Genomic DNA, 72089 nt, shown 5'->3' with positions numbered 1-72089 from the left:
AAATCTCAAATCAATCTAGCATAGAATCACTCATGAAAGTTCCCACAATTCATACAACTGTATTGCTAATAAGAAAATCATGCTTTCTCAGAAGAAAAGTGATTTTAATATTGCACTTGAATTGGCTTTGAATGAAATAAAACATTTGTGGGAACTGTAGCATTCTATTTTGAAGGTTTATTTTTAAGTTCTTGAATTTGTTCCTGCACTTTTGTTTGTTGTTGTTGTTAGTTGCGAAGTCGTGTCCGATCCATCACGACCCCATGGACAACATTCCTCCAGGCCTTCCTGTCCTCTACCATCTTCTGGAGTCCATTTAAGCTCACGCCTACTGCTTCAGTGACTCCATCCAGCCACCTCATTCTCTGTCGTCCCCTTCTTCTCTTGCACTTTTGTTTAATGTCCTGGTAATAATTATTTTTAACAGTTCTGTCAGTTGGATTAAAGTATCTATAAATGAACTTGCCTTGTGTTGATTAGCTATGGAAGCATCAAGCAGATTTTGTTCTCCCAGTTAAAAGATCAATTATCATACAATAATGTCCAGTCATCAAAACTGTTCCTTTGACTACAATGCATCCCTACACACCCCCAGGTTCAAGGGACAGATTGGCAGTTTGCTTTCCTACTGGTAGATGATGCTGGGTGAGTGAAGAATGGAAGGTATGGATTCTGACAGTTGCTGCCCTGAAACATGTGTATGTCATGTATATGTCAAAACATCAAGATGGCTGCCACAATCATGTGTTCAAAGTCCTGTGATGGCAGGGTTTTGATTACATGGTTATATCAGCCATCTTGACTTTTTGGATACCTCTGGTGGTCAGTCAGTATTGCTGCCCACATATAGTACAATACAGGATATTACTCCTCAACAAAGTCTTTTCAATGACCTCAAAAACTGGCAGTTGCATCTGCCCACAAGAGACAACATAAGTCTCTTTCCAACTAACAGATTTTCCATCAATCACAACCAATTGAACTGAAATTTTGTTTTACTATTAAAAGCAGGGGGTCACATTGCTTTTGAAACAGCTTTGAAGGAATCTTTGCTTAAAGCATTGCCAAAGCCAAGCACACTTTTGAAGTTTTGCACAAGACTGATAAAATAATGCTTTTACCACTCAGATGTAAACCACAATGATGTCCTTCAGCAGATCATCAGACAGATCCCTCAAAAAGAGTTTAGATCATTTATTAAGCAAGCATTTCTGTATAAACATTTAGTCTTTGTCTCATATGGACTTTCTGAAGCTTCATGATTTTCTGTTTGCCACTTACTTCAAATGCCCTATTGTTCTGTCCCTTTCTTTCAGCACTTTTGCCTGTTTATCTGCTAGCAGGTGTGAACGTTTTATGGTTGCTAGACAGCCATGAAATGCCCCTGGGCACGCAAATTACATTTCTGGTTTAACGTTCTTTATTGGTCCTCACATTTGCTATGTGACCATTTCTTTCTGTAATAGCTGATCTTCTGGTTTTTGCTGCTTGTGTTATTTTCTTTGCAATTTTAGGACTTTGTCACATTGCTTAACTTAAGAAAAGTCATGCCAGAATATTCTGTATATAGACATAGAAAATCAACAACCATATTGAACAACTACATTCTGTCACTGAGAGAGAGAGTGAGAGAGAAAGAGAGAGAGAGAGAGAGAGAGGGAGGGAGAGAGAGAAAGACCCATAATCTGAGTATCCAGAAGTAGTGCACTGTTGAAATCAAGAGAGATGGAAATTACCTGGATTGCAAATGTCCAATGTAAGACACTCTAAGAAAGCATTAGATATAATAGAATGGACACATACATAGAATATATATGTATTCCAAAAGATTTGCATAAATATCAAAAGAAATCTTTAGGAAAAAGAAATTAAAGGCATGTAGGGCAGAAACATAATTTTCAGCAAATGCTAACTAACTTAAGATAGAAAATCAAAAAAGAGGAAGGGAATAGAAAGCAGCTAAATTTTACAAAAAATACATTGCACCTTACAACCTTTTATTCCTAATGCCATGTGTTCCTTTGCAATAAGCAATTGGAAGAGGTGAAAGATCTATCAGCTTTGGAAGGAAATGAGTCGTTACCAGAGGTGTCCACATGGCGTAGGCAAAAAGTCAAGATAGTGGCCACAATGGTGTCACCGAAGTTCTATCTCTTGAACATAGTGAAGAGTCAGGGTTTATCTGACAGCATCTTGACCACCATCTTGACTATTTTTACCATATCCAGTGGACACCCTGGTTGCTACAAAAATTAGGTAATAATTTTTACATTATGGAGTTTAATGTTTCAAAATCTAGATCAACAGATCTCATAATCAGAAGGAAAATTTCATGGGTTCACCAGCATTGTATTCCAGATACTTTTTGTGATAAGTGTAGTGGGTATATATCTATTTTAGTATTTCCTACCAGTATTCTTAACAAATGGTGAAAAAACATATATTTTTGCTATTAAGTTGTACATTTATTTCAAAAATACAGGCTCCACTTTACTATATAATTCAGTGTTCTTCAAGCTTAGCAACTTTAAGATTGTTCAGCCAGCATTCTGGAGACTGAAATCCACAAATTTTAAAGTTGCCTAGCTTGAAAAAACACTAATTTATATAAAATAACAAGGCATGCATTGCATACTTTGAGATGCATCCTCTGCCATTGCACACATACAGTTCAAGAAACATAACCACTATTTAGTGTTCATACAAAAAGCACAACCACTACTTACAAATCATTGACTTCCACCACAAAATATGGCCTCGAGTAAACTCATTTGAAATATATTTTTTTCTGCTCAAGTAAACCTGTTATTTTCCACAGTTCCCTGGATATGTTTATGTGTATGTATGTGTGTGTGTATGTGTGTGTGTGTGTGTGTTATTAATTTAACAAAAGCAGTGATTCGCTTAACAAATGTGGCAAGAAAAGTTATAAAATGGGGCAGAACTCATTTAACAAATTTCTCACATAGCAACATAAATTCTGGGTTCAGTTGTACTCATAAGTTGAGGACTACCTGTATTTCTCTTATGAGAATCAAAAAACTACCTCAGTAAGGTTCTAGCTCAGACATGTCAAACACAAGGCCCGAGGGCCAGATCCGGCCCGCGAAGTGGTTTCATGTGGCCCGCGAAGCCATCCTGGAAACAGTGCCTTGGCCCTGGCCCAGAAACCCTCCTTCTGCCAGAGACCCTGAGATCTGTCCCACTCCTGCCCAGGCCCCCATAGGCACCCTTGATGCGAACGATGTAGAGCTGGCCATGCCCACCCAGTAGGCCATATGCACTTTAGCCACGGCCAGCCAGTAGGCCATGCCCACCCAGGCCACACCCACCCGGCTCCCTGAGGGCAACTGCAATGCTGATGCGGCCCTCAATGAAATTGAGTTTGACACCACTGTTCTAGCTGAATATTGGAAAATAAATCCTGATCAACTTGTCTTATAAAACTTTCTGTGTCTAGAAAATATAGTTCAATGTTAAGGTTTTTTTTCTGTAAAAGCACGACAAATCCCTGTATCGTATTGATACAAAAGTATTTTAGGTACTTAATAACTACAAAATTAGATTATAAACTTGTCTTAAATATGAAGTTTTTTCCTTACTTCTATTAACAGACAATTTTCTGAAGTTTAAAACATTCGCTGAACAATTACATCAGGATATATTGAAATAGCAGCCTAAAGTGAACCCACAACAGATATGGAATCTCTGACTGTCAAGGGGAATTAATGCTGAACTCTTCAAATTTCCAGCAGGTTTGTAGTTCTTCGAAATGCTTCACCTATTCACAAAACAGTCTGAGTAGTCCTAATGAAGCCAAAAGACAAATTGGCATAAATTGTAGGTGGAATAGCAAATCCTTACAACAAATGATACAGAATGTTTTCCTAGGACCAGCAGCAGTTCAGTTCTTTGACCATTAAAATATTTTCACTAGCTTGTGTTTTGGTTTCATGACTCAGTGAGATTTAAAGCAAAAACGGTGATTAAGCTGAGGCTGCATCCTTTTAAATATGGTTAATATCCTAGGTACAGAATACAGTTAGTTTATTACACAGAAATCCCAGGAACGTGGTTATATCTTCCTTGCCATTTGGCAAGATGTTTTGCACAACCACTCTGTCTGGAGACAACTTTGGTTTCTAAATAAGCTCCTAAAACAGATATATATATATATATATCACTGCTTGACCTCTATTCACAATTCACAGATCAAGAGCAGATTCGTTATTCATATCAGAACATATTGATCTAAAATAGTGCTTCTTTTAGTATTGCACTGTGTTCTCGTTTTCAGCTTTGTCATTCTCCACAGGTACATTGTCTTTGTTTCATTATGACTTCCCTATGATTTGTATACCTCATAGGACGCTGTATTCTCAGCTACAAAATTACTTCAGAAAGTTCCCATTGAAGCTGAAAAAGACACAAACCACTTCTCTTCGGAACCTGTTGTCCAGCTAAATTTTCCTACATTGTCAAAAACAAAGTTTTGTTTTCCTACCTCATTCCCCAAGTTATTTCTTTAGGATTTACTGTGAAAGCGTATTTGAACATTTTAGAGCTTGTGAGGTATCAGAAGGCTATTGCTTTGTATTTCACTGTTAAACTGTAGATTGCCTGTCTCTTTTCTTTTAAATTTTATTTGTTTGTTAATTAAATTTATTGGCTGCCTGTAAGGACCTACCTCAGCTAAGCCTCCCAAGAAAGCAGAACTCTTGAAACAGGCATTGTCTCAAAAGGAACTTTTATTAGGGGTTAGTGACAGTAGGGAATCAAGGCGGAATCTGAGGAAAAAAAACACATAAAGCAATATATTAAAAGCAACATTCAGTGTTAGTGTTCGTTCGAATCCCAGCCAATCCACTGGTGGCATCAAGTTTTGGTAACTGGTCTTTTCAGCGGGCTCTTCAAGGTCTTTCTAAGTTTCGATTTCTCCTGGCACCAAGCGCAAACTGTTCCCTAGATAAGGGAGAGACAGTCCATCCCCTGGGGGGGGAGGATATCTTGCAGACAGTGCAAGCAATCCCAAAAGTTCCCCCCTCCCAACAGAATGGCAGGCCACAAAGAAAGGCTTCAAAAAAGGGAAAATAGGCATAGGGTTAAATATATATTTCTTTGGGGACCTGATACTGCCCATCTCTCCACAGGGTAACTCTGGGCGTCTTACAATATTAAAAGGATAAAACTATACAAACCCTATAAACAATACGAATTTAAAAAAAACCTATAAAAATATAAAAACATAACTCCTTTTAAAAGATAGGAAGAGTAGGATGAGTGGGCCTGTGGTGGGATCAGTTATTAATCTATCAAACACCCCTAGCGTGAATGGAATGGGACAACTTGCCACAGCCAACTCACCACGGCCCACTCGCCCTGGGACAACTCACCACAGGACAATTTAACAATTCAGTTTAATTATTTAAAACAAATAAAAAAATATTTTAATTTTTGTCATTCAGTCCCTCCCTTTGCATCCTTTCTTCACTGATTCCATTCCACCATTTCTTCGATATTAGTGTAACTCTTGTCCTGTGGCGAGTTGGCCATGGTGAGTTGGCCATGACAAATTGAAACCTTCCCATTGGAGTCCCAAGCCAACTGGCAGAGCTAGATTTTTCAGGCTCTTGTGGAAAATCAGGAGGGTGGCAGCTGACCTCACTCCATGAGACAAGATGTTCCAAAGGGCAAAAGCAATTGTGGAGAAGACTTTCTCCTGGACCCTGCCGGTCAGAATAGCCTGGCCGACAGGACCCACCGCATGCTCCCCTGCTGGTACAGGCGAGATGGGCCAATCCTATTGGGTGAGACAGTCCCTCAAGTGACCTGGACCCATGCCATGAAGGACTTGAAAGGTGATTACCAACACCTTGAATTGTACCCAGAAGCAAACCGGCAGCCAGCGAAGCTCACGGAGCAGTGATGTTACAAAGGCCACTCTTGGGGCCCCAAAGCTGTCCACACCACTGCACTCTATGCCAGCTGCAGCTTCTGATTGCTTTTCAAGAGTAGCGCCATATATTTAAAAATAATATGTGAGGCATTCCCTTTGATATCTTTTTCTGAGGCTTATATGGAAGCATAGGAAACAAGGAGGCGTGAACCATTGGATCGATGATTTCACAATCATCAGTACAACAGTTGTGCAAATTTTAGCCCTGTACTGGGTTCAGTGCAAGAAGAAAATTGAATACTATTAATGGATACTTCAGACTGCTAAACATTACTCAAGAATCCATATCTCCAAATTCCCAGATGTGTACAAAAGATTAGATTTAAGTGACATTCTGGTTGTTATTATTAATCATCAATATGATTATCAAACTTGTAGAGACACTTCATTTAAGTCTTTATTTTTTTACTTTTTTTTCCACAGGATGGCTTATCCAAAATTAAATTTAGATATTAAAAACCTGGGAAAAATTAATATAATACAATAACTGCTGTGGGGTGGTGGTGGTTCTGCTGATGCTGATGCCTTTTATTTGTTTTTATACAAAAGATGGGAATGAATCTCCTGTAGGAAAATAGTGCAGATTCCACAGTTACTCTGCACGTGCTCTTTGTGGGATGCCATTTGTCATAGCAGTCTAATGCATCTTCTCATAGGTCTAAATTCTCCATTCTGATTCAGTACTTATTCTGAGCTCATGGGTTTATTGATGCTGGTGAATGTTCCACACATGGAACACAAAATATGCAGCAGAGATTTGTGATGAGGATTAGAGGAAAGAATTTTGATTGACAACTTTTATTACAGCAGGCAGCAGAGAAGTTGCAATGTGGCAGTTTGGGAGAAGTCTTCGCCGATTCTTCTTCTGAGGACCCCGTTTTAAGAATTTCTGACAGGAAGCAGAAGGCTGATGCATAAAATGGCAAAAGCGCAGCTAGCGCAGACCTCAGTGGGGAAGAGGGAAATGGCATCTTCTTCCCTGTGGGGCCTTCTGCCAACTATGAAACAAAGCTATCTTTGGTCAGTCCTTGTATGGCCCAAACCCTTTACCTCTCCCTTTCCTATTCTCAGGTTTCACCAAGGCAAGGACAAGCCTGTCAGTAAGGAGTTGTGGAAAATAACATGTGCTACTAGACAGTATGTCCCCTTTTGACTATAATATGGCTTCCCATCATCTGAGTTCAATACGAAACCTTACAGATTTTTCCTTAAGTAAGATGGGCATAATATTAGCCAGCATTATCACTTTTTTTTCTAGATGCAAGATACAAAATATTAGGCTCCTAGCTTAAATCCTAAAAATATCTAACTTGTCTTTCTTGAGGACAAGAGTGTACAGTCTTTTCTTTGCCATTGTTCTTATTCATTTTCCCATGCCTTTGTGCTTTCTTCTTTTTGTTCTTGATATTTATAAACTGAAGAAAGGAAATCCAAGAAGCAAAAATGACATAATGTTATGCAGGCAGTAAATCATCACTATTATTTGCCAAGCACGTAAGACAGGAAACCAAAGGCTACCTGTTGGTGCTTTTTCAAAAGGCAACTGGGCTTTGTTTTCCTTTAAGACGTTTCGCTTCTCATCCAAGAAGCTTCTTCAGTTCAGTCAGAATTGAAGAAACCTTTTGGATGAGAAGTGAATCATCTTCAAGGAAAACAAAGAAGGTCCAGCTGCCTTTTGAAAAAGCACCTTTGGAACAACCATGACCTGGATGACTGAGAATCTACACAGACATTGTTTATGTGACTATTTCTAACAATTGGTGTTTCTTATTCAACATGCAAAGGTGACTCTTCTGAGAATAAAAGCAGGCATTAGTTTCAGTTATAGGATGCTCTTCATAACTGCTCTCATCAAAATGTCTGGTTTTTAAAATAAAGGATTATAAAAGAATTCCAATACTTGGCACCTTTCTATTTATTCACAACTTTCTAGACCATTAGTATCTAGAAATTGCAAATTTATTGTAGTTGCAAATTATTATTATTTTTTTTAAAAAAAATATCAACCTGCATATCTTGAGCTTTGTGTATATATCCTATAAACAAAAGGAGAGTGAAACTGAAAATCACAATAAATTTGCGAGCAATATATCCCCAGTGAATTTTAAGTATTTTCCCAAGTGAAACTAGGAGGCAGGTGGAGTGTAATTATGGGCAGAACTAACTAATGGAACAATAATGAAACAAGAGACACTCGCTAATCCCCGTTACATTGTAATGTGCTTGAAGTCTAGGTGGATGCAAAGATCAACCAGTTTCCAAAGTACAAATTCAGTCACATGAAAAGTGGCTTGGTGAGCTACATGGGCTAACCTAAAGGACCAAAGAGTTTATTTTAGGATCATGTTTATTCTGTGCTATCATACCATGAAAATTCCATTGTATTGTTTCAGGGTCAGCAGAGGAAATACCAATCCATAATCCTTCTGATGAGCATAGATCAAGGATGCAAATAAAATGGACTAATTTTCTATAAAGAGCTCTGCAGGTGTGATTATATTTGAGGAAGCAAGGAAAATTCAATCCAATTCATCAAGGCACAGAAAATGGCATAATTATGGGAAAAGGTACCTGTTTGTCTACTGTATATGGAGAAAATTAAAAAGAATACTCTAAATAAGGTTTTACAGTATGTAGTCCTCACGTAAATTATTTCAACATTCCACCAAGCTTCAGCATTATTAATAGTATGAGCTTGAATATGAGTCCCACATTTTTCAAAATATTTTCTTTTAATCTGTTGGTAAAACACTTTTTTTGGCATTTTTGTTTCAAAGTAGGAAAAGTGATATAAATCTCAGGATGAATGTGGAATTCTTTCACTTCCCTTAATTACAAATTAGTTGTCAGAGAAATCTACAAACATATGGACCATATTACAATCGTCTCCAAAGCATCTTACAGCTTCCATGACTGCTTGTATTACAAGTAAATTTCAAGAAATCCACCAAAAGTAAGTGGAAATAAATACTCCATCTTTGCTACTTTACAATAGTATAAATAGCTTAGAAATACCAGCAAAATAGATTTGGAAGAAAAAAAAAGAAAAAATTCTAAAGTAGAAATGTTTTAGGAAGAGAATGAAGAAATCCAGGAAATTGGAGGATAGACTTTGGTATAATATTGTAAGTAATTGTACATGAGCAGCTATAACATATGGCTTATTTAGTGTAGAATTTAGTAAATTATAGAATTTTAGGAACACCCCTGCCTGCAATTGCTCTAAAATGCTGAATCACAAGTACAGCACCCTGGAAAATCTTCCTAAAATATTTAGAGATTTTAGATTGACCCTGTCTACGCAGACTCAACTCTGTATCTCCCAGACATACAGGACATCTGTTAAAGCTTGGCCTTGAAATGTTGCCATCCATGGATTTTGTAATGTTCCTTAGCTGTGATTCCTTAAAATTCACTGAGGCAATGTGTGTCTTGGGTGCCATTTACTCAGAGATTTCCATTGGCACTTATTGGTCTTCCTGAGTGTACACTTATATTGAGAAATTTTAGCCTCATCTTTTCAGTAAGAGGGGGAGATCAGTTAGGATGGTCCACCTGCAGAGATTAAAATAATCAAATAGATTCCTAAATAATATAAATAAGGGTATTCCAGGACAATATCTGGAAATTCTATTGAGGTCCTGGTCTTGCTGCACACCTGATTATGAGGTACCCAAACATCCTTTGACTTACTGAGCAACTCTGGGCACTGAAGTGAAGCAGTAGATGGGTAGAGTTTAAATGATGCAAATCTTTTGGCAAATATAACAAAGCACAGGTCAGACGACATAATCACATCTCCAACATTGTATTTCTAATCAATAGCCCAGGAAGGCTTTCTTGAGCAGTAGCTGAGCTTTTTCAGAGTAGTCATGTGACTGTTTCAGCTAATCACTTGCAACTAGACAAGTGTATTATTTTGGGACCAGAACAAAAATTTTAAGTACAATCATTAGCAAGTGTTCCAATTTTTACAATACAATCCTACAAATCCTGCTGACTTAATGAAATTTCCTGAAAAATAGGACAAGAGTTATTTGTTTGTTTGTTTGTTTATTAAATTTATCTGCTGCCCATCTCATTCTAAAGTGATTCTGGGCAACTTACAGCATTAAGATTTAAGAGATTAGGCCAACTCCTTGTTCCCACAACCTTTGCCTATCATGTCTGATAGTGTGGGAGCTACAGTTTGTCAGGAAAGGAATGTTGGCTATGTTAATGCCAAAAGTCAGGTAGCTGCAAGGTTCAGAAGTCCAAAATTAACAACCTGTTAAATCATAGGAAAGGTACTAAATAAGTGCCATAGTTCAACCACATGGACATAAGATGTATCTTTATTGACAAAGGACAAATCAATTCCTTAAACTAGCTTCACTATGGTGCACAATAGATATTTTTATCAAGCTATGCTGTGTTGATGTTTAAGCAAAGGATCCTAATAATTACACCTTCCTTGCTGGGTCTTATCTAAGTTGGTGCAAGAACTGAACAATGTCTCTTTACACAGTTATAGTCATCATCTTGAAGATGATCTCAATAGACCCTGAGATTTTGGATAATTGCAAATACTCTTTTCTCCAAGTTTGGTGGGCATAAGTTATAAGCATGTTTCTGTGGAGCCAATTATAGAAATCCATTTCAGTCTGGTTGCACGCCTAGGTGTAATAGCTTTATAACAGATATAATAAAAGCTGGTTGCCTTCATTGATGATCTTTTGGCAGAGCTGTTCATGGGATATTGTTGGAGCAGTTCAATTTAGTGGGTTGGTAATTAGAACACAGTTACAGAGATTCCATTGCTACCTGCCAAACCATTTCAGAAGTGTGGCAATGAAGGATTTCTGTTCAGTTCTGAGTTATGGACTCTTATGGGACTCTTTTTCTTGTTCAGCAAGAAGCCCTGTGGGCAATCATCCAAAGATTTGAAGTTCTGTGTTATGCTTAGGACACTCAGTGTTCTATCTCCTTTCCATCTGAATTAGAAGAAATTGTGCCAGGTAATTGACTACTTGTCTTTGGGCCGTACCAGTCTGGAGGAGGTTAAGAAATTAACTTCAGATAAATGCCCTGAATATAAGTATAAATATCTTAATGAGCGTATGTCTGCTTATAGGTTTGTGAGTCTATTTAATTTTCCATTTAAATTTATTTTAATGAAACTTGGTCCCGCCAAGCATTTGTAGTATTAAACTGGGTGATTACAGCTTACTACTATGTTTGAAAGTTGGCTTATTTGCCCAGGAAAACTATTTTAAAAACCATAGTTAATTGGCAAGAAGCACAGGAGGTTCAAGGAAGTGACAGGAAGAAAACTTACCAATTCCTTCTGATAAATAGCTGTTTTGAAACTGGCCACCCCCTCCATAGTACCTACTCTCTGAAAATGTGGATATTATGTTCTCAAAATTCCTGATGGGCTTATTGGAGAGTCCTGAAGTTATAAGTTTAGGACATTAGCAGAAAGTTTTCATGATCAAAAATTTAGAACAAAGTCATTAACCCCACAGATGTGAAATATATCTATTCAAACATAAATCCTATTAAGTTTAGTAAGACGTCATAGTATAAGCGGATAAAGAGGGGATATGAGATTATGAACTCCATCACCTTAATAAGTCACCTTCCCTCAGCTTCTTCCTGTGCAAAGTCATAAGAATCATTATGTGCCTTACAAAGTAATGTTAAAGTTATTGTGATCAAGTATTCAAAGCATTACATTAGTATTTCTTATACAACTAACCCTGCTCAAATTTTATGGACTACTATGAACAGCTGTTTATTCAGAACAAAACCTGCTAACCATTCTTCTTTGATGACATTGACAGGGAGCTTTTAATCTTATGACCTGCAGTGAAACCACATAGGCTTACTGGATTTGACAATAGGGTACCAGTATTAATGCAAGGTTACAGCTGCTGCCGTTGGGATTGGCTCCTGGACTAATTCTCAGGTGGCATTCTCTGTGCACTAAGTAGTCCAGTCCCTACAACGGTGGATCAAGAGAATCTTTGAACCCATTAGAATCACAAAAGGTGATGGTGATGGTTCTAGGTCAGGCAATGGTCATTTCATACATTACTCATCATCCTTCAACAAAGACTGTACAGCAAGTACAGGTACTCCTCAACTTACAACCACAGTTGAGCACAACATTTCGGTTACTAAATGAAACTTTTTTTTGCCCCATTTTACAACCTTTCTTGCCACAGTTGTCAAGTGAATCACTGCAATTATTAAGTTAGTCACATGGTTGTTAAGTGAATCTGGCTTCCCCATTGACTTTGCTTGCCAGAAGGTTGTAAACATGGGATCACATGACCCCAGGACATGGCAATTGTCATAAATATGAGTCATTCGCTAAGCATCTGAATTTTGATCACGCGACCATGGGGATGCTGTAATGATCATAAGTGTGAAAAACAGTCATAAATCACTTTTTTCAGTGCTGTTGTAACTTTGAACAGTCACTTAAGGACTACCTCTACCCATACAAGGTACTATGTAATACATGTATTTTCAAACATCTGCAAAGAAATTCTTGTAGAATTGGTAAAAACATTCCATTCCATAAAAGACATTCCATGAAGAGAATCAGAGCCATTTTGAATTTAGCTTTCTTAGCAAATAAACATTACTTATTTTCAGTATTGCAACTATGACCAGGAGTAGTCATAGTTTATTTCCGAGGCATTTCTAATGTACATCTGGACTGACTCTATGCAGTAGGTAGAGACTGTGTGGTGTAAATAACACTTTAGTGCTTCTTGGCAGTTGGATATTAATAGGATCGTGTCTTTGATACGTGAAGAAAATGATGTAGAAATCAAAATGAAAATCAAGACCATCAAAGTGTGATATGTAACATGACCTATCCCATTGAAACCAACGTGGACAACCTTTTATAATTGCTCCTCCTTCACCCATTTATTTATTTTTTTTGTCAAGACAACTTGTACAGGACAGGATAATAAAGACATAAAAGACAAGAGAAATATATGGACTCTTGGTTCCTCCTTTCCCCCCACCCCCTTGCAGTCTAAGGCACCATAGACATATAGATAGATAGATAGATAGATAGATAGATAGATAGATAGATAGATAGATAGATAGATAGATAGATAGATAGATAGATAGATAGATAGATAGATAGATAGATATAGATATAGATATAGATATAGATATAGATATAGATATAGATATAGATATAGATATATAGATATATAGATATATAGATATATATAGATATAGATATAGATATAGATATATAGATATATAGATATATAGATATATAGATATATAGATATAGATATAGATATAGATATAGATATAGATATAGATATAGATATAGATATAGATATAGATATAGATATAGATATAGATATAGATATAGATATAGATATAAGGTAAAGGTAAAGGTTCCCCCGCACATGCGTGCTAGTCGTTTCCGACTCTAGGGGCCGGTGCTCATCTCCGTTTCAAAGCCGAAGAGCCAGCGCTTGTCCGAGGACGTCTCCGTGGTCATGTGGCCAGCATGACTAGATGCCAAAGGCGCACGGAACGCTGTTACCTTCCCACTGTAGTGGTCCCTATTTTTCTACTTGCATTTTGACGTGCTTTCGAATTGCTAGGTTGGCAGAAGCTGGGACGAGTAACAGGCGCTCACTCTGTTACGCGGCACTCGGGATTCGACCCGCCAAACTGCCGACCTACTGATCGACGAGCTCAGCGTCCTAACCCACTGAGCCACCACGCCCCTTATAGATAGATATAGATAGATATATATGTTGTTTATTTTGCTTTCCTATTAGAATTACCTATGAAACCATAAACTTGGCATTAGTTAATGGGCATTTGCTCTCATATTGTGGCATTCTAACACATGGGCAGAGTGGGAAATAGGAGTCACCAATAAACTGCATCTGGTTTGCACTTGTAGTCTGATAACCCTTATTATCATGTAACCTTAACACCAAAGGAGGGTATTGATTCTTAAATATTCAGTTGCATGTCAGCGTTGCTTTTGTGTGTAGATTTGGGATAATTATCTTACTTTTCACAGGCAAGTGAATAAGGTAAAGTATAGGTAAAGGTTCCCCCACACATGTGTGATAGTCATTTCTAACTCTAGGGGCTGGTGCTCATCTCCGTTTCAAAGCCGAAGAGCCAGCGCTTGTCCGAGGACGTCTCCGTGGTCATGTGGCCGCCAAAGGTGCACGGAACGCTGTTATCTTCCCACCGTAGTGGTCCCTATTTTTCTACTTGCATTTTTATGTGCTTTCGAACTGCTAGGTTGGCACAAGCTGGGACGAGTAACAGACGCTCACTCTGCTACACGGCACTCAGGATTCAACCCGCCAAACTGCCGATCTTCTGATCGACAAGCTGAGTGTCCTAACCCACTGAGCCACCGTGTCCCTTACAACAAGTGAATATCTGCACCCAAATATGATGCAGATAAATATTTGCCCTGTGCAAAAAGTGAAACCATAGAAACATTGTCCGTCTCCTGCTGAGCTAAATGTTACCACCAAATTAACTTTTGATAGATTTAAAAAACAACACTGGATTGAACTAGTATCAGGGCTGTAGGCTAGCCTGGATAGTAGCAATGGTATGTGGAAATGACCTTGGAAGTCAGAAGAGAGAGCCACAGACTGGATAACCAGTATGTAAAAGTTGCCCCATCCCACAGAAACAGGAGTGGTGTGGCAAATGTTTCAGAAGGGACCTTCTCACGTTTTCTGATGAATAAAAGGAAAGAGTGGGGAGAATTTTTTTCAGTCTTGCAAAAATTTTTTAATCTAACAATATAAATAGAGTTAGTACTCCGGTTTGTGCTTTTTGTCTGGACTACTCTCAGTATTAATAGTGGTTAACAAAATATCCTGGGGGAAAAAAGTAGCAAAACATTTCTGGATATGTCCATAAAATCACCACGGACTAGGCTGGAGACTTAATCTTCTATTTATGGCAACCTTCATGCCACAGAAAATGGGTTCCTTAACTATTTCTTCCATTTCAAAAGATGTTATTTCAAATACGTTCATTATCATTTCCATAAAGCTATGATAAATGTGAGTAGATAAATAGGTACCATTTTGGCGTATAGTCATGGTGGTTATATGACTATGGAAATGTCTTTGAACAATGCTGGCTCCCTTGGCTAAGAAACAAGAGATGAAAAACCCACCCCCTAGAGTTGAACATGACTGGAGAAGAGAAACCTTTACCTTTATGACAAATATGATGCAATGAGACATCCATTATATCTATAGCTATTTAACATGAACAGTGTGACAATGTCAAAATAATATTACCAGAAAGGTATGTAAACAAAGGTTGGCAGGAGGTAAGGTTGGGCATGATAACATTTACAGAATAGGTATTATTTAGAATGACCAAATCACATTCTTTCCATAGGACAGCAGATCAGTAGCAAAAGACTTTTTCACAGCATTACCCCAACTCTAAAGTTGTAGCCAAGTTTGCAGATGCTGGCAGGCACCTAAGAACAGCCTAGAGCAAAACAACCAATTGTTAAATAAAGCAGTCATGCCTGGGTGTGACCATGTGTTCAGCTGTTGAATGGAATACATAGTTTTATATTTTGCTGGTCATTGTCCAGATTTCTATTTAAAACAGGAGGACTCTAAATAGGAACACGGAAAAATACCATCAACAAATACTAGTTTCTCTTCTGGGCCATTATTCCTTGCAGTCAGATCCAACTATCATTTAATTGGATCCTGATGTTAAAACCTGAATTCCACTTTGGAACCTTGAAACTGAAACATACTGAATAATTTGTTCTGCTGAACCATTCATCCCAAATGTCACAGGAAAAAATTAATCTCAGATGAAAAATAACCTACCTTCTGTGAAAGGAGAAAGTCTGTAATGCAAAAAAAAACACGCCAATGTTTTTTTTTTGTTTGGAAAGAAAGAAAAGCTTAGTTCTTAGACAAATCATTAATAACTTTATTTTTATCTATTCATGCTTTGCTAATGAAGATGTGAGCCAATTCTGTACAAATCTACTATTTGTATCACACACAGGTTCTAGGACAAATTCCTCATTTATGTATGCAAAACATAAAATATCAAAGTCTATTAGCATCCACAAACTGTGCAAATCCAGATGTCATTTAAGTTTATTGATCAGATAACTTTTTCATGCTTAAATTTGACACACACACACACAACATACTGTATCTCTTCACACATGAGTTGTAACCCAGTTGCTTTGAGTTACCATATCATGGCAGATTAATTGTAATCATGACCAGGACATCTCTATCTCTATATGGTCATAGAAATGAGAAATGAGAATCATACATATGTATAAAGTATAATAATATGTTTGGAATGCGAATGAATCCTCAGTTAAGGCTACAATTCTACAATAGTTGTAGGTAAGCCCACTAAACCTATTAAGTTTTAACTTAGGGATAAAGCAATACCTGTCCAATTAAAAAAAAAATCAAATTGTATTCTAACACAAATGTGAATGAATTCTTATTGAAAAAAATAAAACTCTCCAGTTGCACAACATATTTAATAGCTGTACTTTTTATAACCATGGAAGGGAGATTCTCTCATTTAAATATTAAAAGTAAGAGTCAACTGCAATAATTCACAACCATAAACTACATAGCAATTCAAACAAACATCTGCCTATCAATTTTGCTTTTTTGTCACATTCAGTTTTAAGAACCTCAATTTTTCCCCATCCTGTTCATTTGCTTTTTCAATGTTTTTTTTAAAAAAAATCTTGTTTAAATTTGTCTAAATGCATTGAATAAAATGCATTTTAAATAAAATGCAGTCTTATAATTTACCATCCCTGTAGTAGAACAATATTTTCTTTCTACTATTGATATAAATGTCTGTGGAGATTCTCAGTCATCATTCCACACCCAATTGCACTATGCCGTGACTCTGAGGGCATAAATAAACTTCCAAGTGGTCTCAACGACTTTCTTTCGTAAAGAACGCTAATGACCAGATGACGGTAAGGAATATAAATCCTTCCATCTTCCCCCATTCAGTCAGAGCTGAAGAAGCTTCTTAGGTGAAAAGCGAAATGTCTTCAAAGAAAAAACAAAGCCCAGCTGCCTTTTAAAAAAAGCACCTTCGGGACACATTGATATAAATGAATAAGAACCTCAGAAAGAATTAAAAGAAGAGAACAATGAAACCAAAGGAAGAGATAGCCCCTTTGTTGAAGAGAAATGTTTACATTGTAGCCTGTTTCCAAGCTGAACTGAAATTCCTGGAGCTTTCATTTTAAGACTAAATGTCTTGGATCTCGGATAACTAAAAGATTGTTTCCTTTTATATAAATCTGATTTTGTTTTCTCTGTGTTAGAGATGCATGTGGATTCCCCAAGCCACATGCAGCTTCCAAAACGTAAGTACAGTCCCCTAGGGTCTCTTCAAAAGTCAGATCCAAATATAACTTTATAAGAAAATTATTAAGTCGTGGATGATGTAACTTACATTAAATCCCATTTTGATTACGTCTGGCCTCCAGCCCACCTACAATCTTTTTTGTTCTGTTCACACCTATTTTTTGAAGGTGGTCCCCAGCACACTTTCAAGTGCCAAGTGCTCCACCTGGACAGAAAAACATCTGAAGGAGCCCAATAGCACGTTTTCTGACTAATAAATTTTGTTCATACGCTTTGGTGAACTGCAGCCACTTCATCAGAGACAAAGACTAGCTAGAATAATGGAGAATTACTCTCGTCCCTCTGATGAAGTGAGCTACAGCTTCTTCCATCATATAAAATGTCTTAGTCAGAAAAGGTGCTACTGGGCTTCTTCAGATTTTTTGCTACAATACACTCTCTAGCTCTCTTCCCACAACCTACACTGTTCTGTACCAGCCTGCTACCAGCCCTGCAGAAAAGGCAGGGACAACCCCTTTACAAACGGCAAGAGGCTGGAACTAAGCCTGCCAAATTTATTAACATAAAACAGAGCAAAACAAGACACAAACCATGAAACAGGAGCTATTCAAGCGGTTGCCTTCAGCAAACCAGCCCTCCCACGCATTCCCCTTTTAAACAGTTCAGGGCGTGGCTTCTCTCTGCCTCCTTCCGAGGTGCCCCATTGCCTTCCTCTGTTTACTCCTGATTGACTGCCTCCTGCATCGGGCGTCCTTGAACAGGGCCAGCTGTGGGTCATCTTCATCCACGCTGTCAGGCTCACATAGCTGGGTCTGCGTCGTGACCAGGTGGGAGGGGCCTGGCTGAGGGCTCTCATCATCAAGGTCTCCAACACCCTCAGCAACCTCTCCAACACCCCCCTCCTCCTCCTCTGAGTCGTCCGACCCAACTGCCGAACCCACAGGCTGACCCTGAATCACAACATACACAGAAAGAAACTTATGACTTTCTCTTTACATTATTTGGATACAGAAAAGATCCATTGTTAGCTGAAACACATGAGGCAGTGTTCTCCTTGTCGACACCCAAAACAGAGCTCTCACACTCAGCTGGAAATAAACCTGGGTCCCTCTTTAGTGGTGCTTAAAGAATATCTAAAGTCTCTATTATTTCAACAAGCTTTGGCCTAATTAGTTAACAACATGTCATCTCCCTACTATGGCTGCTGTTGCCGTTTTATCATATTTTATTTTATTTCACTGTGTTAATATTTGATTTTTTTTTATTGGTTGGATTTTATTTGAGGAGAAAAAGGCAATGTTCATCCCCTGTGAGAGGACAGATAGCAGTGTTACATTCAAAAAGTGGGGGCACAGGTAACACGTTCTCATTCCCCTTACAGGTAATTTAAACAGGATTTTATTGAAGCGCAGGCATCCTACAGGCAAGGAATTGATATTCTAGCCCATACCTTCTCCAAAAGGGTTTTTCAAACAGTATGTGACGAATTAGCACAATCCTTTCCTTTCATTGCAACAAGGATATGCACACATGCTTTAGTCTCCAAAAAAGAAAATTGTCAAATACTTAAAATTGATTCAATTTCATAATACCTCCAATAAATACAACAAATCAATGATTTAAAACTATAAGCTTAAAGAAAGATCTTTTCCAAATCTGAATGCCATAAAGCTCAGTGATAGACTAAAATTGAGATTTACATTGAACAGAAGCTTTTATTTCCTCACATTGCCCCACAGATCGACATCAGTTTAGCCTTGATGATAGAAGTATTAAAGAGAAACAAAGGGGAATGAGACGTTTGAAATATCAATCCATTGCAAGAATGCAAAGGATGAAGTTTGAGTTACCAGCAGTCTCCAGCTGCAAACCAGCTGACCCATGTGGTGCAATCTACTAGCACCGTTGCTTAGCAAACTGTGTTCCTTGCAAGAAGGATATGTGTGTGTGGGGGGGGTGTTCCTCTTCTGGAACAGCTGGAAATCAACAGCAATAGTGCTTCTGAGATCATCTCCACCGAGTTTCATGGAGAATAATACATTTGCCATGAGCATAACCCCTGCCCCCAACACACTCACATTACTGTTATACATTTCTTCCTTTCTTCCAGAGTCCTTTGAACTTTAGATATTATAAGTCTTCCTAGACAAAGCAAGGTGTGCTACAAATAAGTCAAATTATGGAGGAGAGTACCCACCAGACAAAAAATTGTTTCTGCCTGCATGCTACAGCATTCAAACATAAACAAAAGAGTATAGGATATTTCCATAGGGTAAATTGAGAAATGGACTTCTCTGGTTCAATGTACATAGTACAAACAATTCAACAATTCAACTTATAACAAGATTTTGTGGCTATTTTAAAACTGCAAAATTGGGTGGCCTTGTTCTCTGCTGCATGCTTCAGGGATAGCAGTAGAACAAAGAGAACTTGATTTCTAAGGGAATTCATGTCAATCGAAAAAGGCAGCACAGCTTCTACTGTGACAGAAATTGGCTAGATTTTCACAAATCACACAAATACAAGGTTTTTTCCCCTCTAAGCCTAAATAATCTCCAACAACAACACCCATTTTGAAAACGTTCTGTGAGACATTTGCCATGCTCCATTTCCAGTAAAGATCTTTCATGTCACAAATTGAGATTGCATGCCCTATAATCAAGTGATAATATTTTTGTATTTTTCCTGTGATTGGTGAGTTTCAAATCTTATCCCTCAATGGTTAGATGCACAGTTCTTATTTATAATAGGTAAATTAAAACATTGTTATTAAAATAGTCTGCATCTTACTTGAAGATTCCATGTAGGAATAGACCATGATAGGCCAGCTTCCTATTTCTCCTTGTTCTTTGTTCTGAATGAATGTAACAGACATAATTTACAACTCCTTAGACAATAAAAGACTTTGCAACAAAGCAAACTTTGAGGAAATTGGATATTGCTGCCGTTAACCTGTGAGATAGAGGAAAAAAAGAATTTTCCTTCTAAAAAACAGCCAAATGTTGATTTCACTAAGTAAATTCAGCTTTATTATTTAGAATAGAACTGTGCAAAGCTTTGATGTGTGTTTTCATTTAACAAAGCTTTATGTAATACATTCTTTTAAAACTGTTTCAGAAACAATGCAGCTGCTTCCAAAAGTGAAAGAAAGGGTTTTCCAGCAGTTGTAGTAGCTAGAGAAGAGTTCCATGCATTTGCTACATATGAAAGAGGTATCTGCTAACTGTTGCAATCAGCTTCTGGAAGAAGATTTGCACATGCACAATGAATGCAGAGAAGCTTCTTCCAATTACTGAAACTGCCAGATGAAGCTTTGAGACAATTTGAAGTGCCTGATTTATGAGAACCATGTCATCTTTTTGCTTTCAGCAAGTGATCTGAGGTTGGTGAAGGATATTAAGAACAACTAAAAGGTCTTCTTCTAATAAGATCAAAATATTGAAAGAACCATCAAGAGTGCTGGGTGCTCAATGAATGTTGCAAAAAGCTGACAGGTAACAAAGGAAAAGCAAACCTATTCAACTTCTATTCGGTTCAGCCTTTTCTTACAAAGAGTTTGCGTTCCATCAGGCAATTGTGAAGAGCGGGATGAAGTGTCCGAACTGAAAACTAAGAGTGGTGGAAACATGATTAAGGAATACTTATTTACTTTGAATTAGCTTAAATTTCGAGGGCCAGATGGATTATATCTCAGTGTACTGAAATAATATGTTGATGGTTTATGTATTATGTTTGAGAACTCCTGGAAATTTGTTTCTGAATGGCAAGACTCTAAATAAGACAGACAAATCCCAGCTGAATGTTAGGACAGAGTTCCTAACAATAAGAATAGTTCATCAGTAGAACAAGTAATTTAGAAAAATACTCAGCTTTCTTTTACTGGGTGTGCAAGAGATTAAAAAGTCATTTTTTCCCTTTGATACATCAGAGCAAAATGAGTTTTCAGACAAGTAGTGAATAATGTTTGGGCTTCCTTTACACAAGGGATAACAACAGTTTTTTAAGATATTTATTAAATTTTGGCCCTTCTAGCTAATTTTTTTAAGAAAGCTAAACACTTTGTTATCTCATCACTATGTAAAGATCTACTTTAATAATCTCTCTCTCTCTCTCTCTCTCTCTCTCTCTCTCTCTGTGTGTGTGTGTGTGTGTGTGTGTGTGTGTTTATGTAAGTATGTATATCTTGAAACATTTCAGCCAATCTGAGGGTAGAAGAAAACTTTCTTCTCCGTAACGGCAATGACAAGTAGGAATATTAAAAAAACTAACAAAGAAGCAGACAGCATAGGCCAGATGCAACAATATGGATAAAATAATGTGAATTAATTTAATTTAATTAATTTAATAATATTTCTATACCGCCCTTCTCCCTGAGGACTCAGGGCGGTTCACAGGGCAAAAGTGAAATACAAAATACAAACATTAAAAAGAGATTAAATGATTGCCCAAGTTAAAACAATTAATATACAATTATAAAACCCCAAAGATAAAATTAAGAATACAAAAAATAAAAAACCCCACCTCATGTGGGATCACCTAATGTGATCCTCATTAATGCAAAGTTTTCATTAGGGAAAAAAAGTTCTAGAATTAAAGGCCTTTTCTATTCACCAGATCGCTTCTTCATATTACCTGGGAATAACAATCATTATATTCAGTATAACTTCCAAGTATAATAAATTATGGGTACAATATATGATACACTCCTGGTAGTTTTGGACTACAATCCCAATAATTCAACCACCATGTCCAATGTCAGGATCTTGGAATTTGTCCAAAACTTGGACAGAACCAGTGTTGAAGCAAAAAGTAAAACTCTCATTGTTGTTTTGAATGCTTCATACACACCCCTGTCCTTGCAACTACAAAACAGCCAAATTATGGTGATCCTATAAAGAGAGAAGGATAATTGTTTCATTGTGCTTTCTTTTAACAAAGAGAAGTATGTTATGATGACAACCCAGCTTTCAACAACTTGAAGTGGCCCTGTGGTTCACAGCTATCATAATTCTCACCTGGTTTTGAATTGGATTTGGATGTTAAGTTTGAGTACTTAGTAAAATTTTCATGTCAGAATTTGGGGAAGTGGGTGGTAGATGCTCCTCTTCAATCGGGTGATCTTTCAGAATGATGCATGGTTTTACCACAATCCATTCCCTAATAAGCTCCATAGTGAAGTCCAAGTGAGCATTCTTATCAGATAAGAACCATGTCACTGAGAGCTATTCTATCTACATTATCACATTAAGTCTTCCATAAATTCAAAGACAGCACGTAATAAATTTAATCAGAAAAAATGTTTTCTAAAAGCATTTAAGCGTATTGTTTTGACAGACGGTGCCAGAATTGATTCATATAAAAGTAAAAGATTTGAAAGCCATATTCAGCCAGCAAAGAAAATTTACTATTTTGCTGCCAAAAGAAATGTAGTGCGATTTGCAAAGGAGTATTCCACTGGAGAAGCAAATGTACCATTCTGCTTCCAGATGAAACAGATTTTCAGAGGGGGGAAAAGTTGTATAATAAAGAGCCAACTTTTTGACATGCTATATTATAGGGAGTAAAAGAACTTGGCAAATCTCCCAGACAAAAAGCAATCTACTGCATGCCACTGAATTTGCCCTTAAAACAGTGCTTTTCTCAACTGACAGTCAATGTTTTGTCATTTCCAAGGTACAGTTAAAGGGAAAGTTGCAGTTGTCATCCTACCAAAGGTCCTATGATATAGTGTCAGTTTTTTCCCCAAATGCTGATATTTTGAATCCAGTCCTGCTCACCTTGGTCAGCAAAATGGTTTCGTTAAAATTATGAATTGGAAGCTACAATCCTAGGTATGCTTCCCTTCAAGCAAGTCCCGCTGACAGCAGTGGAACTTAACTTTTCAGCACAAAGTGCAACATCAAATTACAGCAGGGGCCAGATAATATTTATTTATTTTATTATTTATTTTATTTTATTAAACTTATATACCGCCCTTCTCCCGTAGGACTCAGGGCGGTTCACAAGGTTTTTTAAAACAGTCCAACAAATTACATAAATTAAAACAATTAAATGATTAAACTAACCTTGAAACTAAAAACCCCAATAACAATTAAAATACAATTAAAACCCCACTTAATATTCTCAGTCCAGGCCAGAAAGCTCAAACAACCAGGTCTTCAGGTCCCGGCGGAATGAGCAAAGGTCAGGGGAAGTCCTAAGCTCTACTATGCCAGTCCGCCAGCCAGTCAACCATGTTTAAGTTTGGCCCACTGTGTAAGTGGGCATGTATGAGTTATTTCATGGTTTGATGTGCCATGTAAATCCAGAAATGGATTTAATTGGGTTGGTTGATCAAAGCATGGTTAGATAAACCACTGTGAAGGCATCATGCAAACTCAATCTGTCTGTATTAGCTTATTCAAAAGATTAAAATGTGTCTCTTTGCTATAATATATGCTTTAATAATGTTTCTTATGATACGGAGGGTAATTTTATTTTTTTGGTTCACCTTCATCTACTTCTAGTTGCCAGAAAGTCTTGCATTATTTAAATTACAAACAACTTTATCACATCCATCTCTGAACATAGTTGAATTTGAATTGAAGGAACATAATTAGCGAGGGATGCCAATGAAAAATGCAACTGAGTAATCAGCAGAGTCATTATATCTACCCCGACAGACATATTTCCCTGAAATTAAGTTACAATTTAATAAAAAGAAATTGCTGCATTGTAAACATAATATAGGAATATATCATTAATATCATAATTAGAGATCATTTATTTATACTGTAAATTAAATAATTTTATTTGAAAAAGTAAAACTCAACTATAATTTCTATAAACTAAGCTACCTAAATTTTAACATACAATTTGAACAGGGCTACCACATGTGGGCTGCAAAGAGTCAGGTGATCACTAGATGGCAGCAAAGATATTTGGTTGGGTTTGTTTGTTTGCCTTTTCTTTGCTGCCCTCTGATGATAGTCTGGAATTTTTGCAGCCATGATTGAGTGGCTGCTTCTCTAATATCAGGTAAACAGAACAGTTTCTATATTCACAAGCTATACCAGGGCTAGGCAACCTCGGCTCTTTTATGACTCATGGACTTCAACTCCCAGAATTCCTGAGTCAGCTGACTCAGGAATTCTGGGAGTTGAAGTCCATGAGTCATAAAAGAGCCGAGGTTGCCTACCCCTGAGCTATACAATACCCATGATTTAATATACATTTACATATTTATTTTACACAGGGCTTTTTTTCTCATAGAACGCTCAGAACGGAGTTCCGGCACCTTTTTTGGATGGAACCTTGTAGGGTAGGCAAGGCAGGTTGTATGACATGTGTGAGTTCCGGCACCTTTTTCTTTTACAAAAAAAGCACTGATTTTACAATGTTAGCATATTGCTGCAATCTATTAAGATTTTGAGCAGGGTTCACTTAGGAAAACCATCAACATAAACATGCCAAATCATGTACATGTAATGCATTCACCCACAGTTATGCTAAGTGGTGAAGAGCATTGAAGTAAAATAATCCTCAAAGTCATGAAAAGAGAGGTAACCAGATGTACTTGTAGGAAAGCATATTCCAGAATATGACTGATAAGGCCCAGTCCCTGGTCCACATGCCCTGCACTTCATATGGAGCTGTAACTCTCCAAAGGCCCTGTTTAGATGTTCAGATTAGATGGATAGGATCGTTCATGACATAGTAGTCTTGATGTATCCATATTCCAGACTATGTAGAGCAGGGGTGTCAAACTCAATTTCATTGAGGGCCGCATTAGCATTGAGGTTGCCCTCAGGGGGCCAAGTGGGTGTGGCCAGGGTGGGCGTGGCCTACTAGGTGGGCGTGGCTAGAGTGCGTACGGCCTACTGGGTGGGCGTGGCCAGCTCTACGTCGTTCGCATCAAGGGTGCCTATGGGGGCCTGGGCAGGAGTGGGTCAGATCTGAGGGTCTCTGGCAGAAGGAGGGTCTCTGGGCCAGGGCCAAGGCAGCGGGGGCCGTTCCCTCACTGTTTCCAGGATGGCTTCGTGGGCCACATGAAACCACTTCGCGGGCCGGATCCGGCCCCCGGGCCTTGTGTTTGACATGTCTGATGTAGAGCTTCTTAAAAGGTAACCACCACTTTCCTGGATACTTGCTAGCAGCTTGATGCATAGTTTGCTAACACTATTCACTATCCAGTCTAGTTTAGCAGGCTGTAAGAACTCATACAGTGAATTTTAAAACAAGTATATCCTTCCCATCAAATTCAATTCATTGTTACAATAGGAATTACATGTATAGATTCCCAATTTTTTTTATCATTGTGAGAAAAAGATACAACCCATGAACTGAAGACATAAATGGGATAGAAAATATTTCATGTTTTGTCAAGCATTTTTGTATCTAAGTCGTCAGTTCCAAGACTGACTTGGAACATTATTGTTTTCTTCTAATAAATCATGTCCAGCTAAAGTTGGGGCTTTTTTGCAAAAATTTTTGAAAGTGGTTTGCCACTGCCTTCTTCCTAGGGCTGAGAGAAAGTGACTAGCCCAAGATTACCTAGCTAGCTTTATGGGCATGGTAGGACTAGAACACAGTCTTCCAGTGTCTAGCCCAGGGGTATGAAACCTCGGCTCTTTTATGACTCATGGACTTCAACTCCCAGAATTCCTGAGCCAGCCAAGCTGGCTCAGGAATTCTGGGAGTTGAAGTCCATGAGTCATAAAAGAGCCGAGGTTGCCTACCCCTGGTCTACTCTGACACCTTAACCACTACACCAAAGTGCCTATCATACTATAAATAGTATTGGATTAAATGACTTAATGCAGTATAAGACTGCATTCAATATATGAATTATAAATTTACAGCATGAGCATTTTACTAGAAAATTACCTTTACAATAAGTATATATATCTATATCCAAACTCTAACTAGGGGTAGTAAGGATTCCATCCATCTTTATTAAGATCAAAGCTCCAGCAACTGATTTTTCCAGCCTCATGGACAAACATAGCTTTATTTTAATTTTATTTTATTTTGAAACTATTTTAGTGTAACACCAATATGAAGTTTGGGGAAAAGGAAGTGTGTGATTGTCCCATTTGCCTTGTAAGTGTACACACAAAGGTTTACTAAAGTTTACAACTATTCACTTTGTGAGACAAATATGAAGTTTTATATGTTTTGCTCAGTCCAGATGGGTATTCATTGTTAATTCTGACTCAACAAAACAAGATTTTTTTTTGAAGAGGAAGGAAATGGAGATAATTTTTGTTTTTGTGCAGCACTTAATCCCTTCCTGATTCCAGACCAAACCATTTCATCTTAATCTTCCAGTCTTTTTCCTACATCTTTCGTTTTCCATCCTACAATATTTGTTCACAGTCTTGATCCATCTTCTATAAATTAGTGTGTCTTTATTATTGCTGTTGTTTTTAGTCTGTAAAAACAGACTGTGGACAAGTCCTTGGATAGATGCCACACATTACTCACCTCAAAACTGTGAAGATTTAACTCGTATCTTAATGAGTAACATGATCCATTTGAAATGTTGCAGGCTTAATACCCACAAGGGTGGCAACAATGCTTACAATTTATCAGTTCACACACATACAAACACAACCCCATACACACACAGTCTTTGTCCTTCATATACAAATATATTGGCATTTCCTTGTTTTAGAAAGCACTACAAAATTAGAGAATATTAGAACAAAAACCCACCAGTCCTTAGTTGTCTGAAATCTGATTTCACATCCTCAAAAGGATCTACAGTTAAATGTCATCCTTTTGACTGGCATTTACAATTAATAGGAAGCATGACACTTCAGAATTTTGAATCTCAGCTCATATTCATCCCCAAGTCAACTTGGAAAACACCCATGTCAATCTAAGGCGTATTTGACTCTTTTAAAACTTGTCTTATTTGGGTCAAACCAAATGTTTGTTCACTGAAAGATGTTAGTTCTCAGGATTCACTGACAGAGGTTTTCTAGACATCAATGTGAAGAAAATTCCACTGATGGAAATCCCACCAATAGCTCTGAACTACACCCAACATCAATCAATCAATCAACACAAAAATCAGGAGGAAAGGAAATTATATTATATGAGAATGGAAAATTGAGCTCAGATGCAAATACTAATTTAGACAACCTTTTTTAAGCTTGGGAAAAAAACAAAGCTTCTGTGAGTTCACCATCTAATCCATTGTTTATAAAGTATACCTATACAGTATGTATAAGAGAGATATCACCTGGGGGAAATTTTAGGGTAGAGATTGAAGTTAAGAATAAAGAATATACTTTGCTTCTATCCTGTTTGCAGTTCTATACATATCAATGATCTTTATAAAAGACACTTGCTTTGTAGCCGCTCTCTCTCTGTCTCTCTTTGCCTTTCTCCTCTGTTTTGTATTTTAATATTAGCTTTGCTACTATTGAAGATTGCCTGTTTTATCTCAACTGAAGGTCAGGGACCACGAGCAATTAATCAGAAGCATAGAATCCAAAAGCAACTGAAAGTGATCTACCATCCTAGAATCAGCCAATCTTTTTTTTTGAAAAAGTAGAAGTCTACTGGTCTCTGATTTCTACAGATATGGTGTATGTAATGCTTCTTTGGACAATGATAAGTTCAATAATTAAGAACGATGCCCACTTTTTATGTGCATCTTATTCATATGGTTTCAGGCTGATTTTGATTTAGCTCTGCTACATTATTCTGTAAAACATCTGCTAGTGATAATGTTTCACAAGGCAGACACCGGGAATGGTAGAACAATTTGACCAAAATGGTTGCATTTTGGAGAGGTTTCCCAGCAAATGTGGGGCCACTAACTGCTGATAAACTCAAAGGCAAAATCAAGATCACCTCTGAATCCAAAGAGAAATTGTGAAAAGTTTTGCTTGTTCTCCAAAGAGATCCTAGCATTACTCCTAGAGCTTAAAAAAAAATCTGTAAAACTTCCATTGGGCATTCTTGGTTTGATGTAAAACTTTCCTGGGAAGTTAAAGGCTGTATGTTGCAAAAACTTGGCATAGGGACAGTGGTTGTTTAAACAAGCATTTGGTTGGACCTAGTGTAATTAACAATGCAGTCTGACTGTAGGGAGAATAAAAGAGTTCTGTCGTGCTATTTGTCTTTTTTCACCCTGTGGAAAACTACTTTCTATGCTCCATTGCTGGATACTGACAGATACCAAAACAGTTTGACAACTGAACTATTTATAGTTCTGTCACTATCCTTCTAATGTCTCCCCTGCCCATTTTATTCCAAGGTCGAAGTCTGGGCAGGTTCTTCAAGTTTATTCAGTGTTCCTTTCATTGTGGTGATTTGTTTTAAACTTAAGATTCATTTCTTCCAGGAACACAGAGTTGCCTCGCGCTTCCTCCAGGCTCCTGGAGATGACCAAATTCTTCCCAAAGGTACGGGGAAAGGGGAGGGAGGGGAGACAAGTAGACACTTTGGTTCCAAAAGTTGAGAAGATTCTCCTCCTCTTTCATCTCTGCTGCTCGACTTTCCTTTTTGCAAAAAAAAACAAAAAACCAACAGTAGTCAAGGGAGGGGGGCATTTCCTCCCCAGTTATTTATAATATCTTTAGCTGTCACCTAGCCCCGGCCCTGCCCGCCCTCCCATAATGGTGCTAAAGAACACTATAAATCTCTCCTGTGGAAACTGGAGAGAGAGAGAGAGAGAGAGAGAGAGAGAGAGAGAGAGAGAGAGAGAGAGAGAGAGAGAGAGAGAGAGAGAGAGAGAGAGAGAGAGAGAGAGAGAGAGAGAGAGAGAGAGAGAGAGAGAGAGAGAGAGAGAGAGAGAGAGAGAGAGAGAAAAGATCTAAAAACCTCTTAGCCAGACTGGTAGGAATTGAAGTTCAAAACCGCTGGAATACAGCAGAGTGTTTATCTCTGGTAAGGACAGGTAGTTGCCAAAGCAGGAACCTGAGTAAATGGCACAATCCCCACGTCATCATCCCCCCAGCCCCTGGTTGAGAGCTGCTGTGATCAACAGCAAAACAAACAAACAAACATACAGAACCCTTCGCCTGTTTTTCACAAGCACCTTCGCTTCTCGTAAACCCGACATTCAGACAAGTTCAGGAGTGAAACCCGAGGAGCCCTTGGCAGAGCGGGGGGGGGGGGGGAAAGAACGTCGGGTCTTTGCTAACCCTCTTCCCCCACCCGCCCCGGACCCTGCAAACTTTCTCCCCTTCTCTCATTTTCCACTCTTCGAATTCAACCGGGCTGCTTAGACAGAGCCGAAGCCAGCTCGGACTTCTCTCCTCCGGGCAGCCTTCTCCAGCCGGGCGCCCTCCGGTTGGCTCCCTCCACAACAAGCGGGACCCGGAAGAAGGCGCGCTCGAGGCTCGATCGTTGGGGAGAGACGGCGGCTGGGGAGAGGAGGAGGCTGCCTGGAGCGGAGGGGGATCGCCCCGGGGAGAGAGAAAGAAGCCTGGAATAATGAAGCAAAGTTGCAAACCAGCAAAGCCTTCGGTGGCGGACTCTTTTTCCTCTCCCTTTTTTTTCTCCCCCAAGGCGTGAAGGTGGTAATTAAGGTCTGGGGGAGAGCGCCGGTCGGGTCACCTCCTCTCTCAGATCAGCCCCTTCTTTCAAGTGTCCTTCTGCGTGGCCAGAGATGACACCAGCAAATCAATAAGCGCTTGAAATGAAAGGGCGCTCCTGCCTGGGCCCCGAGGCGACAGATTTTTCCCACCGCCAGCCTGCCCCGCGTTCCCTCCTCTTCGCCGCTGCCTTCCCTGCAACTTGTGGCATTCCGCCGCGCCGCTTCGCCCCGTCCAGGAAGGGCCCCTTTCGCGCCTCTTCTCCGGACCCAGGTAAGCGCTCCCGGAGCGGGCTTTTCTCACGCCGCAGCCGAACCCCCTGCCTCCCGCCGGGGCTCGACGGCCTGGGAGGAGGGCGGGGAAGGAGAGCGGCCGGGCTAGAGGGAGACCTCGGATCTGGAGCGGCAGCTCTGGCCGCTGGCAAAGGCAGCGACCCGGCGCGGAAAGGACTCTCTCTCCCTTTGTACTTCTTCCAGTCCGGTTGGCTTCGCTTTGGTTTTTCAAGAAGTCTCCGGAAACTGGGGGTGGGCGGGGGGGGGGGGGAAAGATCCCCCTTTTGTGTTTGCATGGATTGTTTTCTTCTGCCCGAATAGGTCCGGATTTGAACAATATTTCCACCTCCGCATTGTCTCTGGGGTGGGTGGGGGGTGGGGGGGTGCGTGCGTGTGTGTGTGTGTGTGTGAGAGAGAGCTGGGGTATTTCCTAATTCTTTTCATTTCTTTATTAATTCCGAGCGTCGGGATGGGACGTTTTAATGAGGTCGTTCATTACTGAGTCCAGGAAGACATTTATATATTCTCTTAGCTGAAGTATTTAAGCGTTCCTGCTTTCGCAATGAGAACAGGCTACCGGAACACAGGAGGTAGCAGGATGGGTTTTAATTTATATGCAAATTAATGGGTCCGTTCGAAGGGTTTCCCACCCACCCACCCCCCTTTCTATTTGTAGGAAATCGAGATGCCTAGACGAGTAATACGAAAATAAAATCATAAAGAAATATGAGGAGGAGGAGGAGGAGGAGGAAAGGCAGAAGTCATAAAACAAAAATGCTACACGTGTGTTGTAAACTTCTGCCCCATTCGCAAAATTGGAGGAAGAAGGACTAAGACATAATTCAAAACTGGGGGAAAATAAGTAGAGATTCACTCTTTCACACTGATTAATATTCACCTGTCTTTAAATGCGCCAGTAAAGATGCAAAATCAAAGATTTTTTTTCCCTTACTGCTGACATTTCTTCTCTTTCTCTTCTCAGTTTTCATATTTATCTCAATTCCTTGATGAAATCAGTTGAATATCTGTAAATGGAATTCTTATGAGGCATCCTCTTCATTTTTTCTCTCATTGGACTAAAGTGCTAGAATATGATTTTAGTGTACTTAAGCTACTATGTCAAACATTTTTAGTTTGCATTCCTCTCCAACGTTTTTCCCCCTCTTGGACGCTAACTGATCAGCAACATGGTTTTTTTTTCCTTCCAGTATTTGGTGTGCCTTAACTGTGATAAATTTTTAGACATTCTTATTGGGAAAAATAGGTAGATGTTAGATCAGCATATTTTCATTAGCCGTAATCAAACTATCAAAAAAGATTTACATTCATTCACTTAAGAGAAATTGATTTCAAAAAGATTTCATTCTTGGCTAAGAGGCAATTGCATTCTTTGCGTGTTTGTTTGGGAATCATAGCTTTGAACTTAATGCAGCTTACCAAATTTCATAGCACCAAGTTCTGGTGATTATGCCGCCTGGATCCCATCTCATGATCAGTCCCACTGAAGTTAGTGGGGAATTATTTCCTATTAAGCGAGGTTATTAAAGGATGTTGCATTTCCAGGATCAGCATTTTGATTAAGAACAGTTTTTAACCATCAATTTAAATAAGTACAATCTAAAGGCAGTTAAAATCGTTTCTGGGATCTGGAAGGGGAAATGATTTGTGGACGAGTCCACCTGATTCCGGAAGTCAAAGGCTTATATTTAGTTTGCTTTAATCCGATCATCACTTTTGAAGAAATAATGTTTTTTTTAAGAATCGCTCCCCGCAATATCGGTCGATTGGTAGACAATTAGTAGCCATTATAACTAATCGCCAATTAAAATTGGCCTTTGGGAATCTTTCTGGAGGTCTTTTATTTTTTTTAAGTATCCTTTTATTTCCTAAATAAACCAGCAGTCCTTTATTGGAAAATCAAATGCCCGAAATTTGCACTTGCAACTAACTCCACCTGCTTATTAACCAAGACTTCAACCCTGCCTTTGCTCAATTCGAGATTCATGGAAATCCGCGTAACAAAACTTCTTCGCGGCAAAATGACTTCGGGCAAAGAAGCTTTGCGAGAGCCGGAAAAAGAGCCGGAGACGGGAAGAAGGGACTTTTGCAGCAAAGATGCTTTCGGAGTGTCCTCCTACAAGGGAGCCTCGGATAATAGCCGTATTTAAAAATGGTCTCTGGGAAAGTCATGCCCTGGTCGTGCAATCGTGTCACCACTGCATCCTCTTACAGAGGTAACCTTGAGATAACCCACTAGGGTCCACCTAATTAAGACGCTACACACTTCGTTTACGACCGTCTGCCTGCTCAGAAAAGCGGCTGGTGCTGTCTAGGACCAAAAGGGAAGAGTGTCTTCACCCTACCCAGGATTGTGTTTCATTTACTGGGAGAAAGAGAAAGGGTGCTGGGATGGGGGACGGAGGGGGGGGGAGGGATGAGAGGGAGAAAGAATTAAAATCCGTGTTATTAAAGCAGCTCCATAGTTTCCAGACAACCTTGCAGAAAACTCCTGTTTCGAGGCAGTCTGTCTAATATATTCCCCAGCGATTCTGGGCATTAATTAGTTGTTTAATAGGAGTATGACTAAAAATGTAAAAGAAGGATTAGGAGCGTGAAACGTATGTCCAGCTTCTTCCACGCACTCGAGGAGGGAATGAAAATCACTCTGTATCTTATGTTTCTCTACCAACCATTTGCATTTCCCACCAGCTGCTCACTTCAGCTGCACCCATTTCTAGCTAGCGAGAGAAGTGCCCGGCCCGAGCCGTTCTCCCGTCTGAAGCCCCGGCATTGAAGGGGCCAAGGGAAGCAGCCCGGGGAGCAACAGGGGTGGGGGAAGAGAGCAACTGGAGTCCGACTGGCAGTCTGGCTAGGTAGCACAGACGGAGAGCCAGCCAGCGAGCCAGCCAACATTGGCTGGGGCTGGGGGGAGGGGGAACGGGGGGGGGAGGCGGAGAAGCAGGTCTGTGACAGATCCTAATCTGAAGTGCCTGAAAGAGGCAAGTGTTGGGGAAGAGGCGCGCATCTTTCCAGGGCTCGTGTTGGGAGGAGGAGCAGGAGAAGGAACAGCAGCCGCCGCCGCCCCCCCCCCCCCGGTCCTCAGACGAATTCAAAGCAAAGGCAGTCACAACACGGAGGTCTGTTTACCTTGGTTATTTTACCCTCCGTACATTAATTAGGTGTATGAAACACCAGGGTATTCCGGGAGGCGAAGGGCCGCCTGGAAGTTTCTGAAAGCCAAACAAAAGGCTTCATTCTCTCCTGCTCTGCCCACCCCCACCCCAGCCCCCATCTTCAAGATCCACCCACCCGCTCCACTTCACAGAGCGACCGAAAGAGAGATTTCAGGATTAACCCCCGTGGATTTATTTTCCTTCACGTTCCTTATTGCAAACAATAACTCGGGCCCCTGGCTCTCGCCAAGGACACGAATGTGGGTTGATCTGCTCCAGTTTCACACGTGCAGTTGGGAGTGGTGTGCGAACCGCAGTAAAACTATCCGATTCGTCCAACGCAAGGTGCCTGTTGTGGCCTATGGTGCACGTTTGAGCCTTGTAGAGTTTGCTAAATACCTTTACCTTTTCAAATAAAATAGGTGGGACAAATGATGGGAGGAAGGTAATCCCAAAATGGCCTGAAAGTGGTAACACTGTATTTGATGTTTAGACACTAAGGAGTTTTAAAAAAAAGTATCGTTGGAATCAGAATTTTCTTCACTAAAACAATTCCTGTGTTTCATAAATTAATCCTTCTCATGTTTATTCATATATTTTTTTAAAATTTATTTTTATTTATTTATTTATTTTGCCTCCAAGCAAATGGGCCTAGGTTTACAGCCACGCTGTAGGAAAGGATTTCCCTTTCAACAAAAGAAACGAAAATGCTTAAAAATTAAATGCAGGTAAATCAGAATCATTAAGCCCCCATGTGTGTTTAGGTTTGTAGGCTGAGAACCAGACACTTCAAAATGGCGCCCATTTCTTTGCGCCAGAAACAACCCATTTCCCAGCTTCCAACTACTACTGTAAGAGAGTTGAAATTAGAGTGTCGAACTAAAACAACTTTTTTCATTTTTAGGTGGGGGGAGGAGAATTAGCTCTTTCAATTGCCGTACAATCGTTTACCTTCCTTTTTTTCCAAACACACGATCAAATGTAATGGGGATCTGAAAACGGTAACTGAATTGAGATTTAAAAACAGATTTTATTTTGAACGGCCTGTTGCGAGTTTGAAGAAACGCCAGAACGCGGTCACAATTTCTTGGCAGCGTTTTAAGTGTAGTGTCTATAACCTAACTTTTGCAGTAATTAGCGGGTGGCATTTGTCTTTGTAATTGCTATGGTAGATCTTACTGGTATTTTTGGTTAATAGTTCAATATTCCTGATTCCCCTAATCAATCACCAACGTACACGGAAATTCTTGTGCACTATTTCTTCTTATTAGGAGCGAAGTAACCGAGCGGGCCGGATCTCCCGACGTTATTCTCTTTGCTCCCGAGGAAGCGCGCCTGGCCCGGGATAGGCCCCCCGACCGCCTGTCCAGAAACCGCGCCAACTGCACGGCAGCTACGCCGTTGGGAAACCTGATTTATTTCTCCCTTCGCCTCGCGCCTCGTCATTTTAATAAATGAATGGTCGGTGACCCCGTGTGAACCTGCTGGGGGCAGAGAGAGCCGAGGAAATTCTACACTGCGAGGCGCTTCTGGGTCTCGTAGGTCCGCGGAAAACCCGGAGCGCCTTCCCTTTCGCGCCCCACGGCCGTCGCCGCCACCCACCTTTCCCAGCTGCAGACCGTAAAAAAAAAAGCGAAAAGGCCCCGTTTCCTGCCGAGTTTCAAGCCGGCTTGAATTTTGGGAAGCCCGGCGTAGGGGTGGACGGTTCCACCGCTCGACCCTGCCCTCGTATCGGGGCCTCGACCCTCCTTTGCCTTCCTCTACGCTCTCCTCTTTTGTTTCTTTCGCCGCCGGCTCCAGCGCTTTCCCTTCGCTGCGTCCCTAGCCCCGGCTTCGGAAGAGAAAGAGGTAGCTGAGCTTAGCAAAGGGAGGGCAAGCGGGCCTGTGGGGGGGGGGAAGGATTCCTCCTGGCCCGGCCTCGCTCCTTCGCTTTCTCCTCCGCTCCCCCGCGCGGAGGAAAAACCTCTCGGCTTCCGACCGCCGCCTTTGCTCTGCGCCTCTTTTGCCACGCTTCTTTGACCGCTGCCTTTTCTCTCGTCTTCGCTCCGCCGCATCTTTTTTTTCTTTCTTTTTCTTTTTTGACGCTGTGGACTATGGTATGCTCTCTCACACACAGAGAGGCGGGGGGGGGGGAGAGAGAGAGAGAGAGAGAGAGAGAGAGAGAGAGAGAGAGAGAGAGAGAGAGAGAGAGAGAGAGAGAGAGAGAGAGAGAGAGAAACGCTCGTTCTGTCCCTCGGAAACTTTTAAGTGTTCTTTAGTGAAACTTGGAGCGCCTAAGGACTCTGGGATGGGCTGTTCCTTCCCCCCCCCCCCCCCGTTCATTATCTGGCTCCCTTTCCAGCGCCTCTTCTCTCTGTCGCGGCGGGTTTTAGGATTTATTTTTCCCTCCTCTGTCACCAGCTCGTTTCTGCCGAGCCCTGGGCTTTCGCTAGACCGGCGTCCTCCACCTATCTTGGACTACACTTCCCCTCAATCCCTGGCCCATAAGGCGTTGCAGTCCATTGCTTCCCTTGCGCCCGGCTTGCGTGGAGGTGGCTTCTAACTTTTCTCTCCTTCGTCCAGGGTCCCTCCGTCCCGCCTTCCGCCCCCACAATCCCCTTTCTGGGGCGCCCTCCTTTCCCAGCAGCCGCAGCAGTAGCAGCAGCAGCAGCAGCTGGGCCGCCCCTGCCTTCTCCTCCTCCTCCTCCTCCTCCTCCTCCCCCCCCACGTTATTCACCCCTACCTTTTTTCCCCTTCCCTCCCTCCCTCCCTCCCTCCGCTCGGCTTGGCCGCCGACTTCAGTTTGGTGGAATCTCTGCTGACGTCACGCGACTCCCCCAGCCAAGCAGAGCGAGCCGAGGCGAGCGGAGTTGAGCGGAACAGGAGCCGAAGGAGAGCCCGAGCCAGGCAAGGGGAGCTGGGTCGCCCGCCGGGAAGCTGCCCGCTGTCGCCGCCGCCGCCGCTGCCAATCCACCGGGGCCCGGCCTTCCCTCCCCTCCCTTCCGCGGGCTGTTCGACGCCCCTCTTCCTTCTCCCGGGGACCTTGCCGGGCTGCCGCCCTTCTCTTGACTCAGGCGGGCCTCGGGAGCTGCTGCTGCTGCTCGGGGGCGCTGGCGGCGGTTGCGACCCTTTTCCCGGACCCGCCCGGGGATTTGCTCAGCGCATCGAGATCCAGGACCCGTCTCCGCCGGGCGAGGCAGGAGCCACCAGAGCCAACTGGAGCCGGTAAGCCCGATCCCGGAGGTCGGCCCCGCAGCGCCCCTGGGCCGGCGGTGAGAGTCGAGGCGAGTCTGCAGATTGGGTCCACTTCGGGCGGATGGTCCCGGCCGGTGATTTGGGGCGCAAGGCTGGCTCTGAGACTTTGGCTTCCCTCGCTTCTCTCTCATTCCCAGGTTCTCCCCTGGCCCGACTTAGAGGAGTGCCCTTTCCTTCTGGTTTCGCGTCTTTTTCTTTTTCTTTTCCCTTGTGGCTGATAAACACGTCTTGGCATCCTGGCCTTGCAACCTCCAAGGAAGGAAGGAAGGAAGGAAGGAAGGAAGGAAGGAAGGAAGGAAGGAAGGAAGGAAGGAAGGAAGGAAGGGAGGGAGGGAGGGAGGGAGGGAGGGAGGGAGGGAGGGAGGGAGGGAGGGAGGGAGGGAGGGAGGGAGAGGGAGACCCTTTTACGGAGCATTCTCAAATGGAACCCTTTGCAAAATATGACTGATTAGCCTTGCGGGGGAGGCTTTAATGTTTTTCATCCAATCTTGGGAAAAGTCGAGGAGGCCCAAGTTGCCAAGGAATTGTCACAGTGAGGTTGAAACTTGCTCTATAACTGAATTAACTTTCATAAACTCATAATTACAATTACAATTAGTTTACACTCAGCTACGGTAAACCATGTGGTGCATCAGGATTCTGAAACTTGGGTTGCTTAATTTTAGCGTGACCCTCAACGTTCTATTTGCTTCTTGTAGTCTCATGTTCTGAAGTTTGTGGCAGATTTGGGGGGGGGGTGTTTTGTTTTGTCTTGTCTTGTCTTCTGACTCCACCATGTCCCTATTATTAAATCTGGTTTCTCTTCCAAAGGCAGCAGTAAGTTGTCTTTCTTTTATTTTTAAGGATCAGTAAAGGAGACCTAATTTAAGCAAGAGATCAGACAGGAAATTAATTTAATTAATTTAGATGGCTTCACAAAAGTTCCTTTATATTCCATGGCATGAATCCACTTTTGAAGAGAAATGCAAGACGTTATTCGCTTAATTTTTCAAATATTCAAAATAATGAAAACAAATCCAGCTTTCTACAATTTCTGGCTATGGCTTTTGATGCCCATCAACTTTCTTGACCTAATTTTGCACTTTTTCAAATAGGTTATAGGTCTATCTAAAAAACCGTGAAAATACAATTGTGAGTCACTTGATATTGATGAGGGAAGAAAAAAAACACCAAATACCAAATTCTAATCTGCAATGCCATGTATTTCATTTTACATTTCTATTAAAAAACATGTACTTTAGTTTATTTTAGCTATTTTTGGTTAAAGTGTGTCTGTGTTGCTTATAAAAGCAATTTAAGTTTGTGAATTTAAAAAAATGAAATGAAAATAAGAGGCAAGTATATTAAGAAAATTGAGTCCAGAAAAGAATATGATTCTAGTTGTAATATTGATCGATGGACTCCAAATTATTTGGTAGGGGGTCCCATTTATTCTATTTATGGGATTATTTGCATGTACATATAAGCAGTCTAGCATCTGGGGCTAATATTAATAAAGCCTAACAGTCATTCCCAAGAGCCTTCTCCTGCCCCCTCCCCCAATTGGTAAATTTGCAGGTTAGGTGTTTAAAAATCAATATGGCATGGTCAGTTCTTTTTTCTTGGCAAAAATCATGGTTTCTTTCTTCTTTCTCAGTGCAGTCATAACCTTACTTGGCCATTAGTCTTAACGTGGTACTGCCTTCCATATAAATCTGTGTAAACTTCAGCTGCAAATTTCTTTATTTCTCATCTGTCAGAAATCCTTGCAATCAAATAAATATTTATATGCCAAAATAAGTAAGTACAATATTTTAAAACAAGGGATAAATAGAACTCCTGATATCGCATTTTTAGAATAATATTTTCTAGGGGTTCAATTTTTGGAAGTGAAGGACTTAAAGCAAAAAATTAACACCTTATTTATTTCTCTGTGTTCAATTAATTAGCCAGTAAGGCAAGCAATGAGTCTGAGAATTTATCCTGGGAAACCGGCTTGACAAAAAACCACTTTAAGGACCCTCCAAGAGAAATTAAAAGGGACTCTTAACTGCCTTTCTCTAACAGTTTCACTACAGGTTTCAAATTAGGCCTCCATTATGGGGAAAGTGTCTCCTTTGCTTCTTCTATCCTTTTTTGTAGCTCAGAAGGTAAAGTATTGGGGGCATCTTACATGTCAGACTTGCCTCCTGAAAAATAAAGAACTTATGGCTTTCTCCATATGTCCCCCTAGCCACGTACATTAAACTGAAGCAATATCTCAATTGCATCCATTGCTGGCACCCAGTTCTGCTTTAAGAGGCCTAGGAATAGCTGATGGCTTGGAAAGAAATCAGATGGCTTGACTCTGATTTGAGATTTTAAGGCCAGCCAGGGTGGGAAGAAGTCAGCAGTCTTACTAGCTTCTACGAGTTTTCTCCCTGGAGCAAGAAAACGCATCTTCAACTGGAAAACAGTTTTCCCTGTGAGATGCATGTTTTGTAAGTCAGCTTAAAAAAGGATGGAAGGGTATCATCCTCATCATTAAGTCCAGGGGATTATTGTTCATCTTCCTGGCTGTTTCTGATTAGCCAGTTAGACAGAGCTGTCCTGTTCCCCAAGGATTTCTGAGAAGGCTCAGAGGGATAAGTTGGTTAAGGGTAAGCACCCATTAATACACTGAAAAAGTGGAAGGGGATTTTGGGGAATCGGGATGTTAAATTATCCAACAGAAGAGGACATGCAAATTTTCTATCAAAATTACCATAAGTAAACATTTGAAGCCTGGACTAATAACCTCCCATCTGTGTTACTCCATATCGAGTTAGTTGAGAGCGCTGGTAATGATTTTTGTAATATCTCCCAAACAGGCACTAATTTTGTGCCTTTTTTTTCTTTCTTATTGCCTCTTTTTTAGCGTTATGTTGTTAGTTCTGTTCCGTTTTATGCTCTCTGTTCATTGTTCTCCGTTCTTTTTCCCGTTCTGTTATGTGTTATCTCTCTTCTGTTAAGTTTCAAAAGAACTTTTCAGAAGAGTTAAAAGCTGAAGGGAAAGTGGCATCTAAAGTGTTAGCAAGGCAGCCCCTCGCCCAGCCACGTCCAGCCAAAGGAGGAAGGCGGAGAAGGGGAGGGGTACAATGCCTTTCTTGCTTGCCCCTGTTTCCTCTCCATCCCAAAAGGGCCTCCGCTGGAAGCTGCGCCAGAGATGGTGTCTCCTCTACCTGGAAAGAGATCTTCCATTCTCTGCCAATAAGCCAGAGTCCCTGGAGAGTGGAAATTCAGACCCAGACCTTCCTCTTTTGAAAGGCCAATCCACACGCGTGATTTATAGCAACCTCAGCCAATCTGGGCTGTGGCGGTACAAAGGCTATAGTGGCCTGGCCATGGCTGAGTGAAGTAGACACTGCACATCTTTGGAAATGGAAAAGGACACCCACCTGCTCCAGCCTATTGAAAAGAATGCCCCTTCCCACCTGGTGGAGGTTGACACCTATCAAACCTTCCTGCTCCCTTATGTAAATTACAGCATTTTTATGCTGAATATCTGGATGTGGTCTCCTGTCTCAAAGATGTCAGCTATTGCTTTATTCCAGTGGATTTGGACAAGACTAACATTGCATAGGATCAGGCTGAGTGAGCCCTTGTTAACTCACCAGCGGCCCAGGTTTGGTTTTATTTGGAACTCTGTTGCACTGAATCACTTCGGCTTTGCTTTCAGGTAAATGCCCAGCCTTAAGGCCATAATTTTGTGAAGGAGACTGCAGGCTCCCTTCAAGTCCTTGGGTTGAGTTTCTCAGTGAAATCAAAATAAAATCCAGCAAGTTTAGAGGAGCCCATTTCTAGGAAAACAGACTGTATTAGCCGGGGGCTCCCCATCACGAATGAATGGATGGAAAAATGTGCAATTTCCAATGTAAGAGGAAAAAGTTCATTTTGGGTAGTTAAATTGAAGCAGGCTGTTTATGACACACAGAGAAGGGAATAGAACTTTCCTACAAATGCATTTTTATTTCATTGATTCAAGAGGTGTCTTCTTCCCTTTGCTCAGGATCCCTCCTCCTCCTCCTCCTCCTCCTCCTCCTCCTCCTCCTCCTCCTCCTCCTCCTCCTCCTCCTCCTCTATGCTGCATACAGCATCCCTATTAAAAAAAACTCTGTGAGAAAATCCACTTTTGTTTCTAATTATAACCCCTACATATCTATGTGCATTGAAAAGGTTCTGTCAGGAGACAAATATCCTGGGGCCACCGGGCATTTGTCAGATTCCAGGCGTGAAATGTTGCACGTGAATTCACATTAGGTTTACATCAGTGGACTTGATGTGTGTGTGTATGTGTGTGTGAGAGAGAGAGAGAGGGGTGGAGGAGGGAGGGAGGGAGGGAGGGAATTTATTTCAAAATGAAGTTTATGCAGAGTCAGAATTCAAATTCAATGAATGAGAAAACTAAATAGCCTTAAATTTCTTTTAAAGACAAGGCTTAAATCACTAGTCAACCTGATTGCATGAATTTAATCTTTTATTTCTTTGCTTGGAGCATCAGAATTTAAAGCATGGGAAGTACATCTGCTTCATTGAGATGTACAGATGAAAGAGATATGCAAATGTATATCCACACACACAAATGCCACATGGGGGGCAGGAGGAGGAGGAGGTTACAGAGGTAACCTCAAATCAGGGCTGTGCACAGGGTCTGATCAAAAGAGTTGATACATTTGTAGGCAAAATTTGGATTGTGTGATTGTCACCATCTTGACTTTTTTTTAACCACACCCTGTGGACACCTCTGGAGCTAAGCATTCTTCTTCCAAATGTCTCCTCCTGGGATTTTTATACTAGCTTTTTCAGTCTGATACCTTACATGCCCTTTCCCCCAATTTCCAGATTTCAGTATGCTAGCTGGCATCTACCGGAGCTTAAATCAAAGTATTTGGCTGGAAATTATGGGAAATTGAAATCAATCTTTAGGTATAAACTTTATTGCAATTTCGTTGTGATTTTTATGTATTTATTCGTTATATTTATGGTTTTATTTTAAGGGCAGCACCCAGGGTCACCTTGGAGCGAGATGGGCGGCAAACAAATTTAATAAATAAATAAATAAATAAATAAATAAATAAATAAATAAATAAATAAATAAATAAATACACGTCTAGAAGGGCTAGTTTTTTCTTCCCCATCCATTACTCACTTTCTTTTGTGACGCAGCCGATTGTTTTGTTGTTCTTTAACGCGTTATTGTGGTTGTTTTCGTTTGACTTCATGAAGCTGACGTTTCTTTCGCACGTCATCTCAATGCCAATACGTCTAATGTTTTGCAGGTAACGGGTTATGGAGTCCAACTGCCGTAAACTTGTATCGGCTTGCGTCCAGTTAGGTAAGAAAAAATGTTTCGCCCCGAAATTGTGTTTTGTTTTGTTTTGTTTTGTTTTTTCATTTAACCAGAACGACTTAAGGTCGAAATTTGCTTGCGCGCCGTTTACTTGTTGACTGTTTTCAAACAAGAGACCTTAAAGATCGGGTGAAGCGGGGCGGCGGGGGGGGGGGGGAGCGTATATACCGGTATCTGTACTGGGTGCCTTCCGGGAGAGCTGAGTCAGGGGCAAAATGCGGGGCTCAGAAGCCCACCGAAAATCCCGTAGCTCCCCCCCTTTCCCCCCCCCGTTGGTCGGGCGAGAATTAAAGCGTCCTCCGTCAGTCAAACGCTGCCCAGGACGCTTGTTCCCCTTCGGGGGGGGTTGTAGCCAAAAGCTTCGTGGCTCTCGAACTGAAAAGAGCCGCGCGCCTTCCAGCCCCGGGCCAAGCGCCCTTGCAGTTCGAGGGCCCGGTTCCCCTCGCTCTTCTGTCTCGGACCCCAGTTGAGGAGGACAAGCAGCTCCTTTGGGAGGGCGACGGAGGGGAGGAGGGGTGAGAAAGAAGGACCGCGGAGAAAGCTGGACGACTGTGGGGTTCTCAAAGGGGACCAGCGCCTCCACCTTCGCGCATGCTGAGCCAGCCTTTCCCAGTGGCCACGGTGCATCCCTTAGGCCGCCAAGCCCCATCATTCCCAGCTAGCCTAGCTTAGCCAAGTGAGGAGTTTAGATTCTCACCCCACCCCACCCCAACCTTCCCTCTGCGGAACAAACAGGCCCCTTTCTCTTTCCCTTCTAGGGGTGCAGCCTTCGGCCGTCGAATGTCTCTTCTCCAAAGACTCTGATATTAAAAAGGGGGACTTCGGCGAGGCTCCGGAAGGCAGGAAGGAGGCTTCCAGCAGCAAACTCTTCGGCAGGCCCCACCCCAGCGCCAACGGTGAGTCTAGGCGGCCCGCGTCTGCCTGTTAGCAAGGAGGGGGGAAATCGGCGCCCCCCTACCGTGAAATTTCCACACACCCCCCCCCCGGGGCTCTAAGGAGGGCCAGTTCAGGGATCCCACGACAAAGACAAGCTCTTTGCTGCGCCCGGAAAAGATCCCGGGGATGGCCGCCGCAGTGAGAATTGGGGGGGCATGGTGGGAGAGCCAAAATGGGGGGGTCTCCCCTCTTTTCCGAAGCTTTCTGAGCAGCTGTTGGCTCGTCTGCGGCGACCCGGGCGAGGGTTTTGCGCGCTCCCCCAGCCTTCCTCGCGGCGCAGGGCGGCGAGCTGAAGGCGGTGCAAGGGCGCCCTCTGCTGTTTAAGGGTGGGCGCGGCGCGGAGAGCCGCTCGGTGAAAATGAGCTGTGGCAAAGGGAATTTGATCGGGGGTTTTCCTGGAGACGGGAAATATTTGCATGGAGCATGTATATATGCCAGAAAATGCCACCCCTGGCGATTTTCTTTTACCAAAAAAAAAAGAGAGAGAGAGAGAGAGACCGTACCGTCTGTATCGTCCCTGAAATCGAAGCGTTCATCAACAAAGATACAACTATCGCTACAAAGCTAGCAATAATGGTAGGTGTGTAGCAAGTAGGACGTAGTAGGCTGTTGTGGCGGGGTTAGGTCTCTGCTTTTTTTGCCATCGTCGGGAAAAAATACAGGTGGCCTTTTTCTTGCTTCTTTCAGTTAAGTATCGATGTCTATTCAAAAATATGTCCCAGTGTTTTTTTGTTTTTTTAAAAAAAAACCAGCTCCGTAATAAAGCGAGTTTAGCAGCCTGAATTGCTTCCCAGTCCAAAATGCACCTTGGGGAAAAGAAGACAAAAAAAGCCCCTGGAAATAAAAGTAAACGAGACCTCTTTTTTCAGTAGTAAAGCTACATTACAATCATAAGATGGCTCTGGCTGTTCTTGTTTTTAGAAGGCAGTTGTGTTTAATTAGCAGAAATGCCATTTCGTTAATACCCCGAGATAATAACAACTTTCTTTGGAGCGTTGTTTATGCAGATGGGCCCGGTTGTTTATGAGAAATCGCACGAATCGTAATTCCAATTGCTTCCTAATTGGAAAAGCTCCACTAAGTTCCAGTGGCACATCCTCCCTCTCAAGAAAGTACCGGGCAGAAGTGCCACTCAAGTTGTTTCAAAAGCATCACTACACACAATTGCGTAGGAAAAGGATTAGACAGTAGCTCGCAATAGCACACTATTGCCCCACTGGGGTCATTTTAGCGCAAACGAATCTCTTCCACACATGCCGGCGGCAGAAAAAGAGACGTTGACGGGGCATGTTCGCGCTGCGGTTGGTAAAAGAGGGGAGGGGGGGGAATCTGCCTTCCCTGTGACCCCCCCTTCACCTGAATTTGCAGCTCCTACGATTCCCAGCCAGGGGATCCATTGCCGGGAATTGGAGTGCAGTTGACAGTGTCGATTCAGGATGATCAGAGTGGTAACCTAGCACTTTTGCACGGAAAAGTCTGCCACTCTTTCGGGGGCTGCCCGGTTGGTTGAAAGAACAATGTTTGCCATAGAGATTTACTGACAAGAGAGCGTATACAAACGCGTAGTAGTTCGGGGCAATTGCGCTGAATGGTTTGCATCGGGGCGAGGGTCTCAGCTATTCCAGCGATGAGTAAAACGCGGCTGGGCGCGAACCTCCTGTTTGCCTGCCAAACGCGCGCAGGAACGGTGGCATTTGCCGCCGTGGAATTGCGCCCGTGCAAGAATTTGCCCGCCACCCTTGAAAACCCTTTGTAAGACAATAAAAGCGAATTGGCTGGAGGCCTGTGTCTACGCGCCGAACTCACCAAAGAGACCTTCATCCTAAAGTGTTTTGACCCGAAACAAGGGGACATAATTTCGAGGCGAAAGATCCCTCGGTAGGGGAAAATGCAAGGAACGCCTCTTGAGGATGACGAGTCGGGAAATCACGTTGAAAGGTACGTTAAAAGGTGTTTAAAAAAACAACAACAACAAACCCTTTTCCAGGAAGAGCCAAGTGTTGAAGAAAGCCAGTTCAGGGATCAGGGTTGTCTGCTGAGATCAGATCCAGGCGCGGGATCTGATCTTGACTTAGGAGGGAGACGGGGCCTTCAACAGAAAAGTACCTCCGTATTCTGGGGATGCTCCCAGTCGAATTAGGTGGAAACTTCTAAGCCTAGCAGAAACGTTCTTTTCCAGAGTGGCTACCCTTGCACCCAAACAGAAGATATTGGCTGCAGAGCCGTGACTAGATGAGTTTGACTTCTAGCTAAAGAAACGTTGAGGATATTTTTTTTCCCATCAGGACCCACCCCCACCCCCCCACCCCGGAAAAGAAATTTTTGTAATTTTTCTAACCATTCATTCTGCATCGCGAGTTTTTTACCCTGTTCATTTCCTGTCCTATGCAATACGCCACAAGGTCTTTTTTTACTGTCTTGAATTAGAAATGAAATGGCTAAATAAAAAGTAAAGGTTGTTATTGCTTTTTTTTTTTTTAGAAAAAATAGGAAATCAGCTTAAATTAAAGGTGGAATTAAAAAAACACGTTTTTGTGCTAAGCTAAGGACCAGATGGTATAATATTGGGAAGAGAATCCAGGGCTAAATATATCCTACGTAAGAATGATGGAGTTGTCCATAGGACTCAACTGCTGCGTTGTGTGTGTGTGTGTGTATGTGTGTGTTTATGGATTCAAAATGGTGACAGTCTTGAAAGGCTGAATTCTGGGCGATCATTATTTATTTATTTATTTATTTATTTATTTTATTTTATTTCTATACCGCCCTTCTCCCGAAGGACTCAGGGCGGTGTACAGGGCAATTATGGAAAGATTCTTAACTAAACTTTTTGGACTTCAGGTCTGCTCAGACCTTTATTTTCCAGGTATGTGGAACTAAATTATGTGGGCTAGGAATTATCACAGTTGCAATTCTAGATATCTGGAAGGCAAGTGATTCAAGAAAGCTGGGGGTGAGATTCAAACCTTCAGCTTGTGGAATTTAAAACACATAAAGTGATAAGATGCATCTGTCCAAATGCCATAGAAGTTAAGAAGAAAGACTTCAGGAAATGTTTAACACAAGTGACTTTGAAATAAAGATAACTCAAAAATTTGCTTTGCATCCTCTATCCTTCCCCACTTCCTGCTTTCCTTCATACAGTATAAATAGGACTTACTACTGATGTGGACCAATCTTATTCCCAAGTAAAATGCATAGGATTACTGTTTTCAGCAGCTTCCCTATGCTTGGCAAAAAGAGCCTCAAAAACAGGTCTGAAACAGATTTCTGATAAATGCCTCAGTGAAATGAATGGCCACTGTCCCTAGTAAAATCATCTTAAGCAGCCAGTTAGTTTCAGGAAGGATTGTGAGTCCTTTTCATTCCAAAGCCTATTTGGCAAAGTGATAAAGAAAGGTAGCTTCCATTGATAAGAGGTTAGGCCACTCCATTGCCATTTCTTGTCTGCTTGCATTCCTGGCCTCATCACTTAAGCGTTCATCATCAAAATTAAGGATTCATTTTGTTAAAGAAGATATTTTGCATTGGAACTCATACATCTCCCTCCAGTTTGTTTGTTTTAAATGCAGTGGGAAAGTTGATGGCTAGCAAAACTTAGAACAATTTGCAAATGTCACAAAAATACCCATATTTTGATTTCGCTAACCAAATATTCATCAACTTTCCCATCCCAGGACTTTTCAGACTTGCTGGACCACCACTACTCATAATCTCTAGGGGTTTTTTTTGGCCAATGGTTGAGGACGATGGGTGCTGTAGATGAGAGAATATGTGGTTCAATACATTCTCAACAACCTCACTGGGTGGCAATGAGCAGTTTGTAAAACTAGACATTCTTCTTCCAACAATAGACATTTAACTTGTGAATAAATCTTGAGTTCAGTGGGGCTTACTTGTGAATAAATATATGCATGATCTTGCTATCAGAATAACTGAAATGCAAATATTGCTGACTAGTTTAATTCAATTATTTGGAATATGTTGAAGAGTATCCAGAACGTAGTTCTATGATCAAGTCAATGACATCTGAGAACTCTAACCTTAAGATGTATTTCATCCAAAGGTCTTGGAAAGACTTTTGGACTTCCTGCAATCCTTAAAACTAATTCTCCAAGCAGATGCAATTCCAGGCAAGGCTTTACTTAAGCAGGAGGGTCTGAATTCACTGGATTGGGTTTTGGTTTTTAAAAAAGGTTCCAGTTGGGACAACCCTGTTTGTGACAAACCAGTTTTTCTAAGTCTGGGTGGGATGTTTGCTAAACAAGCTTCATAGAAAGTAAGCTGCCCTGAACTTAGGGGAAAAAAATGATGGTATCCTGACTAGTGCTTAAATTTAAGCTACAAGCATTTAATTGAAATCTTAATGTCCAGGTAAGCCAGGCAAATGTGAACATTACTTATTTTAAAAGTCTAATTCAAAGAAGTACTGAGAAAGGTTTACAAGCTAAGTTGCCTATTTATCCTTCTTTCTTTCTTTTTAAAGGAGACATGTTGTTAAGGGGATTAATTCTTCATAGATTTTAAATATGTTAATTGACCCCAAACAATGCCTCAGTTCAGCACCACCTAGCTTAAATTTGTTGTTGCTGATATTGTTGTTTTTCGAAGAGGCATTTTACTTGTAAAAGACAATACTTTTTAAAAAGATAATATTAGTGACTGCACAAGGTGTAACATTAAAATATTCTATCATCTATCTATCTATCTATCTATCTATCTATCTATCTATCTATCTATCTATCTATCTATCTATCTATCTCTATCTATCATCTATCCATCCATTTGCTCTTGTATTCATACCAGTATGATGTTCTTGCTGTAGTATTGTTGTTATTATAGACTGCAAAGATTGGACTGCTTTTAAATTAAGACTTATGTATTTGTGTCTGTATTGAATTATTGATTTATATCCCAATGTTTACAAAAGTCTCTCCTCAAATTTTTCCACAACAGCCCTGATGGGTAGATTAGACTGAAAGAATAATTGGCTCAAAATCACCCAGTGAGCTTCCAGGGTTGGGGGTAAACTTTCATCTGAGCCTGCTCAGTCTTGGCCTTTACCTTCACCATCATGTCAACAATATTGAGTGATTCCAACTGATTCCAATCAGTTTGGAATGTCAAATCATATTATCTCTGTCCAATTTGATGATGGTAATTTTGGAGTAAAAGTACATTCTGCACCAATGTGTAATGATCCAAATGAGTCCTAAACCAAATAAAATGGGCATTTGATTCAAATTAAATCCCAAATCAATCTTAGCCAGATCAGACCAATTCATCAATTTGTAACATTTATGTTCTGCTTTCCATCTATAGGTGATACACGTTAGCATAAGGATATCAGAAAAGCTAACTGAATCAGACCAAGAGTATTTTTTTTTGTTTGTTTGCCTTTGTTTCCATGTCAATGGGATGCCTTAGTGCAGCGATGGTGAACCTTTTAGAGACCAAGTGCCCAAATTGCAACCCAAAACCCACTTATGTATCATCAGGTGCTGGGTGGGCGTGGCCCTTTGGGTGGGCGTGGCTGCAATGGTAACGGCAGGCTGGGTGGGACTAAAAAGTTCCATCAGTCAATTCCAACTTTACGAGATCTTTTTTTTTCCCCTCGAGAAGTTGAAATTGATTGATTGATTGAACCTTTTTTTTCTTTCTTGCACACGGCAGCGGAGGCCTAAAGTGAAAAGGTTTTATAAAACCCAGTTGAAGGCCTAGGACTGGGGCGACACTCTGTGTGCCACCTTTGGCACCCATGCCATAGGTTCGCCACCACGGCCTTAGTGCAATGCCTCTGGTCAACTGATAGTAGGAATGGAATATTCTTATGCATTCATCCTAAGAGTCATTAATAGTCTTATTACTCAAGTTGTCTCTGTCCCCCACATCTTTTAAGACTTTTTAAAATGTTCTCCTGTATAGAAATTCATTTTGTATTAATGCAAGCACTGAAATGTGTAACTTATTGAGCAACATTTACTAGGTCAGATAATGTATTTTGCATTTCAATTATAAAAAAAAATCCACCAGACAATCCACAAGACTTAATAGCGCTGTGAGAGAAGGAGTTGAACGCCTGAGTAGATCTCCCCAATGAACTGGGACCTAATGTTGATATTGGGGAAGTCAGTCATCTGATTTGAGTGGGAGTACTTTCCAGAGAAATGCTGGATTAGGCATTAAGTGAGCTTTGGGAGTACACCTTTAAGTCTGTCCCAGGAAAAATTCCCATTGATTTCAACTTACCTGTTTTGAATGGACATACATCCAATGCAGGACATACAGGTTATCTGAGGGATCATCTCAGCCCACTGGAATTGGCCCATCCTACTCATCCCACTTGTGCCGGCATAGGAGGCGTGCTGTGGATCCCATCAGCTCAATTATTCCAGTTGGGTGGGGTCCAGGAGGAGGTCCTTCTCCACTGTTGCTCCTGCCCTCTGGAACATCTTGCCCTTCCCATGTGAGGTTGGCCCCAATGCTCCTACCTTTTCCCAAGGCCTAAAGTCCTGGCTCTGACAGTTGGCCTGGGGCCCCAGTGGGGGAAATGTACAATGGAGGTGGTTGATTAACAACAGATCCCATCTCCCCCATTCTCCTGCCCTCCCTACATGTCCTTGATTTTTAATTCTTGCTTTTAATTTATGTCTATTTTAATGTGTATATATATATATATATCATTTTGTTTATAAATAGTTTATTAATTTTCTAGTTTTACAGTCAAATACTTCAAAGACAACGTGTTGTCTGGGTCCATTAGTAATTCAGTGGTATATATTAACAATTCTTATTGTTATTAATAAATATACAATTGTATATCAACCTCTTTGTTACATTTTTCTCATAACATCAATAATGTCAGTTTTAGATAACTTTTCTAACCAAAACATATCTTAATTGCATTTGCACTTAATATCCATATGATCAATCAGTATCCTGGTTTTGTTTTTTTTACCATAAACTGCCTAGAGTTACCTTATGGTAAAAATACCGGTAAATAAAATACATATCTGTATATATAAGAATGTCAAAGAGCTTCATTCTATACAGTTGCAAAGTTTCCGAAGAGTTTTATTCTTCAAAGGGCTATACAGCAGTTTTCCATAGGCAGAATGTCAGTTTATCTCAATTCACTGCAGATTTCTTCAGCTCAAGATGGTCAGTGATGCTTTGGGTAATTTATCAGGGCTCTCCTGTAACTGACCTATGGGTCTGCTTCAGATTTAAGAAACAAACAGACAAAAAGTACTCCTTGGATTCCAGCTTACAAAAACAATATAATGCATCTCTCTTCTGTATTCAATTCTGAATCAGAATTCAGATAAGCGAGTCTAGAATTGCAAACTTAAGCATACTTCCTGTCCTAGCTTTATCATATATTTTTGTTAGTGCGTATGCGGCCTTTTATTAGGGGAGCAAGTCTGTGGGACTTTCTTTGGAGTAAAGGTGTTTAGAATAATTTCAGCAACCAGAAAGTCATCTGGGCCTTCCTGACTACATTTGAACCACAACCCTGTTTCTACACCACCTTTCAAACCTGAAACCACATAAAGCAATATGGAAAACAATGGGAGTTTTCTTGCATGGGTGGAATCTCTTTTCCAGGAAAACCTTTATGAGAGGGAGCATCAGGCCTCAGATTTCTAAGCCACCTTCAGTTTTGTTGGTGTCCTGATAGTTTTTGCAGGGGAATCAAGCTCCATGGAGATTTTCTTGGGAAGCAGGAATATTTCTTAAGTATTGATTTTATTTTATTTTAATTCCATTTATATCCTGCCCTTCTCCGAAGACTCAGGGCAGCTTACAAGCTTAGCAGTAGCCTTCATTCTATGTATATGCCTGCTTATTAGGGCTTTCACACACACACCCAAGCGGCATTATTACAAAGTCAGCTTAATTGCCCCCAACAATTAATTAATTAATTATGCTGAAAATTAATTAATTATTAATTATTATATTATTAATTATTTATTATTATTATTTATTAATTGTAATTAATTAATTATTAATTAATTAATTATCATGCTGAAAATCTAATGAAGCGGTATGGTTTACTTCTGAATGAACTACTTAGGCACAGGAATTCATCCCTTTAGAATTTAATTAATAGGATCTCTTAGGATCTTTAAAATAAGAGTCTACTTTTGAGTAAGCTGCATAGGATCCAATTACTCAACTGATTTTGCAGGGGAAAATGTATCATTGTTATATTGATATAATCCCATTTTTCAAGATATGTTGGCTTCTAAAGTATGTTACAATTAGGATGCTAAATAAATTCCCCCCCAAAAGTAGCATATGAATAGAAGAATCAAAAGAACATTTATAACCCAACAATCTTTAGATCGTGTTGTTTGGTTTTTCACAAATTAATTATAGTTCTAAATAAACTGGCTTAGAAATTTCCCTCTCTGAATTCTTTATCCCAGTAAATAGTAGTAGACTGCTTTTTATGAGTTAACCATTTTTATAGGATATTTTCAAGAGACACGGGAGTGAGAGGAATGGAAACTGCCAAGCACTGCACGCATAAATTAAAGTTAATGCGCTTGAATCTGCATATACATTTGTAGACTGCCTGGTTTAAGGTTTTTCTAAATTTAATAGCATTGCACTTTCCTGGGCCATCTGTATGGTTCAAGCCTTTAACTTAGTATGGTCATGTCAGTGTGTGTGTGTGTGTGTGTGTGTGTGTGTTTAATAAAATGGTAGATTAACGTTTAACTGATTCTGCCACAATTGCCTCCCTTTCTAAGCATTTTCAACTGTCTTAGTTTGTCTGCTTCTGATTCACAGGCATTTTTAGCTTGTGTTTTGTTTTAAGAATGCATTGGCTACTATAAGCACCTTTGGGGGTTTCTTGTGAGGCCTCTGCCAACCCAAGTAAACATTCCATCTACAGCAGGGGTCCTCAACCTTGGCAACTTTAAGACTTGTGGACTTCAACTCCCAGAATTCCTCAGCCAGCAAAGTCTTAAAGTTGCCAAGGTTGAGGACCCCTGATCTACAGTATTCCTCAGAAAGCCAGAAACCATGATCCTAACGGAGAGGGAATGGGATCTTCTGATATTTGATTTTTAAGGAATGGGTAGTTGCCCTCTGCTTCTTGCATAAAGAGAAGTCCATCCAAAGTGTGAAGCAAGATTTGAAATGATCAAATGACTTGATACTTTTTCTTTGAGGTATTGGATATCAGATACGTTAAATATAATTTTCCTTTAGTGTTTGAAATTTTCTACACTCCTACTGCTCTGTTGGCTCCAAGCCATCATAAACATGGAGAAAAACAAAACGCCCTGCCTCGGTGATGACAATGACAATAACATGGATGATAAGAAAGGAAGGGAAGCTGGGATGTAGATGCAATTCTGAAGGCTTTAATAATCCTTGTCTCAAAGATGTATATGCGCATTCTCTCAATTCTTCCACCTACCTCTCCTAGATATGGAGAATGGGCCAAAATGCCCTCAGCTGCTTTGATCGGCTTCTGCAAACTTCTCTAACGGGCTGTCCTTAAGATCTTTAATTGCATCTCCCATCATTTCTGCTGGCTTAGCCAATCAGTACCCTGTCACCAAAATTTGGTCCATGGAACTTTTGGGAGACTGGCAATCAATCCACTGCCTCTCAGTCCCTGAAGTGCTGCAATTTGGACAAACCAGAATGTAGAAAGGTGCAACGCAGAAAGAGATAAAGTGTGTTGGGCAATTGTAATTAGCCTCCCTCCGTCTGGTGTCTGGATTGCAATTCCTATAATTATCAAACAATGTGCCTCTTATATTCAAGAACAATTGGAAAGACGTCGGTGTAAAGAAGATCATCTCTTACTCACTGAACTATGAAAGAATGAAACAAGAATGCTGCGTTTGACCGCCAGAACAAAATCCAAATTCCACCTCCATTATTCAGCTGATAAGTTGGTTTGTGGACATGAAATTAAAACCTTCTCATATACTTTTCTCCAAAGCGTTCTTAGTCAACCAGCTAAAACTCAGACGACCACAAGCAGTCCATTTATTATACATCATATTGTGGAGTTTTCATTCCACTTTTTAGAACCACTTTTTCTTAATTTTCTCAGTACTGTCTTTCTTTTAAAAGACCTCTCAGAGCACCGCTGCTGAAGGGTTGGGAGGAATACAGTAAACGAAGGGCAGGAAGAAACGGCGAAGAGGCAGCGAAGCCCAGGACCTGTTTTCCGAAGCGAGGCGCTTCCTGTTAAGAACAGATTCTCCTGACTCTCCCAGTCGAGGGAACCAAACCAATCATTCCGCGTTGAGTCCAACTGCAGCATTTCTGCAAACGGTGGCGACGAGCTCCTTTCGGCTCCTGGGGCAGACACGCGTGCAAATGTAGACTGCGCATACACACAAACCCGCTCACAAACTACGGGCTGCGCTTTCCTGATTTTCGGTACCTCATTTATGCAGCCGGTTCAGATCGGCCGTGCGGAGAAAGCGCTGCGCAACGAAAGCTTTGGTCGTGAGCAGGAATACGCTTAATGGAGCAATCTGAGGTCTCCTTAATCCTTAAAAAAAAAACCCACCTCCGTCGCTTTCCTAATATTGACTGAATGGGTAATTAATGGCTCTTCATCAAGGCGAATAACCGGTAATCCGAGGGAGGCGAAAGACAACAGGCCACCGTTCTCTTTTTCTCACTGTTTGTTTGTTTGTTTTTGTTTTAAAGGCAACAGTTCTTGCCAGAAAAAGCTTGCGAGGTCACCTAAATGGAAGGAAGAGCGAGCGTCGCCCAGAGGCTGGCGAGATCTGAGGCAGCGCTTCTCATCCTAGGCAACTTCAAGATGGATGGGTGGACTTCAGCTTCCAGAATTTCCCAGCCAGCTGAAGTCCACGCATCCTAAAATTGCCAAGATGGAGAACAACTGATCTAGGGAACAGTGAGGGAATAAATAGGAAAGACAGGAGACCTCCCAGCGCCATAAAAATCACGAAGAGAGAGAGACAGAAAGAGAGACAGACACACACACACACACACACACACACACACACACAGAGAGAGAGAGAGAGAGAGAGAGAGAGAGAGAGAGAGAGAGAGAGAGAGAGAGACTCACAGAGAGAGAGACAGACAGACACACACACACACAGAGAGAGAGAGAGAGACTCACACACACACACACACACACAGAGAGAGAGAGAGAGAGAGAGAGAAAGACAGAGAGAGAGACAGAGAGAGAGACACTCACACACACACACAGAGAGAGAGAGAGAGAGACAGACACAGAGAGAGAGAGAGACTCACACACACACACAGAGAGAGAGAGAGAGAGAGACAGAGACTCACACACACACACACACACACAGAGAGAGAGAGAGAGAGACAGACAGACACACACACACACACACACAGAGAGAGACTCACACACACACACACACACACACACACACACAGAGAGAGACAGACACACACACACACACACACACACACACAGAGAGAGAGAGAGAGAGAGACTCACACACACACACACACACACAGAGAGAGAGAGAGAGAGAGAGACTCACACACACACACACACAGAGAGAGAGAGAGAGAGAGAGAGACTCACACACACACACAGAGAGACAGAGAGACAGAGAGACAGACACTCACACACACACTCACACACACACAGAGAGAGAGAGAGAGAGAGAGAGAGGATGTACACATTTTTTCCCCTTGCTAGCTATTATTTCTCTATCCACATTTCTCCTTTCTGCTCTTCCTTCCCTCCCTGCCTTTTTTCTACTTGCTTGTTCTTTCTGTTCGGTTCTGGTTTTCAGTTTTTGGGTTGTTGTTTTTTAATTTTCTCTTTCCCCGCCAGCTAAATTGGTTCTGCTTTCCTTTGCATTTTATTTGAGATCTTTCTTTAGCTTCTTCCTTGCTCGCCCACCCAAGAGAGATGGGTAGGTGTTTGTTTGTTTGCTTTGCAATTGTCCATAGAGCTTTTAGGAGAAAATTGGTTCTTCAGTGCTGAAGTGGCGACTGTGAAAACAGGAAAGGGAGACCCTGTTTATTTCCCATGGATTATTAGTGGCCCCGGGAAATGATTTAAGGAACACCCGTGAGGGTGCTTTAAAAACCTTTAGCTCCATAAGCTGAAACAACAGAGTCCTGTGCTAATTGAAGAGTAATCATTTTATTGTAGCACAAGGGGGTAATAGACTATATTTTCTAAATCTAGGGAGGGGAAAGTGATAAAAATAACGAATGGTTCCTCTTGATTAATAATAACATGGTTAGTCCTGAAGGACTGATCATGTTCTTTGCTGTTTTCACCAACATACTAATAAGGGTTATCTGACTGGCTTCCATAATGTGATCCTAATTAACCAGAGATCTAGTTCCTGACAAAATAAGCTTCATTCGGGAATTGCGGCTCCGGAGAACAGGACGAAATGAAATTCAACTGAACTTCCAGTTGTAGAAATGAACAAGGAAGAATAGCGTGGTTTTCATTTCTTCTGATTCTGCTATGCTACATGCCTTATTTTATTTACTTATTTTATTTAACAAGGAGAACATCTTGGTCACCATTTCTTGTCTGACAGCAAATCTGAACCAGGTTGTTCTTTGTCCTAATGCAACATTTTGGTCATTGCAACACACTGGCCCTTGATTTTGCCTACCATTTGCTTTGGATGAAAAAAGCCCATTATCCAAACCCTTCGTGTGATTTGGACCAATTTTCACTTCCCTATCCTTTAACTAGGATGGGCCATGAAGTATCCTCAAGTCCACAGCGCATCTCCTGCCATGCTATGGAATTCACTCCAGTCTACTTTTGCCTCTGAAAATCTTGAGGGATGGACCCATGAAAAACTTTTATGAATTAGAATATTGAGTACTAGTAGTAGTAAGAACATCCTTGTGGATCTGTTATCACCTGACTAAGCAGTACAGTTCTTTATTTCATTTCATTTCATTTTTGACATGTGTGTGTCATTCTTCAAAAATAGCCTTCGGAATATTTTACAGTTATTTTCTATAAGTCTGAAACCTAACACTGCAAACCTTTTAAGGGTGCATCAGAGAGTTGCATATGTGACTTTGGGCTAATCAGTCTACCTTAAAAAGTTCTTCAGAAAACAACTTAGGGCATTCTGAGTATAAAATTAAATCTATTTGAAGGATGGATATGATAGAAATGAAAAGAATGATAAGAGTGTGTTGTATTTTTAATAGCACAATTCCGAGATTTACTGGTGAGAACGAATCATGACTAAATTACTCTTTAAAATTATCAATAACAACATCAGTGATGATGAATTTCCAAACTCTGGAGATCCAACATTTTATTACTAATTAAAAGGCAGCTGAGGAATTTATAAGGACTTTTTGAATTGTTCTTTGTCGTATAATTCTGCCTACAGACCAGTTAAGATACTGGAATTTAATTTAGTTTGAAAATACTATATTTTCCTTTGCATGCCCATTACTGTACCTGAGTACAGATCATAATAATCATAATAATCATAATAGTAAAGTTGGAAGGGACCTTGGAGGTCATCTAGTCCAACCCCTGCTCACCATTTCAAACAAATGCCTGTCCAGTCTCTTCTTAAAAACTTCCAGTGTTGGAGCATTCACAGTTTCTACAAAATTATCAATTCATTATGAGAGCAGAGAGAGGATGGGGATTTTTTTTTTGTTATCTCCTCTTTCTCTGTAGCTTTGTTTTCTACTAGCTTTAGAATATTAATTATTTCTTACCAATTATCATTGTCAGTTAACTATACTGTTGATGATCCAACTATCTCAAACCATCTAAACATCCTAGAAATAGCACTAAAGTAATAATGCTTGTTTCCTTCCGAATGATATGAACACTAAAGTGTAGCTCAGAAGAGGGTGTCTATTAATTATCAGTCAATTGTCTGTTTGTCTAATTTTAATATGACAGACTTGCATTTCAAATGTAAGGTTTGGAACCGCCCTGGGGAAAGGTAGTTTCGCTGTCAGCTTTCCAGCTGCTGGTAGCATAACTGGATTGCCTTGTTCTTTCACTTGAAGGGTTGAGGCAGGCACCTTGAAATGAGGGAACCACTTAGGTTGGTGTTAGGGAAGACAAGAAATCGTACTACAGTGTCTTAATTATTGCCTAGGTCAGGGCTAGGCAACCTTGGCTCTTTTATGACTCGTGGACTTCAACTCCCAGAATTCTTGAGTCATAAAAGAGCCAAGGTTGCCTACCCCTGGCCTAGGTTTTGGTAGATTCCTCATGAGATGCTTTAAGGGGACAGTATTTGGAAGGAATGAGAAGAAACCTGGGTGAGATACCCCCACGGAGATGTTGTTTTTTTTTACTTTGTAACTTTATGTAAAAATGTATCCCATGCATATCAATGCAGGGAACATCATAGGATTACAGGTTAGGATAATCTACATATGCATATAAAAGAAAATTATGTTATGCAAACCTCTTTGAGGAAAAACAAAATATTGACCTTCCCATTGGCTCCAACCTGTGACCCATTTTTTTTTTTACTTTCCAGTCCCAGTGTCAGAGATACAAAGCAAGATTTCTATTTCTAAAAATAAAAAAAAAAATCTAGATGAGTGGGAATGAAAAGCTACTGAGATTAGGGACATGAAAGTTTTGCCACATGCCACCCCTTGGACAGGATCTACCTGGTTAAGGGATTAGCCCTTTCACTTTCCAAAACTGAGATTAGTGGCTTTGGTCAATCTAGTTATACTGTAGAAACCCACACCCGGCTGTGGATCTGGATAAAACACAGTGAGGGTGGGGAGTGGTGAATCTTATGAAACCCCGTCTTGCCCACGAACAACACTTCTTTCTCAAGGACAGAAGAGATTCTTGACATGCCAAAAGTTCTAACCCATCCCTGACCTGGAATTGAACACCCATTGCCTTTGATTTAGGAAATACTCAGCTACTGGTTTGGTTTGGCATAAGGCTGCTTCCTAAGAAGACTGAAGCTTGTGCGTTTGCACCAGGCACTGGACAAACTGAATTCAGACCACAAACTAAAGCATAATTGTGGTACAGTGCAATTGGTCTCTCCATGACACCATTTTTAAGAAAAAAATATAAACTGATTAGTCTTTCCTGCGGTGTCTGTTTTAGTCTGCTGTGTGGCTCTGAACACTGATGCCACGTTTTTTATGCTGTTACTGATTTTTTTTTCTTAATGTGGCTATTATTTGTTTTAGGATTCTATAATGTTTTAAGATATTGGTGTATTATTTTTTTTTTTTTGGATTTGATGGTTATTTGATGGAAGTGACCTTGGAGCATTGCTGGGAGTGTATTAATATGATGAAGGCCAGTTTGGCCTAATGGTTAAGAAACTAGATTAGAAACCTGGAAACTATGAATTCAAGTCCCTCCTTAGCCATGAATGTCAGCTGGGTGTCTTTGGGACAGTCATTCTCTCTCAGCCCAACCTACCTCGCAGGATTGTTGCTGTGGGGAAAATAGGAGGAGGAAGGGGCATAAGATATGCTCACTGCAGTAATTTATTGGTAAAGATAATATTTAATATTTAAAGATAATATTTAATATTTAATGGCTGATTCAAAAACATTCTTAAAGCAATGAACAAATTCCCAGGACACATTAAACCACCAACCACTTAGACTAGATTAGCCTCAGACTAGACTAATGTTGGATTAGTTAACTTTTTTTGAGCAACTATATGGGAAGCCAACAAAGTCTTCTAGAATAAATCACTTTTTGTTTGCTTTTCACATTTTTGAACTGCCCATCTCTCTCCCCGATTTTTGTCCAGAAGCAGATCATGTCTATCATTAATATTGTCAATATTATCATTATCATCAGTGCTTTAAAATTATGTTATCTTGGATGCTATTTTGTGCCATCTGCGAATCTTTGACTCAAAATTGGGGGCAAGCTTTTGAAGTCTGGATGGGGTAGCCCAGGGGTGGGGAACCTTGGCTCTTTTATGACTTGTGGACTTCAACTCCCAGAATACCTGAGCCAGGCTGGCTCAGGAATTCTGGGAGTTGAAGTCCACAAGTCATAAAAGAGCCAAGGTACCCCATCCCTGGGGTAGCCATTCAGAAAATGCTAATGCCCATTTTCCAATGGTTGGTGTTTTGGAAGCAGATAGAGAAAGTTAATGGTAAAGTGTGGGTTCTTTTCTACAGAAACTATCCAGGTTCAGATCTAGTAATCCACCTCAAAATTAGGAGAGAATTTGTGAATGGCCTCTGTTTGACAGTTGCTACTAGTTAAAGAGTAATTAGATTTCATGATCTGAAATATTAGATTAGATTAGATGATTAAATCCAGATTGTCAAGGAGGTTTTTAATCCAGCAGGAATCATAGGACATTAGGCTGTCATACTCCCACTTCAACTGAAGAGAGAAATGCCTGCAGGGGCCTTTCCTAACTAGGTGCCCTCCCAAATGAGTTGAAATGGCGATGAGATTGGGAAGGGTTGAAATCCAACCCACCCATGGGCACCAGGACTGGGTCTGCTGCTTGCACCATTTCCATGCATAGCAACCCTCTTCCTGAGTCTCCCCCATCTTCCCGGTTCTGTAATATACCGATCTGTAACGCCACCGTTAATTCAACTTTAACTGGGTTTAAATCTTTCTCTTGTCATTGACTGCTATGGCTAGTCTTCTTAAAATCCTTGGGATCTTCCCTTTGAAAAAGTACTAAAGCTGGTGTTTCCACCTCTCTTCTTCAGCTCGGAACTCAATTATCAAGGCAGTGGTCTTACATACCCTTAACGGGAAGACTCACTGACAGCAGAGGAGCTGGCTTCTGCGTAGATATATTTCGGATTGCAGAGGGCAAGCGCTGGTTTCTTACCAGCAAAGATGCTAAGCGCGGTGTGCCGTGTCCCTTCTAAAGGCATTTTCAATCCGATTGGAGAAAGAATGATATTCTTTCACCTAACCTCAAAGGACTGCTCTGTGCTAAGCCCTTCTCCGGGCCCGTTAATTTCTTCTTACTACCCCCCCCCCTTTCCCCAAGTTTGGAGGAGAAATTCCTGCTTTCTTCTTGGGGGGTTAGGGTTGCGGCATTTCCTGCCCCCCTCTTCTCCACTCCGTCTGGTCTGCCACGACTGAGTAGTTTCTGCCGCGGCCGCGCCATCCGTCGCTTTAATAAGGCTTGGAGGGATTTACGCGGCGTGTGTAGCCCCGCATAGCCCTAGGAGGTTAAGGAGAACCGGGCTACGGTTAGTAAACAAATTGTGGAGAAAAGCTTCGGATTCTTATTGATTTACTTATAGGTCATCTGCTGGCGGTGCTTAGGGATAAACTATTTACTTTATACATATACTTTATGATCTTGGGGGAATTAGAGGCAATCCAGTAAGAAAAGAGCTAGAATCATTGAAAGCCCCTATTTAAAAGACTTAAGCAAATTAGAGTCTTATCAGCTTAAAATCCACTACAAACCTAAGAGAATTGTCTGCATCCAAACGCTGAGCGGTCCTGAGGAGAGGCAGGTCGCTGCCAAATCTGATGGATAAAGCTTCCGCGTTTAAAGAGCGGATAATGAGCAGCATGTAAATTAACGAGACTTGCTTTTCCTTAGCTATACAGCTAAAATTATAAATGGAGTTTAGCGGGGAAGGCGACAAAAGGGGTGGGCGCCGTCCCTCTATTAAGGGGCGGGGGGGGGGGAAGAGATGGAAACGGGGCTGGGGTTGAAGGTGACCGGCTCAGGGATTCCCCCCTATGGCAACATCCAGGGATCAGCGGCGGCTTGCTTGGGTGCATCCCGAAAACCGGGGGGGGGGCGCCGGGGCCTTGTCCTGCGAATCTGAGCCGAGCTCTCTTATCCACCAGCTCTCTTATCCAGTCAACCCTCCTGCTAAAGCGGCTGCGAGCTCCACGGCTTCAATAATTGGGAATCCAGAGTGAAATCCGGATTATTAAGGAATGAATACAAAGCACCTTTTAAACTAGCCATAAATCGACGGGATTTTCCCGGGAGATAGAAAGACAGTGTTCACACTGACCCCGCACTCTCACAGGAGAGGCTAAAGGATTGATAAGGTTTCCCAGCCCGCCTAGAAGCAAAGTCTACCAGAGATTCTCTTTGCCTTTCCCTAAAGGTTGTAATATATATATATATATAGGTAAAGGTAAAGGTTCCCCCGCACTTGCGTGCTAGTCGTTTCCGACTCTAGGGGCCGGTGCTCATCTCCGTTTCAAAGCCGAAGAGCCAGCGCTTGTCCGAGGACGTCTCCGTGGTCATGTGGCTGGTATGACTAGACGCCAAAGGCGCATGGAACGCTGTCACCTTCCCACCGTAGTGGTCCCTATTTTTCTACTTGCATTTTTTACGTGCTTTTGAACTGCTAGGTTGGCAGAAGCTGGGACGAGTAACAGGCGCTCACTCTGTTACGCGGCACTCGGGATTCGACCCGCCAAACTGCCGACCTTCCGATAGACAAGCTCAGCGTCCTAACCCACTGAGCCACCGCGTCCCTTATATATATATATATAACACCACCCTAAAAAAAAAAACAACCGAAAAGCAAAGAATAGCCAGTTTCATCTGTAAAGAGCCCTGGTAGGAGAGCGCATTTCTGTTTTAATTAGTTTTGTTCACTGAAATGCGGGGCTGATGCGGTGTAGGCAGGCTGGCTCAAATGCGTGTCTTTTAAAAAGAGATTTAAGCCCCAATTTTGTCGCAACGTTGCAACAAGTTGCCATGCTGTATTTGCGGGTAGGAAACATAATTCCAGCAGAGTAAATCACGTAGTGTTTAATTCCCGATAACGGCTCAGTAAAAGGTGTATTTTGAGGTCCTTTCTCTGCGGGCGAGTCTCGTTGATTTTGACATTTACCCAGCTTGTTTTAAGTGCCAAGCGAGAAACAAATTAACCAATTTTTTCCGGCAGGTTTTATTTCTAGGGATTTTTCATTCTTCTTACTCTAATTTTCATTATTATAAAATAAAATATAGCAAAAGGATGTTAGGGACTTTTTTTAAAAAAGAAATTGGGAAAATATAGTGGCACGTTAAAATAGGTAGACAATGCCTCGGTTTTGGTTTTACTGGTGGAAAAGGTGCTCAACCACCAAGTGCGACTGTTTGTTCCGGCGTTTGATGGATCCTAGCTTCAAATTTCTGCAGTCTTTACAACAAAAGGGTGAAATGTGTTTGGGATTACAAAGATCTTTTAGAATCCGATAGGCAGACAATTATAAAAAAGTACATTAAGATCAGTGAAAATCATCTGAAGTAGTTCAAAGTCACCAGGGATTTTAAACAATACTATTGCAACCGTTAATCGGGGACATTTATTACACTGTGTATTCAGTGTAATAACAATTGACAGCCGTGAATCACAGAGGTCCTAAACGGTAGAAGCTTCTCTACGCTTCTAGGATCATCCACTTTTCGCTCACTTTGGCTGCTTCTTCTAAAAAGTGTAGTTTCTCTTCTGCGTCAGGTTACCGCATTTTTTTTTTCTCAAGGCTGCGTTTCTCCTCCGGGCTACCTGCCTTCTTTTAATCTAAGGAAAGGTCCTTTGTGTGCTTAGGGAGCGATGTGAAGATCGTAGTGTTCCAGATTGGGTTATTGAGTGGCTCCAAGAGTCCTTGCAGGCATCTCCGAAATAAATGCAGGAAAAAGCTTTTTCTTCTTCTTCTTCCAGGATGAAAGCCTTAGGTAATAAGAAGATTGCTTCGTCGACGGATTTCCTCCCCGTCCCTAGCTTTCCCAATTTTCCCTTTGCTGACTTGCAACGCGTAGCTTGAAAATTTGACTGGAGGGAAGGGGTTTGGGGTGGGGGAGGGAGGGAGGGAGGGAGGGAGGGAGGGAGGGAGAGAGAGAGAGAGAGAGAGAGAGAGAGAGAGAGAGAGAGAGAGAGAGAGAGAGAGTGACGGACGAAGAGCGAAGGTTTCCATTGAGCCTTGCCCTAAGTTTCTGATAGGCTGTTCTTATTATAGCCTGCGCCGGGGCGTTGCGCTTTCGGATTGGTCGCGCTCGGCGTCAGTCTTGGTCTCCGCAGCGAGTCTCGGCCGCGGGGGGAAGGCTGGAAGGAGGAGAGAGAAAGGGGCCGGGTGATATCACTGGCCCGGGCAGGCGGCCTCGGCGTTTAAGATGTTAGGCAAACAGGGAAGCCAGTGAGGAGCCCGGGTCTCCGAGCGCCCGCCCGCCCGGCGCAGAGCTGCCCAGAAGGGGAGGGAAGTGGCGGCCACCGCCAGGCCAGAGCGCGAACGGCTCGTCCCGGGATTGCTGGCTCTTTTGCAGCCGGCCTCGCTTTGGATCTACCACGCTCTACCTGCGCCCGATCGGCTTGGCCCGCGAGCCCGCTCTCGGGGGTCCTTCATGGTCTGCGCCGTCCGCCTTGGGAATCTCCTGCTCAGGGTGCCCAGGCTCTCCCAGCGGGGGCGCTTCTGCCTCGGGAGCCTTCGCTTTGCAGAGGCTGATGCGGCGGGGCTTGGCGGGGGACCAGGCGGGGGGCGGCCAGGGAGCTCCCCTGCCTTGAGGTTCGGACGGGATTGATCGCTGCTAATCGGCCGGGAAAGAGCGAAGTCTGGTCAGGGGGCTCCGGCAGCCGCCGCTCCTGGGCCACCGATTGCGGCGGCCTCTGACCCTCCCTGGCAGCGGCTCAGACTCCCGCACCGGGGCTCTTCTCCGCCAGCGCTCAGCCCCCGGCCTCGCTGGCTGGCTGGCTGGCTGGCTGGCGTCGCTCGATGAACTGCCTGAAAGAACCACTCAGCCTGGAGCGTTTGGGAGCCGGGAATAAGCTTTGCTCCACCTCCCCTTCCTCTTCCTCTTCCTCCTCCGCCTCCTCGTCTTGCCACCACCACCACCATCACCACCATCACCATCACCACCAGCAGCCGGCCCTGGTTATGGCTTCTGCCCTGACCCCCGGCCAGCCGCGGTCGGCCCTGGAGTCTGCCAAACATCGGCTGGAGGTTCACACCATTTCCGACACCTCCAGCCCCGAGGCCGCAGGTAAGGCACTTCTTGCCCCAATCCAGCCACTAACCTTCCCCCATTATTATACAGTGACAACGGCGGGGGGGGGGATATTGGCCCATGGACCTGATCCGTTATTTCCATAGTTAGAAATTGGAAAGGTAGAGAACTGCAAAGGAACGTCATCATCATCAACAAAATGCAATTCTCCACTTCTTTTAAGATGGGGAAGGCGAATCAGGTATTGCCGCTTTTGGTATAGAGAGGGGGCAAAGAATGGGGGCAATTTTAATACCCTCTTCTGGGCCAACCTTTGTGTTCGCAAGGGAGAGAAGCTGGTCGGGCAGCAAACCCAACGGGAACTTGGACCACTAAGGTGAAAGCAGTCAGAGCAACAATACTCAGGAATATCACCTGATTTATCTCTCTGAAAGAGTCACTATTTGAATTCTTCCCTTACTGGAAACTAAATGGGGGTGGAGGGTGGGGGGAAGCTCTTGAAATAACGAGATTGTCCAAAATCTGAGATTAGTGAAAATAATGTGATTGCAAGAGGGCAGAATTCATAAAACCTGAAACTGATTGGCTGTAAGCCCCCATGCAAGTTTCTGAGACTTTCCAATAAACTGCATTGGGAAATTCTGCTAAAGCATGCAGAATATGCTTCTGAAAGACAAGGCCACTCCTGCCTGTGCTTACTCAAGAGTAAGTCCTGTTAAGATCAACTGGATGTCTTTAGAATTAATGTGCATAGAGTTCAACTGCAATTACACTTCGTGTGTGCAATAGCTCAGAACTATCTGTCAGAATATGCAATGTACAGTATTTTAGCCCAGGGAGAAGGAAAGAACTGAATAGGATTTCTTTGCAAGTAAATGTGGTCAACTTTAGTTCGGGTTCAACCTCTAAGTCTTGGGTTAACACTACATACATTTTTATTTGGGACTAAATCCACAGATACAGTTAACCTTCTGCTCAGTAGATAATGCAGGTTTTCACTGGATATGGACCATGGATTAGAGTCACCACCTCAAATTATACTAAGGTCAAACCATTTTAACTCATTAATGAACACTTCTAATTTATATAAAGGACAATCTTGAGACCTAAAGAGAACAGTGTATCTATCTTTGTATGATTCGTAGATATTCACTGCCCTTCATATTGTACATAAAGCGGTGCTGCAGTGCATAAAACAACCGCTTCTGAAAGGATTCTCAGTCTGATAGCACTTTTTGAGACATTTGGCAGTTTGTATCAATCAAGATCAACTCTTCAATTTGTGATGTAATATTTATATATATATATATATATATATATATATAATTTCTGGATGCCCCCAAAGTGGGCATGTCTAGAAATGTAAGAATATGCAAGATAATACTCTGTACTTCTAAAATCCCGAGAGGTAATTTCTAATAAATACATACCTGTATGTCCTTTTGAAAGCTTTTGTGTGTGTGTTTGTGTGCCCTAAACCAGGGCATTGGAGTTTATTGTCAGTAGATTCATGTTCTATATTATGGAAGATATGTCAGTTCAGACTTGCACTGTCCCACTACAATCTCCGGTGGTTGTATATTTAATTGCAATAAAACCGTAGTAGGCTTAAGGGGGAAGAGTGAGCAATCCCTGGAATATTCACAGAAAACCTGCTTGGACCTGGCAGTTTGAACACAGGCTGGGAGTGATTAATTTACACCATCCACCTTCCAAGTCTAAGCAGGTATTTTTGCAGTGGGAATCCCCTTTTCTTCTCCTTCCTTTCCCATTTTCAGCCGATGTTTTTGGGTAAAATTTCCAAAGCACAAGGAACCCACTCACACCTGTGTGGCACTCATCCTGCAGACGCGCTCCGAGGATGAGGGAGCGCTCTTTCATTCTCTGTTGGGTTGTTTCACCGGGAAGGAAGCGCCTTCATTTCAAGCAGCCCTTCGGATTTCTACTTCTTCTCTCCGAAGCTCCCGTACCTGAATGCGGATAAGGGCACGCCTGGGTTTTGTTTTTTTTGTTTAGTGCTTCTTAACTCATGTTTTAATCCTATCGCTGTGGCGCTGGCTCCTTCCGGATGGTGCACGCCGAGTCCCCTCGATTTTCCGTGGCGCGGGCTGAAAGGAAGCGGGCTCGGCCGGCAGACCCTTCCCAGAGGCTGGCCTTGCGTGGGCTTCCAGTCGCGGGCCTGTGAAGCCAGCCGAGGGTGAACGGGGCGACTCCTTTTGCTCCCGCTTTGCCTTGCCTTGCCTTGCCTTTCCGCCGCCGCGACTTCTCTCCTCCCCTCCTTCTCCCCGACGGGCCCCGGTGACCCGACGCTGCTTTTCCTTTCGCAGAAAAAGAGAAAAGCCAGCCGAGCAAGAATGAGGAGGCGGGCGCCGAAGATCCGTCCAAGAAGAAGCGGCAGCGGCGGCAGCGGACTCACTTCACCAGCCAGCAGCTGCAGGAACTGGAGGCCACCTTCCAACGGAACCGCTACCCGGACATGTCGACGCGGGAGGAGATCGCGGTCTGGACCAACCTCACCGAGGCCAGAGTCCGGGTAAGAGAAGCGCCGAGGTGCCAGGGGGCCGCTGGGCGGGACTTCGCGGGGAGAGGAGGCGGCGGAGGCGGCGGCGGCCGCTGCTTTCGATTTCGCCTCCAGCGAGGCGGGCTTTGGCCCGGCGCAGCTCCTCGGTTCTGTCTGTCAGGCCCTGACGGATTGCCTTCCCCTCCGAAGATGATGAATGGCCCCGACTGTGCGGCGTGTTCTGAACGGGATGCGAAGGAGCAAGGGAACCTGCGCCAAGAAAGCGGCTCAGGGCAGGCTCCGACGTGCGCCCAGCCCGAATGCGCCAAACGCCAGGCCTCGGCCGCCTTCCCGGGCCCCGCGACGCTCCCTCCTCTGCATTCTTTGCCCTCCGCCCGCCCTCCTTTCCCTCCGCTTTCACAACTCTGGTGGCTTATTCCCCATCCCTCTTCTCGCCTTAGATTTATGGCTCCATCTCAAAGCCCCTAAAATCCGACAGGATCAGGCAGCTCAGTCGGAGGGGAAGAGAAAAAAAAATAAAGCTTCCCCCAAAGCGCCTGAGAGGAAGAGGGCGGCGGGGGGGGGGGGGAAAGGCCATTTTTCTACCGAGATTATAGTTCAGAACTACCCCTTGTTGGAAAAATCAGATGGAATCCAGTGCGGCTCGAGTTTTCCTGGTGTAAACTGAGTTTAGGTTTTTTAGGCAGAGAAATTCGTAGCTGGGGATCTCTTAATTCGGTGTTATTAGTGACTCTAAAGCTCCGTAGGGTTTGAATAATTAGTACTGCTTGGAGTCAGGAAAGTTGGTAAGTGAACCTTTGGATTTGATGCCAAGGTTTACTTGAAGAAAGGTTTGGTGGAAGTCAGTGAAATGAAGGTGGGGGGGGGAATATGCCCAGAGAAGCAGAGGTTAGATGGTTTCCATGTTGTCGCTGCTGTTATTTCATACACAAGGGCACACACACATTCACACGCACACATAAGAAAAGGGAGAGGGAGAGGAGAAGGAGCATTTTTTTAAAAAAAAAAACCAGTGGTGTAAAAACCACACAGTTGTTTTCTTGGACAGGAGTGAAAAAGACTCTCCAAAACAGTTGCTATAAAAGGGGAGAACTTACTCCACTTTAAACCTGTTCCTTTCCAAACTTTTGTCACTGAACAATAGAGTGGAAAGAACTTTGTGGCAAAGTTATCCACATTTACGGGGGGGGGGGGAAGTGTTGCATTTCCAATGTAATGTCTTTCCTAGATTAAATGAATGCCAATCAATTCCATACCGTCCATTTGATGAATCCCTTTTAATTGCAACGCTCAGAAAGTATACAAATCCCAAAGTTTTTTTTTAAATTAAAAATCGGAAGGGTTGGGACTCACGCTTTAGTGCAAATAAACAACATGCGACTGGGGAAAATATGGCAAAGTATAAGGAAGAAGCTGATCCTTTTGGCTTCCTCAGTCAATTCACCTGGAATTCCTGCGGTTCAAACCATTTTAAACCTTGGAAAATTGTCCTTTCGGAAACAACGCGGGAACAGTGTATTGAAGCAGCCTTCCGGGTTCCTTTGCGACATTTTGGTTCTCTCTAATCGAATTGTTGCTCTTGAGATTTGGCTGTTGCTGCTATTGTTGGGATTCTAGGCAAGTTTGCGTTTCTGTTCTAACGGGCGATGCAATTACCCTCAGATTTCCAATTGTACTATTGTGGTGGCTCCAATCAGCAGTAAACCACATTTAGACTGATTTACTCTGTAACAACATGTCGGATTGTCGTTCCAGACGCCTAAAAAAATAAAAAAACAAACCCTGGACGAGGGAAGCGGGCCTCTACTCACAACTGAGCAATATACCTTCAGCTGTGCGCGATGCTGCAGTCCGATCTTCTGCTCCAAAAGCGCACGGCTCTCTGCTCGTGAGGCCCTGAAAAGACGCCCTGCCTTCCGTTGTGGATGGCGGAAAGACGGTCCACCCTGCAGGTTGTCTGCAGTGGCCGCCTCAGCGTTTGGGTGTGCAGAGAGCAGTACGAAAGGGGGCCTAGGTTACGACTGGCGTGGCGAGGGGGAGCGTGGCGGGTCCAGCTAGACCAGACCTCGCGTGGGGTCAGCCAAAGAGCAGCGGCCATCCGAATCCACATCAGAAAGTGGCAGGGGGCGGGTGGGCCGAGCAGGCAACTGGGAATGTGGATTGGCGAAGGAGGCGCGCGCCTGTCGCCTTTGTCTTGGCGATGGAGGCGCCCGTCCTTCGCGCGTTGAGAAAGAGCAAACTTTGCCAAAAGCTCAGGAGAAGAAGCTGGGGCGGACGTGGCTTAGCTCTAACTAATGATTAGCACATGAAAGAAAAGACGCTGCTGTCACAAGCTGTTAAGGTAAAGATTTATTAGAAGGTTTCCTAGCCGATATTTACGTTGATTTCTTTTTTGTCGGGCTGCTGGAAAGGAAATCATTGACCGGATTTAAATTTCAAGCTACTTCTGGATTATTAATATAACCGTGAGGATCGTTCTTCCTCTCCTGTGTAGAAAATAGGTGTTAAAGCGGATTAACTTCCTTGCCTTAGACTTTTAGAGGTGGAGGGGAGAGTGAGAGGTTTGGAGAGGAAAAATTGAGCCCATCCCTTTTGTTCAAGATTACAACTCGGATCAAAATGAATGAAGTGCAAAGCGAGAGAGAGAGAGAGAGAGAGAGAGAGAGAGAGAGAGAGAGAGAGAGAGAGAGAGAGAGAGAGAGAGAGAGAGAGAGAGAGAGAGAGAGAGAGAGAGAGAGAGAGAGAGAGAGAGAGAGAGAGAGAGAGATGGCAGAAACGCGGGGTGAAAACCAACCAGCAGATGCATAGGACGTTTTCTTGGCTAGTTATCAGAGTTTGTTATGAACTATCTTTGCCTTCGGACCTCAACATACCTTTTGTCGGGGCTAGGAACAAAGTCCTCCCCGTCTCAAAGTCAGTTTCGGATAAGCATTTTTGTCCCTTTTAAGGAGAAGAAGATTGGCCGCTCTTTGGAGAAGCCTATTCGTTAAATTCAGCGCAGGCCCGCTCTTGGGTGCTTATTTTCCGCATGTAAATGCCAGGGTAGACCGGTTGGTTTATGTAGCTATAAATACGTTAATAGGGCCAGAGAAACAAAACTCTTCCCTCCTTGGACCAGTTTGTGTGAAAGGTGTAACATTCTAGGCTAAACAGGTTTGCCTGCTAACTTCAGCGAAATCTAAGGAAATGGCGTTCTGGGGGGCGGGGAGTGGGGAGGTCTCTGCCAACAGAACCTCGCGCTGTTTTTACTGGGACTTGGGCCTTTAACTCTGGAGCCCAGCCCGGACATTTCCGTGTAGGTTACTTAAGGTTTTCTTGGAAGGGAGTCTTGCTGAGAGCGAGGTCTTGTGATCGTGAGGATGCAAAGATTTTCAGTGGTGCTCCTCTCTCGAAAAAAACGGGAGGGCCAGGAGAGGCTCTTGTTAGATAAATAACGGTACATTTCACGTTCGGACAACTCTTCCAAAGCCTTTTCTCTCTCTTCCCACCCCCCCTCCCCCCGCCCCCCACCACTCGTGTAAAACAGCCTTGAAAGGCTTCGTTTGCCATATCATAGCGCGGCGCGCGTTTATTGTTCAAACTCAGCTGAAGGACTTAAAAACATTCTTTTTAAAACGGGCTAAAAAAAAGATTTTTGGTAAAACAAAAACCTGGGTGATGAAGTCCGAGGCTGGAGCGGGAGAGGAAGGCGGCACTGAAGAAGTGTGTGTGGGGGGGAGGGGGGGCTTCTGGTTTGTGCTGTTTGCTTGCCCCTTCCCTTCCCCCAGGGAGGTCGGGAAGCCCCGTAGTGCGGGGGTCTCGGAGGGCTGAGGGGGGCATGCTGGTGTCCTTTGGTTTCCCCTCAGTGACCAGCTCTCCTTCGCTCTGTTCCTGTCCTCCTCCTCCTCCTCCTCCTCCTCCCTCCCTCCCTCCCCTCTCCTTCAGGTTTGGTTCAAGAACCGGCGGGCCAAGTGGCGGAAACGGGAGCGGAACCAGCAGGCGGAACTCTGTAAGAACGGCTTCGGGCCGCAGTTCAACGGGCTGATGCAGCCCTACGACGACATGTACCCGGGCTACTCGTACAACAACTGGGCCGCCAAAGGGCTGACCTCCGCCTCGCTCTCCACCAAGAGCTTCCCCTTCTTCAACTCCATGAACGTCAACCCGCTTTCCTCGCAGAGCATGTTCTCGCCCCCCAACTCCATCTCCTCCATGAGCATGTCTTCCAGCATGGTGCCCTCGGCGGTGGCCGGCGTGCCGGGCTCCGGCCTCAACAGCCTCAACAACTTGAACAACCTGAGCAACCCTTCGCTCAATTCGGCCGTGCCCACGCCCGCCTGCCCCTACGCCCCGCCGACCCCTCCCTACGTTTACCGGGACACGTGTAACTCTAGCTTGGCCAGCCTGAGACTCAAAGCCAAGCAGCACTCCAGCTTCGGCTACGCCAGCGTCCAGACCCCGGCCTCCAACCTGAGCGCCTGCCAATACGCCGTGGACAGGCCGGTGTGAGGACGGGGCCAGCCTCTTCGGCCGGGCTGCGGGGTGGCTGCTCTCGTTGCTGCGTGGGACGGAGGGAGGGAGGGAGGGGGGGAGGGCGGGGAAGGAGGGCAGGCGATCGCGCGCGACAGTCGGGAGGGACGGAGGAGGCTCCTCCGCCTCGGCATCTGAGGACTGGAAGCCTCCCATCCAAAGCAAACGGGCGCTGGGGCGGGTGGGCAGAGAGCGGAAGGAGGAGCGACCGGGCGGCCGAATTGAATCTACCCCAGGCGGAAGGGAGCGGAGGGAAACCCTTGAAATCTCGGCCTTCCTTGCTTTTCAAAGGGCGTTCTTCGGCTCCTTAAAATAAACGGAAAGAGGTTTTTTTTTTTTTTTAAAAAAAATTAATAATAATAAAATAAATTGGGAAAGAAATATTCCCAACCGAGACAAGGACATATATTATAAATATATATAAAATACGGACAAACGTTTGACTGGATATGGTATGACATTTTAATGTTCCTTATAAGCTTGTTATTTTTTATGTTTAGCATTGTTAACATTAAAAGGAAAAAAAAACGACGGGAAAGGATGTATATATATATTGAAATGTCAAAATTAATTTTATAAAAGCAGTTGTTAGTAATATCTCCACAGTGTTTTTCAAAGTTAGGCTTTAAAATAAAGCATGTTACACAAGAGAGTAGGGATTTGTTTTTCTTTTTCCGCTTGCGAGCAAGGGAATGTATATACTGTACTAAAATGCAACACTGTATGTTTCTAACATGTTATTAATATTATTATTATTATTATTAAAAAGGAAGTCCCATTGTGTGAATATCAGTTTTAGAATAGTACCTCTGGTGGATGCAATGGTGACTTTTGAAACTGCAATTGTAAAACATACCCCGTGTATAACATTTCGTATAATTAGTGTTTTCCTTTTCAGCAACATTGGAAAAAAATGTGTTTCATGGGAGTAAAATATACAGCATACAGTTTGGTCTGGATTTTTTTATTTTTTTTGTAAATTTTGAATGAATTTCCCAGGGAGGATTTCCCAAGTACTAAGGAAAAAATAATACTTAGCTCTGATCCAACCTGCTATTTAAAAAAGGGGAGGAGAAATTTATTTCGGTTTTTTTTAAAAAAAAAACCCGTGAAACCTTTATTAGGGGGCCTTTAAGCCTGAGAACTTTGAAAATGTCTGATTTCCCTCCTCGGCATAGCAGCACGAACGAGGTGTAAATAAAGTGCCAAGTCTCGCAAAGATGGAGCGTGTTTTCCGGGATCGAGAGAAATTCAGGCCTGTCATTTACTTCCTGGATCGAATCAACAACCAATGTCTGAATGG

General features: G+C 42.4%; 1 protein-coding gene across 4 annotated transcripts; it reads left to right on the top strand.

Moving 5' to 3' along the window:
* The first annotated feature begins 29724 nt into the window (after positions 1-29724).
* PITX2 (paired like homeodomain 2) lies at positions 29725-71120 on the top strand. Of its 4 annotated transcripts, none has more exons than XM_081333059.1 (5): positions 29725-30173; positions 41856-41911; positions 42685-42822; positions 66084-66289; positions 70202-71120. In XM_081333059.1, the coding sequence occupies exons 2-5, from the start codon at positions 41866-41868 to the stop codon at positions 70763-70765; spliced, it is 954 nt and encodes a 317-aa protein (XP_081189185.1). In that variant the 5' UTR covers positions 29725-30173; positions 41856-41865; the 3' UTR covers positions 70766-71120. The 4 variants fall into 4 exon arrangements, with proteins under 4 accessions (XP_081189185.1, XP_081189186.1, XP_081189184.1 ...); XM_081333060.1 differs by lacking the exon at positions 29725-30173 and adding an exon at positions 34266-34346; XM_081333058.1 differs by lacking the exon at positions 29725-30173 and adding an exon at positions 36422-36549.
* Positions 71121-72089: the final 969 nt, after the last annotated feature.

This window comes from Vipera berus (assembly GCF_964194415.1).
Source record: "Vipera berus genome assembly, chromosome: 7".
Lineage (NCBI taxonomy): Eukaryota > Metazoa > Chordata > Lepidosauria > Squamata > Viperidae > Vipera > Vipera berus.
Note: the sequence above shows the minus strand (reverse complement) of the source record. Positions and strands in the feature narration are given on the sequence as shown.

Coding starts and splice junctions, on each gene's coding strand:
- PITX2 (XM_081333057.1), top strand. CDS start 63,525: ATGAACTGCCTGAAAGAACCACTCAGCCTGGAGCGTTTGGGAGCCGGG. Junction 63,793..66,083: donor CTCCAGCCCCGAGGCCGCAG/GTAAGGCACTTC, acceptor TTCCTTTCGCAG/AAAAAGAGAAAAGCCAGCCG. Junction 66,290..70,201: donor TCACCGAGGCCAGAGTCCGG/GTAAGAGAAGCG, acceptor CCTCTCCTTCAG/GTTTGGTTCAAGAACCGGCG.